Source organism: Zea mays, chromosome 7 (genome assembly GCF_902167145.1).
Source record: "Zea mays cultivar B73 chromosome 7, Zm-B73-REFERENCE-NAM-5.0, whole genome shotgun sequence".
NCBI classification, from domain to species: Eukaryota; Viridiplantae; Streptophyta; class Magnoliopsida; order Poales; family Poaceae; genus Zea; species Zea mays.
The window spans coordinates 172,079,933-172,151,355 of NC_050102.1; the positions used below are offsets into that span (position 1 = coordinate 172,079,933).

Below are 71,423 nucleotides of genomic sequence, written 5' to 3' on the forward strand. Positions count from 1 at the left end.
AAATATATAAGTGCAGAATTGAACTAATTTGCATAAGGTAAGTGCAAAGGTTGCTTGGAATTAAACCAATTTACATTTTCATAAGATATGCATGGATTGCTTTCTTTCTTTTAACATTTTGGACCACGCTTGCACCACTTGTTTTGTTTTTGCAAATTCTTTTTGAAAATCTTTTTCAAAGTCTTTTTGCAAATAGTCAAAGGTATATGAATAAGATTTTGAGAAGCATTTACAAGATTTGAAATTCCCCCCCCCCTGTTTCAAATGCTTTTTCTTTGACTAAGCAAAACTCCCCCTTAATGAAATTCTCCTCTTAGTGTTCAAGAGTATTTTACAAATTGAAAGAAGATCAAATATTTTAGATATCAATTTTTGAAAACCTCTTCTTTAAAATATACCAATTGAGATAGAATTTCTTTGAGGAATACTAATTTGAAAAATACCAATTGAAAACAACTTTCCGAATTTTTTTTGAAATTGGTGTGGTGGTGTGGTCCTTTTGCTTTGGGCTAATACTCTCTCCCCTTTGGTATTAATTGCCAAAAACGGAGTCTTTAGAGCCCTTTTTAAGTCCTCTCCCCCTTGGGTAAACAATATATGAGTGAAGGATTATACCAAAGTGAAGAGCGATGCGGAGTGACGACGAAGGGTAAATAATACGGTGGAGTGGAGTGGAAGCCTTGTCTTTGCCGAGGACTCCATTTCCCTTTCAATCTATGACTTAGCATGAAATATACTTGAAAAACACATTAGTCATAGCAAGTGAAAAAGATATGATCAAGGTACATAAATGAGCTATGTGTGCAAATATCAATCAAAATTCCTAGAATCAAGAATGTTTAGCTCATGCCTAAGTTTGGTAAAGGTTTTCTCATCTAGTGGTTTGGTAAAGATATCGGCCAATTGTTCTTTGGTGCTAACATAAGCAATCTCGATATCCCCCCTTTGTTGCTGATCCCTCAAAAAGTGATTCTGAATGGCTATGTGCTTAGTGCGACTGTGCTCAACGGGATTATCCGTCATGCGGATTGCACTCTCATTATCACATAGGAGAGGGACTTTGGTTAATTTGTAACCATAGTCCCTAATGGTCTGCCTCATCCAAAGAAATTGCGCGCAACAATGGTCTGCGGCAATATACTCAGCTTCGGCGGTAGAAAGGGCTACTGAATTTTGTTTCTTTGAAGCCCAAGACACCAGGGATCTTCCCAAGAACTGATAAGTCCCTGATGTGCTCTTTCTATCAATTTTACACCCTGCCCAATCAACATCTGAATAACCTATTAAATCAAAAGTGGATCCCTTGGGGTACCAAAGACCAAACTTAGGTGTATGAACTAAATATCTCAAGATTCGTTTTACGGCCCTAAGGTGAACTTCCTTAGGATCAGATTGGAATCTTGCATACATGCATACAGAAAGCATAATATCCGGTCGAGATGCACATAAATAGAGTAAAGATCCTATCATCGACCGGTATACCTTTTGATCTACGGATTTACCTCCCGTGTTGAGGTCGAGATGTCCATTAGTTCCCATGGGTGTCTTGATGGGCTTGGCATCATTCATCCCAAACTTGGTGAGTATGTCTTGAATGTACTTTGTTTGGCTGATGAAGGTGCCCTCTTGGAGTTGCTTGACTTGAAATCCTAGAAAATACTTCAACTCACCCATCATAGACATCTCGAATTTTTGAATCGTGATCCTACTAAACTCTTCACAAGTAGATTTGTTAGTAGACCCAAATATGATATCATCAACATAAATTTGGCATACAAACAGATCATTTGCAATAGTTTTAGTAAAGAGAGTAGGATCGGCTTTTCTGACTTTGAAGCCATTAGCGATAAGAAAATCTCTTAGGCATTCATACCATACCTCATTCCTCGTGAAGTTGTTGAGTTCCTCTTGCATTGCCAACACCCAATCTGAATCCCTTAATGCGTCTTCCACCCTGTATGGCTCAATAGAAGACACAAAAGAGTAATGCTCACAAAAATGTGCGACACGAGATCGCGTGGTTACTCCCTTATGAATATCGCCGAGGATGGAGTTCACGGGGTGATCTCGTTGTATCGCTTGGTGGACTCTTGGGTGAAGCGGTCTTGGACCTTCATCATCTTCCTTGTCTTGATCATTGACATCTCCCCCTTGATCATTGTCCTCCACTTGAGTTAGCTCTTCTTGATCTTCATTCCTATCATCTTGAGCTTGATCCTCATCTTGGGTTGGTGGAGATGCTTGCATGGAAGATGAAGGTTGATCTTGTCCTTGTGGAGGCTCTTCGGATTCCTTAGGACATACATCCCCAATGGACATGTTCCTTAGCGCGATGCACGGAGCCTCTTCATCATCTAGCTCATCAAGATCAACTTGCTCTACATGAGAGCCGTTAGTCTCATCAAAAACAATGTCACAAGAAACTTCAACTAGTCCAGTGGACTTGTTAAAGACTCTGTATGCTCTTGTGTTTGAGTCATAACCAAGTAAAAAGTCTTCTACAGCCTTAGGAGCAAATTTAGATTTTCTACCTCTTTTAACAAGAATAAAGCATTTGCTACCAAAGACTCTAAAATATGAAACATTGGGATTTTTACCAGTTAGGAGTTCATATGATGTCTTCTTGAGGATTCGGTGAAGGTAGAGTCGGTTGATGGCGTAGCAAGCGGTGTTGATTGCTTCCGCCCAAAACCGGTCCGAAGTATTGTACTCATCAAGCATGGTCCTCGCCATGTCAAGTAGAGTTCTATTCTTCCTCTCCACTACACCATTTTGTTGTGGTGTGTAGGGAGAAGAGAACTCATGCTTTATGCCCTCGTCCTCAAGAAAGCCTTCAATTTTGAGAGTTCTTGAACTCCGTCCTATTATCGCTTCTTATCTTTTTGATCCTTAAGCCGAACTCATTTTGAGTCAGTCTCAAGAATCCCTTTAAGGTCTCTTGGGTTTGAGATTTATCCTGCAAAAAGAACACCCAAGTGAAGCGAGAATAATCATCCACAATAACTAGACAGTACTTACTCCCATCGATGCTTATGTAGGCGATCGGGCCGAATAGATCCATGTGGAGTAGCTCAAGTGGCCTGTCAGTCATCATGATGTTCTTATGTGGATGATGAACACCAACTTGCTTTCCTGCTTGACATGCGCTACAAACCCTGTCTTTCTCAAAATGAACATTTGTTAGTCCTAAAATGTGTTCTCCCTTTAGAAGCTTGTGAAGATTCTTCATCCCAACATGGGCTAGTCGGCGATGCCAGAGCCAACCCATATTAGTCTTAGCAATTAAGCAAGTGTCGAGTTCAGCTCTATTGAAATCAACTAAGTATAGCCGACCCTCTAACACTCCCTTAAATGCTATTGAATCATCACTTCTTCTAGAGACAGTAACACCTACATCAGTAAATAGACAGTTGTAGCCCATATTGCATAATTGAGAAACAGAAAGCAAATTGTAATCTAAAGAATTTATAAGAAAAACATTGGAAATAGAATGGTCAGGAGATATAGCAATTTTACCAAGTCCTTTGACCAAACCTTGATTTTCATCCCCGAATGTGATAGCTCTTTGGGGATCATGGTTTTTCTCGTAGGAGGAGAACATTCTTTTCTCCCCTGTCATGTGGTTTGTGCACCCGCTATCAATGATCTAACTTGAGCCCCCGGATGCATAAACCTACAAAACAAGTTTAAGCCTTGTTCTTTGGTACCCAAACGGTGTTAGGTCCTTTGACATTAGAAACAAGCACCTTGGGTACCCAAACACAAGTCTTTGACCCCTTGTGTTTGCCCCCAACATATTTGGCAACTACTTTGCCTGATTTGTTAGTTAAAACATATGAAGCATCAAAAGTATTAAATGAAACGTTGGGTTCATTTGATGCAATAGGAGATTTATTTTTAGACAATTTAACATGAGTGGATTGCCAAGAACTAGACGTCTCACTCTTATACATAAAAGCATGATGAGAGCCACAGTGAGACTTGCTAGAATGAATTCTCCTAATTTTGTGCTCGGGATAACCAGCAGGATATAAAATGAAACCCTCGTTATCCTGAGCCATGGGAGCTTTGCCCTTAACAAAATTAGACAATCTTTTAGGGGCGTTAAGCTTGACATTGTCTCCCTTTTGGAAGTCAATGCCATCCTTATTGCCTGGGCGTCTCCCATTATAGAGCATGCTTCTAGCAAATTTAAAATTTCATTTTCTAAGTCATGCTCATTAATTTTAGCACTAAGTTGAGCTATGTGATCATTTTGTTGTTTAATTAAAGCTAGATGATCATGAAAAGCATCAACATTAATGTCTCTACATCTAGTACAAATAGTAACATGCTCAATGGTAGATGTAGAGGGTTTGCAAACATTTAATTCATCAATCTTAGCATGTAACATGACATTTCCATTTTTAAGATTGGAAACAATATCATTGCAAACATTTAAATTTTTAGCCTTAGTAATCAATTTATCGTTTTCTATCTTAAGGCTAGCAATTGATTCATTCAACTTGTCAACCTTAGCAATCAAATTAGCATTATCATTTTTAAGTTTGACAAGAGAATCATCACAAACATTTAAATTCTCAACCTTAGAATTTAATTTAGCATTTTCATTTCTAAGGTTGGAAATAGTATCATGGCAAGTGCTTAGCTCACAAGTTAATTTTTCACATTTTTCTACTTCCTGAGCATAAGCATTTTTAACCTTAACATGCTTCTTGTTTTCTTTAATAAGGAAGTCCTCTTGGCTATCCAAGAGTTCTTCCTTCTCATGAATAGCACCTATCAATTCATTTAATTTTTCTTTTTGTTGCATGTTTAGGTTGGCAAAAAGGGCAAGCAAGTTATCTTCATTATCACTAGAGTTATCATCATCACTAGATGTTGCATATTTAGTGGAGGCTCTAGATTTTACCTTCTTTTTGCTGTCCTTTGCTATGAGGCACTTGTGGCCGACGTTGGGGAAGAGGAGGCCTTTGGTGACGACGATGTTGGCGACATCCTCGTCGGAGGAGGAGTCGGTGGAGCTCTCGTCGGAGTCCCACTCCCGACAAACATGGTCTTCGCCGCCCTTCTTCTTGTAGTATCTCTTCTTTTCTGTCCTCTTTGCCTTCTTGTCATCGCCCCTGTCACTATCACTAGATAATGGACACTTAGCAATAAAGTGACCGGGCTTACCACACTTGTAGCAAACCTTTTTTGAACGGGGTTTGTAGTCTTTCCCCTTTGCTTGAGGATTTGGCGAAAGCTTTTGATGATTAGAGCCATCTCCTCATTGTCGAGCTTGGAGGCGTCGATGGGGAGCCTACTTGATGTAGACTCTTCTTTCTTCTCTTCCGTCGCTTTGAATGCGACAGGTTGCACCTCAGGTGTGGAGGTGGCGCCTCGCTCGATGATTTGTTTGGAGCCTTTGATCATCAACTCAAAGCTCACAAACTTTCCTATAACTTCCTCAGGAGACATTAGCTTATATCTAGGATCACCACGAATTAATTGTACTTGTGTAGGATTAAGAAAAACAAGTGATCTTAGAATAACCTTGACCATTTCATGGTCATCCCATTTTGTGCTCCCGAGGTTGCGCACTTGGTTCACCAAGGTCTTGAGCCGGTTGTACATTGCTTGTGGCTCCTCCCCTTGGTTGAGCATGAATCAACCGAGCTCCCCCTCGATCATCTCTCGCTTGGTGATCCTTGTCACCTCATCTCCTTCATGCGCGGTCTTGAGCACATCCCAAATATCTTTGGCAGTCTCTAACCCATGCACTTTGTTATACTCCTCTTGACTTAAAGAGGCGAGGAGTATAGTTGTTGCTTGGGAGTTTAAGTGTCGTATTTGGTCGGCCTCATCCGAGTCATAGTCCTTATCCCCACCTGTGGTACCTGCACTCCAAACTCAACAACATCCCATATGCTTTTGTGGAGTGAGGTTAGATGACCTTTCATTCTAGCACTCCACATAGAATAATCTTCACCCTCAAAAACCGGTGGTTTGCCTAATGGAATGGAAAGTAAAGGAGTGTGTTTAGAAACGCGAGGATAGCATAGGAGAATCTTACTAAACTTCTTGCGCTCATGGCGCTTAGAAGTGACGGACGACGCGTCAGAGCCAGATGTAGAAGATGATGAAGAATCGGTCTCGTAGTAGACCACATTCTTCATTTTCTTTTTCTTCTCGCCACCCCGATGCGACTTGTTGTGTGAATGGGATCCCTTCAACTTGTTGCCGGACTCCCCCGATGGAGCCTTCCCGTGGCTTGTGGCGGGCTTGTCATCGCCGGTCCCAATCTCCCTCTTGGTGGATGCTCCCGACATCACTTCGAGCGGTTAGACTCTAATGAAGTACCGGGTTCTGATACCAATTGAAAGTCGCCTAGAGGGGAGTGAATAGGCAAATCTGAAATTTATAAACTTTAAGCACAACTACAAGTCGGGGTTAGAGTTAGAAATAAATGCGAGTCCGAAAGAGAGGGCGAAAACAAATCACAAGCAAATAAGGCGGATGACGCGGTGATTTGTTTTACCGAGGTTCGGTTCTTGCAAACCTACTCCCCGTTGAGGTGGTCACAAGACCAGGTTTCTTTCAACCCTTTCCCTCTCTTAAACGGTCACTTAGACCGAGTGAGCTTTTCTTCTCAATCAATTGGGACACTTAGTCCCCACAAGGACCACCACACAATTGGTGTCTCTTGCTTTGATTACAAAGATGTTGAGAACAAGAATGGAGGAAGAAGAAAAATGATCCAAGCGCAAGAGCTCAAAGAACACGAGCAAAACTCTCTCTTCTAGTCACTAATTGCTTTGAGTGGAATTAGGACTTGGAGAGGCTTTGATTCAATCTAATTGTGTCTTGTATTGAATGCACTAGCTCTTGTATTGAATGTGTTGGCTGAAAACTTGGATGCCTTGAAGTGTGGTGGTTGGGGGATATTTATAGCCCCAACCACCAAAGTGGCCGTTGGGGAGGCTGTCTGTCGACTGGCGCACCGGACAGTCCGGTGCGCCACCGGACACTGTTCGGTGCGCCAGCCACGTCACCAACCGTTAGGGTTCGACCATTGGAGCTCTGACAAGTGGGGCCACCGGACAGTCCGGTGGTGCACCGGATAGTCACTATTCACTGTCCGGTGCGCCTTCTGGCGCTACTCTGACTTTGCGCGCTCTGTCCGCGCACTATAGCGTTGTCAACTGAAAGGGAAATAGGGTCAAACCTTTTCCTAAATGTTTTTGGTTGTTGAATTGCCCAACACAAATAATTGGACTAACTAGTTTGCTCTAGATTATACATTCTACAGGTGCCAAAAGTTCAACACGAACCAATAAAAAGAACAAGTTAGGCTTCAAAAGAAAGGAGCAAAAAGGAAACCGGAGTGTGCCCTGGTCTGGCGCACCGGACTGTCCGGTGCACCACCGGACTGTCCGGTGCACCACCGGACAGTGTCGGGTGCACCAGGGTGAATCAACTCAAACTTCTCAGCTTCGGGTTTCCCAGGCGCAGCTTCGCTATAATTCATCGGACTGTCCGGTGTGCCACCGAACTGTCCGGTGCACCAGCGGAGCAACGGCTATCTGCGCGCAACGGTCGACTCTGACGGATGAACAGTGCAGCACAGTACCGCGGCAGAAGTCAGAGCAGCAGGTCAGAGGGGCACCGGACTGTCCGGTGTGACACCGGACTGTCCGGTGGCACATGAGAACAAAGCCTCCAACGATCGACCAGCTCCAAGCCCTAACGACAGGATGACGTGGCGCACCGGACTGTCTGGTGCGCCCATCGCCAGCAGCCTTCTCCAACGGCTACAATTTGGTTGGTGGCTATAAATACCACCCCAACCGGCCACTTCAAGGTGTGGGAGCCCAAGCAACATTCCAAGTCATATAGTTGACATATTCAAACCCTCCCAACCACCTCTATTCATTGATCCATCTTATACACAAGATTTAGACCACTACAAACCACACAAGTGCCACAAAAGAGAGAGCAAGCAAAAGAGAGCCTCTTGTGAGAGTTTAGCTCTAGTGCCTTGTGAGATTGATTGAGAGAAAGTGTGTGCTACATCTTGCATTCATTTGTGCGTGGAGTTTAGACTCCCATTGAACTTCCTCCAAAGTTTTGGAGGCTTGTAAAGCTAGCAAGAGACACCTAAGTGTGTGGTGATCCTTGCGGGGTCTTAAGTGATCCTTGAGAAGAAGAAGAGCTCGCCGATCTTTGGGATCGGTGGAGAGAGGGAAATGGTTGAAAGAGACTCGTCCTTAGTGGACTCCTCAACGGGGACTAGGCCTTCGAGGGCCGAACCTCGATAAAACAAATCACCCATGTCTCTTATGTTTATTGCTTGTGATTTGTTTGTTCTCTCCCTTTCTAAGTTCTCTTGCGCTACTCTTTGCTAATATTATTTTGTGTTGCTTCAAGTTAAATTCTCTTTTAGAGAAGCAACTCCTTGCAAGAAAGAACTTGAGTTTATTCTCTTCTTATCTAAGTCCTCTTGCATTATTCTCCACTAACATTTCTAGTAGTATTGCTATTTATTAAATTCCGCACTCTTTGAAAACAATACTCGTTGCAAGCAAAGGACTTAGTTTTGTACTCCGATAATTGTGAATCTTGTTCTAACCACTAATCAAGGGATCTAGTTTGTATTTAGAATTGTAATTTTCATGTTTCGCCTATCCACCCCCCTCTAGGCGACTTTCAATTGGTATCAAAGCTAGGCACTTCATATTGAGTCTAACAACTCGAAGTGATGGCTCGTAGAAGATCCCAAAAGAACAAGAAGACACCTCCAAAGGAAAACAATGAGGTAACTCTTGAGATATTGCGTCCCGATTGTTCTAATTATGATTCATGGTCTACTAGGGTGATAAATGCTTTTAGAACCGTAGATCCACAATTAGAACAAATTTTAGACAAGAGTATCATTTCTTCTAACTATGATAGGAAAAATGTTTCGGATGAAGATCAAAGATGTATACGCTTAAACTATCTAGCTTATGACATCTTAAGTGATTCTCTTAGCAATGAAGATTATCGTGCCTTCATATCGAATTATAATGAATCTATTCATGATGCACATGATATTTGGACTAGAATTAAAATCAAATTTGATGAGTCCAAACATGATAGTTCATTTTGTGCTTCTACTTCCTTTGGTATTTGTGAAACTAACCCTTTGAAGGAAGAAGAAGAAAATGAATGATGGAGACCAAACGATGAATCCACCTCTCCAAAAGGTTTGTCTTCCCATTTCGATTCCCACATATGTTGTGTGGCTAATGAAAATGATAGCGGAAGCACAAATGAGGATGAGGAGGATAAAAGAAGCTTCATGCAACTCTACGCTCATCTAAGCCTAGAAGATAAGGCGGTCATGCTCAAACTTCTAAAAAGAGCGAGAGAGCAAAGCGAAGCTCGTCAAATGTTACAAGATGTTCTCTCCATGAAAATGCTACTCTTTGACGAGTTGACTAAAGAACATGAGGAGCTAAAGTGCTCTCATGTTGATTTGGTCCAAAGGTATGAAACTATTTCAATTGAGCAAGATAACGCTTTATATTGTATGGCTCAATTAGTAAATAGGAATGCCTTGCTTAAGGACCAAGTAGAAAAGCTAAAAGATGAAAATCTAGCTTTTCAAAAAATATGATATGCTTCTATATTATCATGAAAAGTTTATGTATGATCATATCATATTAAACATTGCTCATGAGGTTGTAATAGAAAACTTAAAATCTCAACAACCTCACTCATGCACATGTATTCAAATTGAAACTATATTACCATGTGCTAATGCTTGTCCGTCGACAAGCAAATCTTCCCTTGAGCTAGAATTTGCTGGAACAAAAGATGATACATATCAAAAGCTCAAAGAAGAAAATGAGAGGCTAAAGATAAGCTTGACACAACTTAAAGGGAAGTGCATTGCTCAACCTTCTCAAGCTAACTGTGATCACATGGCGAAGAAGCTTGAGATGGGAACAACCGTGGCATGCACTAAATCCCTTAAAGAAAATGTCAAGGACTTGAGGATTATCAAGAGGAAGGAACAAAAGAAGAAAATCAATGCCTCTGACAAAAGCCTCAACCATGCCTCCATGCAAGGTAACATCCAAGGTAATAATCAAGTCACACTTCACACTAAGAGAAGTAAGAAGTGTAGTGAATGCTTTGAAAAGGGACACTCAATTAGGTCATGTCCCTATATTAAAAATGACTTGATTAATAACAAGGATGATAAACGTTGTTTTAAATGCTCAAAGAAGGGACACTTAATAAAGTCATGTCCCTATTTGAAACAAAAAGGCATAATGTTAGAAAAGAAAATATTAACTAACCATGTAGCAAGCAAGAAACAAGGAAAGAAGAAATCTTCAAGACTTGAAGATCGCCTTTGCTACATATGACGAAAGAAGGGACATCAATGCAAGGATTGTCACATGGGTAACTATCCCACCTCTAGCTTGTCAATTATTTCTCATGTAACTAGGCAACCCAAAATTGCAACTTGTGCTAGAAAGGTAATGAGTTTACCAAATGCTAACACAAAGGACTCTTGGGTTCCTAGATCTTTGTTGACTAACCTTAATGGACCCATCAAGCGATGGGTACCAAAATATGCTTGACAAGCTTTGCAGGAAAAGGAGATGGTATGAAGCTTTGGGGTGCTTGAGAGAATCAATTCAATTAACTCAAGCTATCAATCTTCAATAATCTATATCCAAGATTGACCCAAAGTTATTTTGAACTGTTATATCTAAAACTCATATCATCTCGGGGAAGATATCAATGTTGTAGGAAATAAAGAATTAATCCTATGCCGAAAAGTCAAGGCCTACAACATGGAAGGAAGCCAAAGGATGGTAACAATTATGCTTTTAAGTGCAAGTATCTTAAATTATCATTTCTTATGTGTCTTGTGTAGTCACATAGAAAAAGAAAGCACTTCAAATGTTTTTAAATTATGTCACCATTCTTTAAAGAAATTCCTCTCATATGGTAGATTGTATATTCATCATTTCTATACAATGGCAATCTACATGCTTTAAATTGTTGTAAGTGTCTCATGGCATGCTTTACATTAATCATCCTATTACTGCCATGTTCTAGATATAGAAAGATATTCCATGTTCTTAAAAGAATAAGGTGTCACGTAAGGAATTCAATTCCTTAGGACACTGATAAAGGGAATCTCTCTTTATATCTGGAAATTGTGGGACTAATGTTTTTGTCTAAATAACCTAAGTAGTCTCACATGTAGAGAATAAGTTTCTCATTGGAGATGCGTAATCTAACATGAAAAGAAAAGTCAATCCAATGATTTATGTTGTTTTGTCTCTTGCTTAAGTTGGATATGTTTCTTCTATATTTATCGCTCTCCATGTTATGAATAAGATTTATTCCCATAATCTTAAAGAATTATCTATGCTTGTTTTGTAAGCAAAATTAAGCATACATCATGGAATAACCTAGTTCATATTATAAAGTTTCCATGCTTTAGTAATCTATTTTCCATTCCTTATCAAAATGATTACACAAAGGGAAACTAGTGCTTGTGTTACTAATGACATATCTCTTGAGCTTACTTATTAAAATCTAGAATTGAAAGCACCTAGAGGGGGGTGAATAGGTGATCCTGTAAAAATCAAATACTTATAACCACAAAGCTTGGTTAAGTGTTAGTATGGCTAAGAAGCGAGCTGTTGCTAACACAAGATATCACAGAAAAGCAATCACAAGAGACACGGTGGTTTTATCCCGTGGTTCGGCCAAGTATAACAATTGCCTACTCCATGTTATGGCGTCCCAACGGACGAGGGTTGCACTCAACCCCTTTCAAGTGATCCAATGATCAACTTGAATACCACGGGTTTTCCTTTCTTATGCTTTCTCCCATTCGTGAGGAATCTCCACAACTTGGAGCCTCTCGCCCTTACAATTGATGATCACAAAGAAGCACAGAAGTAAGGGAGGGGAGAGCAACACACACAAGACTCAAAACACGAGCACAATTACGCACACAAGCCACAACTTGAGCTCACAACACAACTCGAGGAGTTCTCTACTCAAATGGGGCTCAATTCACTATCTCAAAGAATTGAATGCGCGAGAATGGAGTCTTGGTGCTTAGGAATGATCAAGGAATGCTTGGTTTTCTCCTCCATGCGCCTAGGGGTCCCTTTTATAGCCCCAAGGCAGCTAGGAGCCATTGGAGGCATTCTTGGAAGGCCAAAGTTGCCTTCTGTCGGGTGGCGCACCGGACAGTCCGGTGTGCCACCGGACAGCCACTGTTCATGTCCGGTGCCCGATTCCCTTCCAAATTGGGCGCAGCCGACCATTGCAGATTGGTGGCAGTTGGCGCACCGAACACTGTCCGATGCACACCACACAGTCCGGTGCCCCCTGCCGACCGTTGGAGCGAGCCACGCGTCGCCCGCGGATTTGGCGGTCGACCGTTGCACTGGCGGCCGTTGGCTCACCGGACAGTCCGGTGCACCACCGGACAGTCCAGTGAATTATAGTCGTACACCGCCAAAAACTCCCGAGAGCGGCCAGTTCGCCGGAAGCCAGCCTGGCGCACCGGACACTGTCCGGTGCACCACCGGACAGTCCGGTGTGCCAGACCGAGCTGAGTCTTGGCTGCTCCGGCCAAGTTCTTTTCTTCTTCTCTTTTCTGATTCTAGCACTTCAGACAAATGTATTAGTACACACAAAAACCAATGTACTAAGTCTAGAACCATACCTTTGCCTTGATTATCACTTCTCTCTTTGTTTAGCACATGAGAGCTTATTTAAATGTGTTGGACACTTAATCACCAAAACATAATAGAAATTTCCCAACGGCACATTTCCCTTTCAATCTCCCCCTTTTTGGTGATTTATGCCAACACATCCAAAAGAAATGCAAAACATGCAACATCGATTCAAATTGAAGACCAAATTGTTTTTAACTCTAATTTGGCCTATTTGGATCATTCTTTGCCACCACTTGGTTTATTTTTGCAAATCAAAATCATTTTCCTATCTCTAAGTCAAACACACATGTTTAGGCACAGAGAGAAATAATCCGAATGAAAAATTGATTAAGTACCAAAAACTCCCCCTTTTTTCCATAATCATAAAATCTCCCCATAAGAGACCAAATTTTGACAATAAGAGTATTTTGACAAATCAAAAGTTCTAACTCTACTATTTTCAAAATTCTCAGGTGGTAGCTGATCCATTTGCTTTGGCCTTAATTTCTCCCCCTTTGGCATTAAGCACCAAAACGGGATCATTTTTGGCCCATTAACCCTATTGCCTCACCAAAATTGTCAATTAAGAGCAAAAAGGCAATAAGAGCATAGATATGAACTTGGAGTTAATTACCCTCACATCGGAGTGTAGTGAAAGTCTTGCATGGTCCAAGTTCACCTTTCCCTTTCAATTCACTCTTGAGACTAAATCAAGTAAACTCAACCACATGGTTAGTCTCAAGGGGTCAAGTTGTAGCACATCTCCCCCTAAATATGTGCATCACTCACACATGGACTTGTGAGGTCCAGGGATTTCTTGCACAACTTGAGCACCATAAATAAGCAATAAATCATATAAATGCATAAGGTAACATGATCAAAGGCATAAAACACATGTATGTTATAGATCAATCCAAGTTACGCGAATCTAAGACATTTAGCTCACTACGCAGCCTGCAAAAGGTCTTCTCATCTAAAGGCTTGGTAAATATATCGGCTAGCTGGTTCTCGGTGCTAACATAAAACACTTTGATATCTCCCTTTTGCTGGTGGTCTCCCAAAAAGTGATGCCGGATGTCTATGTGCTTAGTGTGGCTGTGTTCAACAGGATTATCCGCCATGCGGATTGCACTCTCATTGTCACATAGGAGTGGGACTTTGCTCAGATTATAGCCAAAGTCCCGGAGGGTTTGCCTCATCCAAAGTAGTTGCGTGCAACACTGTCCTGCGGCAACATACTCGGTCTCAGCGGTGGATAGGGCAACAGACGTTTGTTTCTTAGAACTCCAAGACACCAGGGACCTTCCTAGGAATTGGCACGTCCCTGATGTACTCTTCCTATCAACCTTGCATCCAGCATAATCAGAGTCTAAATATCCAATCAAGTCAAAGGTAGACCCCTTTGGATACCAGATCCTGAAGCAAGGCGTAGCAACTAAATACCTAAGAATTTGCTTAACAGCCACAAGGTGACACTCCCTTGGATCGGATTGAAATCTAGCACACATGCATACGCTTAGCATAATATCCGGTCTACTAGCACATAAATAAAGCAAGGATCCTATCATACAACGGACTTACCTCCTTTGTTGAGGTCGACATGTCCGTCGGTTCCCATTGGTGTCTTTGCGGGCTTGGAGTCCTTCATCCCGAACTGCTTGAGCAAGTCTTGCGTGTACTTCATTTGGGAGATGAAGGTGCCGTCCTTGAGTTGCTTCACTTGGAACCCAAGGAAGTAGTTCAACTCGCCCATCATCGACATCTCCAATTTCTGAGTCATCACCCTGCTAAACTCCTAACAAGACTTTTGATTAGTAGAACGAAATATTATGTCATCGACATAAATTTGGCACACAAAAAGATCACCGTTACAAGTCTTAGTGAAAAGAGTTGGATCGGCTTTCCCAACCTTGAAAGCATTAGCAATTAGAAAATCTCTAAGGCATTCATACCATGCTCTTGGGGCTTGCTTAAGTCCATAGAGCGCCTTAGAGAGCTTACACACATAGTCGGGGTACCGTTCATCCTCAAAGCCAGGGGGTTGTTCCACGTACACCTCCTCCTTGATTGGCCCATTAAGGAAAGCGCTCTTCACGTCCATTTGAAACAACCTGAAGGAGTGGTGAGCGGCATAGGCTAACAATATTCTAATGGACTCTAGCCTAGCCACATGAGCAAAAGTCTCCTCAAAATCCAAACCTGCGACTTGGGCATAACCTTTTGCCACAAGTCGAGCCTTGTTACGTGTCACCACCCCGTGCTCGTCTTGCTTGTTGCGGAACACCCACTTGGTTCCCACAACATTTTGCTTGGGACGTGGCACCAGGGTCCAAACTTCATTTTGCTTGAAGTTGTTGAGCTCTTCCTGCATGGCCAACACCCAGTCCGGATCTTGCAAGGCCTCTTCTACCCTGAAAGGCTCAATAGAAGAGACAAACGAGTATGCTCACAAAAATTAGCTAATCGTGAGCGAGTAGTTACTCCATTGCTTATGTCACCCAGAATCTGATCGATAGGGTGATTCCTTTGAATTGTTGCTCGGACTTGAGTTGGAGGGGCCAATGGTACTTCTTCCTCTATCACTTGTTCTTCTTGTGCTCCCCCTTGATCACACGCCTCTTCTTGATGAACATGTTCATCATCTTGAGTTGGGGGTTGCACCATTGTTGAGGAAGAAGGTTGATCTCGCCCTTGTTGTTCCTGTGGTCGCACATCTCAAATTGCCATGGTGCGTATTGCGGCCGTCGGAACATCGTCTTCATCTATATCATCAAGATCAACTTGCTCCCTTGGAGAGCCATTAGTTTCATCAAATACAACGTCGCTACAGACTTCAACTAAACCCGATGATTTGTTGAAGACTCTATACGCCTTTGTATTTGAGTCATAACCTAGCAAAAACCCTTCTACAGCTCTGGGAGCAAATTTAGAATTTCTACCTTTCTTCACTAGAATATAACATTTACTCCTAAATACACGAAAGTACGAAATGTTGGGTTTGTTACCAGTCAAAAGTTCATACGAAGTCTTCTTGAGGAGGCGATGAAGGTAGAGCCGGTTTATGGCATGGCAAGCTGTGTTCACAGCTTCTGACCAAAATCGCTCGGGCGTCTTGAATTCTCCAAGCATCGTCCTCGCCATGTCTATGAGCGTCCTGTTCTTCCTCTCTACCACACCGTTTTGCTGTGGTGTGTAGGGAGTGGAGAACTCATGCTTGATTCCTTCCTCCTCAAGGTACTCCTCCACTTGAAGATTCTTGAACTCGGACCCGTTGTCGCTCCTTATCTTTTTCACTTTGAGCTCAAATTCATTTTGAGCTCTCCTTAGAAAGTGCTTTAGGGTCCCTTGGGTTTCTGTTTTATCCTGCAAAAAGAATACCCAAGTGAAGCGGGAAAAATCATCAACAATAACAAGACCATACTTACTTCCCCTGATGCTAAGGTAGGCGATGGGTCCGAAGAGGTCCATATGAAGTAGCTCCAGGGGTCTTGATGTGGTCATCACATTCTTGCTGTGATGAGTACTTCCCACTTGTTTACCTGCTTGACAAGCTACACAAGGTCTATCTTTTTCGAAACATACATTTGTTAGCCCTAACACATGCTCTCCCTTTAGAAGTTTGTGGAGGTTCTTCATCCCAACATGTGCTAGACGGCGATGCCACAACCAACCCATACTAGTCTTAGCGATTAAGCATGCATCTAGATCGGCCTCCTCTTTCGAAAAATCAACTAAGTAGAGTTTGCCATCTAGTATACCCTTAAACGCTAATGAACCATCACTCCTTCTAAAGACAGATACATCAACATTTGTAAACAAACAATTGTAGCCCATGTGGCACAATTGACTAACAGACAGGAGATTATAGCCTAGCGACTCTACTAAAAATACATTAGAAATAGAGTGCTCATTTGTGATGGCAATCTTGCCCAAGCCTTTGACCTTGCCTTGGTTCCCATCTCCAAAGATAATCGTGTCTTGGGAGTCCTTGTTCTTGACGTAGGAGGTGAACATCTTCTTCTCCCCTGTCATGTGGTTTGTGCATCCGCTGTCGATAATCCAGCTTGAGCCCCCAGATGCATAAACCTGCAAGATAATTTAGGCTTGGGTTTTAGGTACCCAACTCTTGTTGGGTCCTACAAGGTTAGTCATAATAGTCTTTGGGACCCAAATGCAAGTCTTGTCTCCCTTGCACTTGGCCCCCAACTTCCTAGCAACCACTTTCTTATTTTTACATGAAAGTACAAAATCAGTGTTGCAGGCATGAAAAACAGTAGCAGATTCATTATGCATTTTCCTAGGCACATGATGAATAACATTTCCCTTCCTAGGCCTACTTCTACCATGCACAGAAGTAGAACTTGAAGCAATCATAGCATGTGAATCATAAGCATCATAACTCCTATTATAATGAGCATTCCTAGAAAATTTTATATCATAAATGAACGCATGATTCCTTTGAATGCTACTAGCCATAGGGGCCTTCCCTTTCTCCTTGTTGAGAATGGGAGCCCTTTGGCTTGTTAAGTTCTTGGCTTCCTTCCGAAAGCCGAGCCCATCCTTAATTGAGGGATGTCTACCAATGGTGTAGGCATCCCTAGCAAATTTTAACTTATCAAAGTCATTTTTGCAAATCTTAAGTTGAGCATTAAGACTTGCCACTTCACCATTTAATCTTGCAATAGAAGTAAGGTGTTCAACACATGCATCAACATTAAAATCCTTACATCTATTACACATACTAACATGTTCTACAATTGAACTAGACTTATTTGCTTCTTCTAATTTAGCATTTAAATCATCATTAATGCTCTTTAAACTAGAGATAGATTCATTGCACATAGATAACTCAGAAGACAGTAATTCATTCCTCTTAATTTCTAAGGCAAGAGACTTTTGAACACTAATAAATTTGTCATGTTCCTCATACAAAATGTCCTCTTGCCTCTCTAGTAGTCTATCCTTTCCATTTAAAGCATCAATCAACTCATTTATTTTATCTACTTTTGATCTATCTAACCCCTTAAATAATTCAGTATAGTCTACTTCACCATCACTAGATTCATCATCGCTTGAAGTAGTATACTTAGGAGTTTCACGAACGCTTACCTTTTTCTCCTTTGCCATGAGGCAGGTGTGGCATTTGTTGGGGAAGAGAGAGGACTTGTTCAAGGCTGAGGCAGCAAGTCCTTCATCGTCGGAATCGGAGGATGAGCAGTCTGAGTCCCATTCTTTTCCGATGTGTGCCTCTCCCTTTGCCTTCCTATAGCTCTTTTTCTTCTCTTTCTTCCCACCCTTTCCTTGTTCCTGGTCACTAGAGTTATCGGGACAATTTGCTATAAAATGACCAGTCTTACCGCACTTGAAGTAGGAGCGCTTTCCCTTTGCTTTGTTCTTGTTAGGGTACTCCTTGCGTCCTTTCAATGCGGTCTTGAAGCGCTTTATGATTAGGGCCATCTCGTCCTCGTTTAGCCCGGCCGCCTCAACTTGTGCCACCTTGCTAGGTAGCGCCTCCCTATTGCTTGTTGCTTTGAGAGCAACGGGTTGAGGCTCGTAGACGGGTAGGGGGCCATTGAGAGCATCATCAACGTATCGCGCTTCCTTCACCATCATCCGCCCGCTCACAAACTTCCCAAGAATCTCCTCGGGAGTCATCTTTGTGTACCTGGGATTTTCACGGATGAGGTTCACAAGATGAGGATCAATAACAGTGAAAGACCTGAGCATAAGTTGGACGATGTCGTGGTCCGTCCATCTCGTGCTTCCATAGCTCCTGATCTTGTTGACCAGGGTTTTGAGCCTGTTGTACGTTTGCGTTGGCTCCTCTCCCCTGATCATGGCAAACCTTCCTAGCTCGCCTTCCACCAACTCCATTTTGGTGATCATGGTGGCGTCGTTCCCCTCATGCGATATCTTGAGGGTGTCCCATATTTGCTTGGCGTTGTCCAAGCCGCTCACCTTGTTGTATTCATCCCTACACAATGATGCTAATAAAACAGTGGTAGCTTGTGCATTCTTATGAATTTGTTCGTTAATGAATACAGGGTTATCCGTACTATCAAATTGCATTCCATTCTCAACTATCTTCCAAATACTAGGATGGAGAGAGAAAAGGTGACTACGCATTTTGTGACTCCAAAAAGTGTAGTCCTCTCCATCAAAGTGTGGAGGTTTACCAAGTGGAATAGAAAGCAAATGGGCATTGGAATTATACAGAATACGAGAATAATCAAATGAAAAATTTGAGTTAACCGGTTTCTTTTTCTCGTCGTCGTCATCTCTTGGGGAAGAAGAAGACTAATCGTTGTTGTAGTAGACGATCTTCTTGATGCGCCTCTTCTTCTTCCTGTCCTTCTTCTTGTGACTCGAGCCAGAGTGAGTGGGCTTGTCGTCCCTTGGCTCGTTGAGGAAGGACTCCTCTTTGTCGTTGACCACCATCCTCTTTCCCTTAGGATCCATCTCTTCGGGCGGTTAGTCCATTTCGTGAAGAGAATGGCTCCGATACCAATTGAGAGCACCTAGAGGGGGGTGAATAGGTGATCCTATAAAAATCAAATACTTATAGCCACAAAGCTTGGTTAAGTGTTAGCATGGCTAAGAAGCGAGCTCTTGCTAACACAAGATATCACAGAAAAGCAATCACAAGAGACACGGTGGTTTTATCCCGTGGTTCAGCCAAGTATAACACTTGCCTACTCCACGTTGTGGCGTCCCAACGGACGAGGGTTGCACTCAACCCGTTTCAAGTGATTCAATGATCAACTTGAATACCACGAGTTTTCCTTTCTTATGCTTTCTCCCGTTCGCGAGGAATCTCCACAACTTGGAGCCTCTCGCCCTTACAATTGATGATCACAAAGAAGCACGGAAGTAAGGGAGGGGAGAGCAACACACACAAGACTCAAAACACGAGCACAATCACGCACATAAGCCACAACTTGAGCTCACAACACAACTCGAGGAGTTCTCTACTCAAATGGGGCTCAAGTCACTATCTCAAAGAATTGAATGCGCGAGAATGGAGTCTTGGTGCTTAGGAATGATCAAGGAATGCTTGGTTTTCTCCTCCATGCACCTAGGGGTCCCTTTTATAGCCCCAAGGCAGCTAGGAGCCGTTGGAGGCATTCTTGGAAGGCCAAAGTTGCCTTCTGTCGGGTGGCGCACCGGACAGTCCGGTGTGCCACCGGACAGCCACTGTTCATGTTCGGTGCCCGATTCCCTTCCATATCGGGCGCAGCCGACCGTTGCAGATTGGTGGCAGTTGGCACACTGGACACTATCCGGTGCACCACCGGACAGTCCGGTGAATCATAGTCGTACACCGCCAAAAACTCCCGAGAGCGGCCAGTTCGCCGGAAGCCTGCCGACCGTTGGAGCGAGCCACGCGTCGCCCGCGGATTTGGCGCCCGACCGTTGCGCTGGCGGCCGTTGGCTCACCGGACAGTCCGGTGCACCACCAGACAGTGTTCGGTGCACCACCGGACAGTGTCCAGTGCACCAGGGTGAATCAACTCAAACTTCTCAGCTTTGGGTTTCCCAGGCATAGCTCCGCTATAATTCACCGGACTGTCCAGTGTGCTACCGGACTGTCCGGTGCACCAGCGGAGCAACGACTATCTGCGTGCAACGGTTGACTCTGACGGATGAACAGTGCAGCATAGTACCGCGGCAGAAGTCAGAGCAGCAGGTCAGAGGGGCACCAGACTGTTCGGTGCCACATGAGGACAGAGCCTCCAACGGTCGACCAGCTCCAAGCCCTAACGACAGGATGACGTGGCGGCACACCGGACACTGTCCGGTAGCGCACCAGACTGTCCGGTGCGCCCATCGCCAGCAGCCTTCTCCAACGGCTACAATTTGGTTGGTGGCTATAAATACCACCCCAACCGGCCACTTCAAGGTGTGGGAGCCCAAACAACATTCCAAGTCATATAGTTGACATATTCAAGCCCTCCCAACCACCTCTATTCATTGATCCATCTTATACACAAGATTTAGACTACTACAAACCACACAAGTGCCACAAAAGAGAGAGCAAGCAAAAGAGAGCCTCTTGTGGGAGTTTAGCTCTAGTGCCTTGTGAGATTGATTAAGAGAAAGTGTGTGCTACATCTTGCGTTCATTTGTGCGTGGAGTTTTGACTCCCATTGAACTTCCTCCAAAGTTTTGGAGGCTTGTAAAGCTAGCAAGAGACACCTAAGTGTGTGGTGATCCTTGCGGGGTCTTAAGTGATCCTTGAGAAGAAGAAGAGCTCGCCGATCTTTGGTATCGGTGGAGAGAGGGAAAGGGTTGAAAGAGACCCATCCTTAGTGGACTCCTCAACGGGGACTAGGCATTCGAGGGCCGAACCTCGGTAAAACAAATCACCCGTGTCTCTTGTGTTTATTGCTTGTGATTTGTTTGTTCTCTCCCTTTCTAAGTTCTCTTGCGCTACTCTTTGCTAATATTATTTTGTGTTGCTTCAAGTTAAATTCTCTTTTAGAGAAGCAACTCCTTGCAAGAAAGAACTTGAGTTTATTCTCTTCTTATCTAAGTCCTCTTGCATTATTCTCCACTAACATTTCTAGTAGTATTGCTATTGATTAAATTCCGCACTCTTTGAAACAATACTCATTGCAAGCAAAGGACTTAGTTTTGTACTCCGATAATTGTGAATCTTGTTCTAACCACTAATCAAGGGATCTAGTTTGTATTTAGAATTGTAATTTTCAGGTTTCGCCTATCCACCCCCCTCTAAGCGACTTTCATCAGCCGACCGTTGAATTCGACCGTTGCGCTGGCGACCGTTGCTCCGCTTGGCCCACCGGACAGTCCGGTGCTACACCGGACAGTCCAGTGAATTATAGCGGAGCGGCTCCCCAAATTCCCGAAGCTGAGCAGTTCAGAGTGGATCTCCCTGGTGCACCGGACACTGTCTGGTGGTGCACCGGACACTGTCTGGTGGCACACCGGACAGTCCGATACGCTAGACCAGGGCAACCTTCGGTTGATTTTGCTCCTTTCTATTTGAACCCTTTCTTGGAATTTTTATTGGTTTGTGTTGAACCTTTGGCACTTGTAGAACTTATAATCTAGAGCAAACTAGTTAGTCCAATTGTTTGTGTTGGGCAATTCAACCACCAAAATCATTTAGGAAAAGGTTTGACCCTATTTCCCTTTCAACAGGTGCAAAAAGGTTCAATACAAACCAATAAATATTCAAGTTAGGGATCCAGTTTGAAGGAGCAAAAGAAACCAAGTGTGCTCTAGTTTAGCGCACCGGACAGTGTCCGGTGCACCAGGTCCGTACAGGGTTGGACCAGCCACTCTCGGGTTTCAGCAGGCGCGCGCCAGCGGAGTAACGACTATCCAGCGCAACGGTCGACTGCAAAAGCTGCTGACAAAGGAACAGTGCGCATAGAGTCAAAGCAGCAGAGTCAGAGGCGCACCAGACAGTGAACAGGACCTGTCCGGTGGCGCACCGGACTGTCCGGTGCCGCAAGGAGACAAAGCTCTAACGATCGACTTCACTCCGAACCCTAACGGTTGGGTGATGTGGCGGCACACCGGACAGTGGATAGGACCTGTCCGGTGGCGCACCGGACTGTCCGGTGCGCCCATCGCTAGCAGACTTTCCCAACGGTCACTTGGTGGTTGAGGGCTATAAATACCCCCAACCACCACAACTCCAAGCATCCAAGTCTTCTGAAGTGTTCATTCAATACAAGAGCTAGTGCATTCACTCCTAGACACAAATCAAAAGATCAAAAGCCTCTCCATGTCCCAAATTCATTCCAACCACCTAGTGACTTGAGAGAGTGTGTGTTCGTGTTCATTTGCGCTCTTGTTGCTTGGATCGCTTCCTTCCTTCCTCATTCTTGTTCCAAAGTGACTTGTAATCAAAGCAAGAGGCACCTAAGTGTGTGGTGGTCCTTGCGGGGTCTAAGTGACCCGTTTGATTAAGGAGAAAGCTCACTCGGTCTATGTGACCGTTTGAGAGAGGGAAAGGGTTGAAAGAGACCCGGTCTTTGTGACCACCTCAACGGGGACTAGGTTCTTTAGAACCGAACCTCGGTAAAACAAATCACCGTGTTCATTCGTTTGATTTCCATTTGATTTGTTTTCTCCCTCTCTCCCGGACTTGTTTTAAGTTCTAACGCTAACCCCGTCTTGTAGTGTGTGTTTAAAGTTGTAGATTTCAGATTACGCCTATTCACCCCCCTTTAGGCGACTTTCAAAACTGTCTATGTTAGCACCCACAACCAATTAGTCCATATCTTCACCAAGACCCTAGAAGAATAGACTTTTAGCAAGCTTAGGAATGAGCTAAACATGTTAGATTCTCAAAAGCTTGATTGAAATCTTGCACACATTGCTCATTTTATACCCTTGATCACGTCTCTTTCATTTAGTACAAATGCATATTTCTTATTCTTTTTGTGCCAAAGCTAAGACCAATGTGCTTCCGAGAGTATTTTTATACTTAGTCTTAGATTGAAAGGGAAATGAAGCAATAGGCAAAGGCAAGGCTTCCACTACGACTCTGTCGGTATTATATATCCTTTGTCCTACTCATGTATTCACATTCATATCTTTATTGAAAAAGGTCTCACGATTTCTCTGTTTTTGGCGCTTAATGCCAAAGGGGGAGAAATTAATAGGCCAAAGCAAAAGGACCGCATCACCACACCGTTTTCTAAAAACTTTTTCTAAATTTGAATCATGTGCAAAAACCCTCTTGATAGCTAAGGGGAAGAACCTTTTCAGGGGAGCTTTTATTTAGCCAAAGGAAAAGCATTTAAAATAGGGGGAGAATCTTTCAAAACTTAACAATGCTTTTGAAATCATATTCTTATACCATCGGCTAATTGCAAAAGAATTTAAAAGATTTTTCCAAAAAAATTGCAAAAACAGGCTAAGTGGTGCAAATGTGGTCCAAAATGTTAAATATATCAAAACAATCATGTATGCTTAGAAATGCTTTCATTTCAAAGTAACTTATGCACATCTGACAAAATGCAAACTATCTACATTTCTGTGAGAAAAAAAGTCGAAAGTCCTTTGGTTCAAACTGTTGTGAGTTGTCCACTTTAAATAAATTACAGTTTAACTATATCTCTTAATCAATATATCTAATTAAAAAATTGTTTTCACATTTGTGGCCCTAATATTTTTTACAAATAAAAATTTGTTTAATTCGATATGTAATATTTTTTTAAAAAAATATTTTTATTTCATTAATTATTTTAATCCTATTTTACTTTCACTTTCACTCTATTGTATCTATTTATCAATATAACAAACTTCAATAAACATTAAAAGCAGGGTCTAAGCTATTTTAAAATTTTACTAAAAAAAATTACCTTTTCAAAGTAGCTGCGGAAAAGATGAACTCCTTTCGTTCATCTTCTACTTTTCCAAAGGAGAAACATGTTTCAAAAGCCGAATCAAACACACCTAAACGCAAAAGAGGATATCCATCCGTGCCCTATCTTAAAATATAAAGTTTAACTAATAAAAACAACTCCAACAATACTCTATTTTACAAATATTTGTCAAAAAATATAGGGCATATCCTAAATAGATCCAAATATACTACACGTCATGCTAGTTCATTATTCTTGTTTACTGCATCATACATTTTCTTAACTGTTGGAGCGTAATTTGTTTTTAATGCTCTAAACACTTTAATATGTAGTACTTTGTTGGAGGTGTTCTAATAATGAAACTAGTCTAGGTGTATCTGCTGGAATCTGAAACTTAGTGTCGGGGACCATAATTAGGGGTGCCCCCAAGACTCCTAATCTCAGCTGGTAACCCCATCAGCACAAAGCTGCAAAGGCCTGATGGGTGCGATTAAGTCAAGGCTCGGTCCACTCAAGGGACGCGATCTCGCATCGCCCGAGCCCAGCCTCGGACAAGGGCGACCGACCCCGGAGGATTCACGTCTCGCCCGAGGGCCCCCTCAAGCAACAGACACACCTTCGGCTCGCCCGAGGCCCAGTCTTCGCCAAGAAGCAACCTTGGCCCGATCGCCGCACGGACCGACTGAATCGCAGGAGCATTTAATGCAAAGGTGGCCTGACACCTTTATCCTGACACGCGCCCTCCAGTCAACAGAGCCGAAGTGACCGCAGTCACTTCGCCGCTCCACTGACCGGCCTGACAAGAGGACAGCGCCGCCTGCGCCGCTCCAACTGCTGTGCCACTCGACAGAGTGAAGCTGACAGCAGCCAAGTCCGGCCTCAGGCGCCATAGAAAACTCCGCATCGCCCGACCCCAGGGCTCGGACTCGGGCTCATCCCCGGAAGACGACGAATTCCGCTTCGCCCGACCCCAGGGCTCGGACTCGGGCTCAGCCCCGGAAGACGACGAACTCCGCATCGCTCGACCCCAGGGCTCGGACTCGGGCTCAGCCCCGGAAGACGACGAACTCCGCTTCGCCCGACCCCAGGGCTCGGACTCGGGCTCAGCCCCGGAAGACGACGAACTCCGCTTCGCCCGACCCCAGGGCTCGGACTCGGGCTCAGCCCCGGAAGACGACGAACTCCGCATCGCCCGACACCAGGACTCAGACTCGGGCTCAGCCCCGGAAGACGACGAACTCCGCTTCGCCCGACCCCAGGGCTCGGACTCAGCCCTAGCCTCAGCCGACGGTCTCCGCCTCGCCCGACCCAGGGGCTCGGACTCGACCTCGGCCTTGGAAGACATACTCGACCTCGGAGGAGCCTCCGCCTCGCCCAACCCAGGGCTCGGACCGACCACGTCACAGGCGGGGCCATTATTACCCTACCCCTAGCTAGCTCTGTCTACGGGGAACAAGACCAGCGTCCCATCTGGCTCGCTCCGGTAAACAAGTAATGATGGCGCCTCGCATGCTCCATGACGACGACGGCTCTCAGCCCCCTTACGAAAGCAAGGAGACGTCAGCAAGGACTCGACATCCCCGACAGCTGTCCTTCCGCGGCTCCAGCACTCCTCCGACGGCCACGACACCACACGAACCGGGTGCCAAAACCTCTCCGGTTGCCACGATGGCATGTACTTAGGGCACTAGCTCTCCTCCGCTAGACACGTTAGCACACTGCTACACCCCTCATTGTGCACCTGGATCCTCTCCTTACGCCTATAAAAGGAAGGTCTAGGGCTCTCTTACAGAGGGTTGGCCGTGCGGGGAAGGACGGGACGACGCTCGCGTAAGCCGCCTGCTCCCTCCCGCGTGGACACTTGTAACCCCCTACTGCAAGCGTACCCGACCTGGGCGCGAGACAAACACGAAGGCCGCGGGTTTCCCCTTTTACGTCTGTCTCCCTCCGGCTTCTTCCCCTTCGCGCTCCGTCTCGCGCCAACCTATCTGGGTTGGGGCACGCGGTGACAATTTACTCGTGGGTCCAGGGACCCCGAGTTCGAAACGCCGACACTTAAATTCACTTCTTTTACTGAACCTTAAGGTCTAAGCGATCTTCACCATAATACAACGACAACCAGGGTGAAACAGTTTTTTTACCTCTAGCCTTGTAATGTAAACGAAGAAGAGATTTCTTTATAATCCCACATAAACAAATTGATAATTTAAATATTTAACTGATTAAAAGTGATTCTCTTTGGATAAGGGGCAGGTGGAACTCTCCGAAAACGGCCTCTCGTAAGCTCCGCCCACGGCGCTGCCCTGTCGGCCGCTGAAACCTGAAAGGCACACCGCAGACGACACGAGTCGTCGAGTCGAGTCGCACCACTTTTACGAACCACTCCGCGAGTAGCCGAGCACCCCAGCGCTCACCGACCTTTCTCCAAACCGTCGTCGCGCCCGCCCCGTGCCGCCCGCCATGGCGCCGCCGGAGCCGGAGATGTTCGACGTCGTCATATTCGGGGCCTCGGGCTTCACCGGCAAGTACGTCATCCGCGAGGCCCTCAAGTTCCTCAACGCCTCCTCATCCGCCTCCCCGCTCCGCTCCCTCGCGGTCGCCGGCCGCAGCAGGGACCGCATCGCAGCCGCGCTCCGCTGGGCCGCGGCCCCGGCCCCGCCGCCCGAGGACGTGCCCATCCTCGTCGCCGACACCTCCGACCCGGCCTCCCTCGCGGCGCTCGCCTCTCGCGCCCGCGTCGTGCTCTCCTGCGCGGGGCCCTTCCGCCTCCACGGCCACGCCGTGGCGGCGGCCTGCGCGGCCGCGGGCGCCGACTGCCTCGACATCTCCGGGGAGCCCGAGTTCATGGAGCGCGTCGAGTCCGAGCTCCACGAGCCCGCCGCCAGGAGCGGCTCCCTCATCATCTCCGCCTGCGGGTTCGACTCTGTCCCCGCCGAGCTCGGCTTCCTGTTCCACTCCAGGCAGTGGGAGCCCCCGTCCGCGCCGGCCACCGTAGAGGCGTACGTGAGCCTGCAGTCGACCAAGAGGATCGTCGGGAACATCGGCACCTACGAGTCAGCTGTGCTCGGAGTGGCCAACGCTGGCCAGCTGCAGGCGCTGCGCCGGTCCAGACCCAGGCGACCCCGGCCCAATGTGAGTTGATATCCATTTTTTTTTGCTTCTGAATGGATTCGTTTACATGTTTCTTGAGTGCTGCACAAGAACAGTATTCACATCGGCTTAGACTTAGTAGGTCTTAAAATAATCAAGGATGCATTGGAGCAACTACTTGAGTTGGAACTCAGAAGGAACATCTATATGTAGTTTGGCATGATGTGGGCACTGGCTACTTACTGCAATAGTTGCCAGAACAGATCTCAGATTCATGTCTACTATAGTAGAATTAGCTACTGCTGCTTGATTTGTGCTAAAATTGCTTCTGTTTTGCTCAAGCCATGTTGACATAGATAAATATATGCTTCCTGAGATTTAAATTAGCTTAGGGGGTGTTTGAATGCACTAGAGATAATAGTTAGTGGCTAAAATTAGCTAGAGACATCCAAACACCCTAGCTAATAGTTCAACTATTATCTATTTTTTTAGTAAATTAGCTACTAGTTAACTAACTATTTGTTAGCTAACTAATTCTACTAGTATGTTTTTAGCTAACTAACTATTAGCTCTAGTGTTTTCAAACACCCCCTTAGTTTCAATATATGTATGCCGAAAATCTCTTAGTGTGCCAAGGTGTTATGATGGAATTAATGGTGAAAGTTGTTCTGCTACTAAACTTTCAAAGCTGTAGACGAATCTGGAAATTAGCTCTCATATCCCCTGGATATAGTCATTATAAAGATTATATGTGGGTAGACTGCTGGTATATGAACTCATTACTCTAGCTCTTTTTTTTCTTTTTCTTTTCCTGTTAAACTCGTTTATGAATTTCCTTCCCATACTATCACCTTCATGCCGATATGTTAATTATTCAGTCCTGTTAGGCTGTTACTATTCAGTCAATCATTCAATTCTTGTGTGTCAACTGCTAAATAGTCCTGTGGTGCCATCAGAACAGCCTCCGTACTGTCACATGCAAATGATGATTACCATGCCTTCTGTGTCTGTGCGTGCATGGAGTGGATTGTCGACTTGTCGTGCTACTGCTACACAAGAATGGTCGTCTGATTTTGTTAAAGTTCATCTAATTCTTTTGCAACTTCTTTTAGGTAAATTAAAGGCTCGTAGTTTGCATTTTGATATCCTTAAATCGCAGCTGTTGTAAGTTTTTCATATTTAATATGCTATTGATATGCCCTTGTGGCCTGTTATATATTTTCGTAAGAGAGTTTCTTTGAATTGAGAATATAAATAGATATCCATATATGTCAGTATCTGTAATTTTGCATTTACCTATATTCATCCTTTTGTTGTCCATGACTAAGAATTTTAAGAAGCACAGAGCATAGCAGTAGGATTTTAAGATGCCACTTGATTTCAAAAGCATTCATCTGTGTTAATTTTTACTGATTATTTCAAAAGCATTCGTCTGTGTTAATTTTTACTGAGTAAATGCGAAAAGAATTTAGTTATTCCAACAAATCTGGAGACAAGTTATAGGAGCAGATGAATTGAGTTGAAGTATCATCAGCTAGTTTGTGCTGATGGAGTGATGGTTGATGCCATTGATAGCTGTCAAACGCTACCATTTTCCACTATAGGGAACCAGTTCGATTTCTTAAGCCTACAAACACTGAACTTGGCCTTGAGCCTCATGGCCATGGTTTGTTCCCAAGTGTATGAAAAATGTTCCTTGGATCAATAAACCACCATGTGCTTATAAGGTGAAGTTCATAGGAATGCAAAAGCTATTAACGACGTGTTTATTAGTAGCTCCAGACTTCATATATATAACAAAAGGAAGAGAGAAACATTGTTTTATCAAGTGAAAGCAGATTATATGAATTTAGTGATGCCACTATTTAGATTTTAATAAGAGCTTTGCTACAGTGATTGCTGTGTACCCGTGGTGCTTTTAGGTACTTTTCCCTCGGAGTTTTGCTGGCCATTGATCTGAAAAGGACATTTCCAAAATTGAATTTATGTAAATGTAATGAAAATATTTTTCGAAGGGCAGGCCTTGTGCAATGATGAGAGCTTTCTCAGTTCTCACTGAGTCATTAGGTCGCAGGTTTGAAGCGGCCTCTCCGTATTTGCGGGGAAGGCTTGCCTCTGTTTGTCCCTTCCCTAGACCCCACTCATGTGGCAGCCTCCGACACTTAACTGGCGTTTCACTGGTTGCTTGAGTATTGTAGCCTGGGTGAATCGGTGTTGACTTGCAAGTGTAATAAACCATAAGCGAGAACCAGCTAGCAGATTTTAAAAATAGTGGTAGCACAGCTAGATGGATCAAACTAATTCTTTTCCATAAAATAACCATTCAGCTCACCTCTTAAATCGATCAACGTAAACTTAAACCAAAGAACTCAAATATAACAGCTTACTATGTTAACTCAATGCTTAGGCCATTTGGCTTTCAAAATTTAGCCCCACAGCCTGGATGCAGATCTTTTATGAACTGGTGGGAATAGATCTCTGAGGGTGTGAATGGCCTTGCTTTGAAGGGCCTCAACTCTCTGAATCGCTATGTTTTTTATGGCTGGACTCCAAATTTATCACTATCTCTTAGGTTAGCAGGGGAGGAGAGAATGAGATGGGAGATGGCTGGGGCCAAGGGTATTTCCTTTTTGGCTACCCAGCACCCTGAATTCTAGTTTTCTCTCCCTGTCCTTCACTCCTTCTTGCCGTGAGATTGTTGTCTCTAGGTTCCTTTTGAGTCCCTTTATGTTTTTATGCTTTCCTCCTCTGTAAGGAGGCTCTTGTACCTGGTCTGTTTTCCAGACCCTTATCCTTCTTTCTACTTAATATAATGAGACGCAGTCCTCCCGCGTTTTCAAGAGAAAAAGGAAAAAAAACTATGTTAACTCAAATTAGCCCATACAAACTAATTTCGTCTAATCTAAATGTTAGAGTACCCGTCTAGGGTTTTGGGGTTAGCCCTTGTAATTACCGTCACACCCTTGTGTAATGGGCCAATCCCAACATCTATTGATATATATACCAGTCCCAACCATAGTTAGGGTCAGGGTTTCCATTCTTTAACTCTAAAGACTCTAAACTATAAAATGTAAATACCAACTTACCATTTATTTAAATAAAAAGGGGGGGAAATATAATATAGGTACTGTCTCGTTATTTTTTTTCCTGTCCCTTCCTGTTTTTTACTTTTCAGTATTTTTCCCTGAGTACCTCCTACTTCCCTACCACTCTGATTTCCTTGATCGAGAGGGCTTATATTTATTTGCAACCTCCATAAAACTTGTACTCCAATGAATATTTCAGTTGATACTGCAAGAAATCTGACTGATACCACAACTTAGGCACTGAAGTTTTAGGTATTCTTACTGTAGATCTGGCATGATAGCTACTAGCTTAATTTATTGATTAAAATTTTGGAGTTAAATAGATTTTGTGCTATGTGCAACCTTGAATGTTTAAGTTTAACATTATAATTCACACATCTATTTAAGACTTTAGTCCCTATATTCATTGCCTGAGATGATCTATTTTGAAATGAGGATTGACTGCTTTGCTAGACAACCATTTGTGTACAACTTGAGTACTACTGAATATCCAGTAGTTAAGATTACTCGGATGGAAATCTCATAATGGCATCACATGATTCAGATGACACTTTTCTGGATAGAATCTTGATTACCGCTAAGATTTATTCTTTTTTGCAGATTCCAGGCCCTCCACCTCCCAAAGGGTCGCTGATTGAAGGTCACAATCCTCTGGGAATGTGGGCTATGAAACTGCCTTCCGCTGACACAGTGGTCGTGAAGAGAACTCTATCAACCTTGACTGAGCATCCTGAGGGCCTTCCTGGCGCAGAAGAAACCCCAGAGTACGCTGATCATAGGAAGAAATTATGGTCTTCTGTCAAACCTGCCCATTTTGGCGTGAAGATCGCCTCCAGATCCCTGCTGATCCTTGTGCGCTTCATCTTCACCGGAATCTTCATCGGCCTGCTCGCCAACTTCTCCTTCGGCAGGTCCCTCCTGCTGAAGTACCCTGAGTTTTTCTCCGCTGGGCTGTTCAGCAGAGCCGGCCCGACCGAGGAAGAGGTGAAGAGCGCCTCGTTCAAGATGTGGTTTGTCGGTCACGGCTACAGCAACGTGGATAGCTCGTTGGAGCTCGGAAGAAGCAAGCCGGACAAGGAGGTGATCACCAAGGTTTCGGGACCCGAGGTCGGTTACGTCACAACTCCGATCGTGCTGGTGCAGTGCGCCCTCGTCCTGCTGAGCCAGCGTGCCAACCTGCCCAAGGGCGGGGTATACACGCCTGGCACCGTCTTTGGCCCTACTGATCTCCAGCAGCGCCTCCAGGATAACGGGCTGTCTTTCGAGGTTAACACCACTAGAGCCATGCATTGAAGTTCACTGGCTCCACTCAGTGCATCCTGTGGAAAAACTTGGCAGAAGGATGCAACTTGAGCAATAAGAAGCGCCAATTAGCAACTTAAAGGGCTTGTTTGGAAGTAAGGATACCGCCGGAGAGGAGCTGAAACCCCTTGCTATTCAATTTTGAATATAAGGGGATTTTAGCTCCTTAAATCCCGTCGGGTATAATTGCTTCCAAAAGCCATAACTGTGTGTGTCGTACCAACAGTCCTATGGAGTCTTACTAGTTACTACCGCTGTACCTTCTGAATTACCTAGTTCCTTATTCTTATGCTGTGTTTATATAGAGGTGACAATAGGAAAACGTTGTGATCGTGTGCTGCAGAGAGGATCATATGGGTTGCAATGCGCAATGCCAGACTCGGCGTGCTGTGGAAGGAAAGATGCTATTCGTGCCACACAAACGTAATCCTGCAGTTCAAATACCGACCAGGGCCCACGACATGGATCCGAACAAATCGCAAGAACGTCCACGACATGGATTCGAACAAGAACCAAGACCAACTATCTCCCAAGAACCAAGACCAACTATCTCCGTTCTCTCTCTCCACCAAAGCAAATGCCAAAGGAACCAATGTGTTGCTTGTGTCACATGAAATTACAACTAACAATGTGCCTTTATACTTAGAAAACAGAAAAGTATCATTAATAGAGAGCACGAGACGACAATGTCTGAAGGTCTCTACGCACTGCAAGAAACACCAGAAAGCACGAAAGAACATCTCTCTGTCATTCCTCCATTTGTTAGGTTTAGGGATGTACTCGTAATGCATGCATGAGTTTTTTGCTTTTAATGCATTGAACAATGCTGGCAACTTCTCGTAACCCTCCTCCCCGTCCCCGTAAATTATTTTCCATGCTCGTTGCTTTGCCTTCCATGCTTTCGCATACTTGATCATGTAACCAAACAACTCCCGAGTCATGGTCATAATTGACTTCACCTTTAAGTTTGTCTGACCCTTTGATGTCCCCAATAGCATTTTCACAAAGGGTAGATGTCAACTGACGATGCTTATAGCTCAGCTCTGTCTGGGCACAAGTGTGTGGACCTACAATTTTTGTGATCTTAGACTTTCCAGTTTTCTTCTGCCTGCGGGCACATACCCTTCAATTACAATCAGACACCTTGCACACAACTGTATAACGACGCTATGCATACGAGTATCTCACCTTGAACGACCTCTTGCGGTTCACGAAATATTCCTGTAGGCATCATCTCAGTGTAGACAGGTCCTTGAAAATTAAGCCTACCTTTATCTCAATGCTATCGGCGTTATCCGGAGCCTCTAGCAGTTCATCATCCCGTCCTTCTGCGTCTGATGAGTTCTATTTCTTGCTCGGTCAATTCTTGAACCGGACGGTCATCATCAGAATCTAAGCCCCGTGCAGCCTCATATGGCTCTTCCTCATCCTCAATCTGAACATCAACACTATTTGAGGCCCTACATATGTGGTCCATATTGGATGATAGGGGCACACGAAGATAATCACCATTATCTAGTTGTGGAACTCCTGCGTCGCGTCGAAGGAGCAAATACTACATTAAAGTCTAATCAAACGAATTAAAGATGCATATGAATAACATGTTAAAGACACTTACTAGGATTATCTTGGGTCAATGGGATCTCCTGGGGGTACTACCGGATTCGATGACCCACAAACGCCACGAACTGGACGAGAAATCTCAACCTCGTTCGGGCCCGATTGCGCATCTGGCACAACAACCACTTCTTCAAGAAGCTCAGGCAAAGGAGCCTCTATGAGATGCATTTGACATTTATGGAGATAACCCTACTGAAGCATCGCAATGACTAAAGAATAACCTTCGAACGACCACATCCAAACATGGAGGAACAATCGTATTCACAATTTTGACATATTTCGCTCAGTCATTTTCAGAGCCAATGGAGATCAACCGTCTGACAATTGTCCCAGATGCAACATGGGACAATAAACCCTCAATGATATGCCAGGGTCGTTTAAGTTGCAACTAATCTCCTTACAAGCCCTAGCGAAAATCTGGCCAAAAGAGGGCCTTTCATCAAACATAACTGTCACCTTCTTCATTCCATCAAAACTAACATTCCCATAAACATCTTCCTCCACGCTTCCTCCATGGTATAGTGTCACTAGGGTGTCCATCTATTGCAAATATGGATTCATAATTCAATAACCATTAAAGATGGTACATGACTAACACTATCAACTAATGCCTAACTTATTACTATACCCATCTACTAATGCCTAGAACTTATTACAATAAGTAATAGGTACTTACTAACATATAACTACTTACTACTACCTATATACTTACTAATCTAATAATGCCTAAACACTTAATACTAACTATATACTAATAAATAAGTAACCACATCAAACACTTATATAATTGATTAATATTGTGTACACAACGAGTAAACCTGAGGTCGCGATGTAGTCAAGCTACCGATGGCGGAGGATATGGAATTGGATGGCCTCCTATCTGCAAAAAATAACATAGTCGTTTCAGTAAAAAAATTCGGCAGCACCTCCCCCACATGATGAGGTTTCTAAAACCTACAGAGAAACGACCATCACGATGGCTGACATCCACACTTTCCAACACAGAAAACAGTACGATGGCTGACATCTCATGAGTTTTTCAAAATATATTCATTAACAACTAAGTAGCAATCTAAATATACTAAATATACTAAGCAAAACGAAATAAACTATGCAACTAAACTAACTAAACTAAGTAACTAAACTAGCAAGCTAAACAAAATAAACATAGATAACTTATTGTAATGAATATACTAGGCGTGTGACATTGACGGCGAACCTAGGCGTAGGGCTCGATCGCGGGGAGGAGGTCCGACTGCAAGGCTCGGCGGGGACCTCGGCAGCGGAGCTCGGCGGCGGTGCGGGGCTTGGAGGAGCGATGCGAGGCTCGGCGGCGGTGCGGGGCGGCGTTCCTACGCGGCGGGGCGGCGAGGAAGACGGCGCGACAGGGAAGAAAATGGGCAGGAGGATCCCAGCGCGTTGGTAAATCCCTAGCTTGGCGCCAAGATCTATGACGCCGAGCTACGGCTATATCAGCGTCCATACAAGCCTTGCTCGTCGCTGCCACGTCAGAGCTCGACACCATAGCATATGGCGCCGAGCTCTTTGCTACCGAGCTTCGACTCTAAATACTGAAATAAAACGACCAATAGTATAAATATAAGTTTTGGTATAAAAATGGTAAAAAACCAAAAAAAATCGGTAAAAGTTCACCGAGTATCAATTCTCCACATGACCTTGAACACCCGACCTGTCTCGTCATCATCACGAGCCAACCTGCATGAACTCACCATCACCCATATTCATCCCTGCGACATACTCGTTTACTTTATTCATCATTCCAACGAGAAGGTTAGAGGGCTAATAAATCCAGATCGATACGCGTGTTCCTTTATCCTTTGTCCCACTAACCGTAGGGTCCGGTACTATTCCGGTCCTGGTCCGGCCCAGCCATCCGCGGTTGGCGATCACAGGCGGAGGCGTGGAGCAGGAATACGGCCCGTGGTTGGATTAATTATAGGCATAGCCTGACAAAAACTAACAGAGACTAAATAACGAGTAGAATCTATTAGATTTTTTTTGAATCAGTCCATATTTAACATGTTATTTAACGATGGATTAAACTTTACCTGACACGACGTCGCGACCGTACGATCTGTGGACCGGTATCTGGTCTCGAGAATAGAAGAGAGGTGGAGACGTCAAGTGGCATGGCAAGCGCGCGTGGCGCGGCCATCGCTGTCGGTCCCGCAGGCTGGTCGGCCGGTTCTCGTCTCCAAATCAAGCCGGGAGCGTCTTTGGTTTGGTTTGGTGCCTTCCTGTCTCTTCCGGCAGCGGGGCCCGCGCGGCCGCTTTCGTGGACCGGCAAATGCGGGGGGAAAAACGACGCGCAGATTGGGTGGGCCGTGGGCGGCAGGGCGCTGCGCAGAGCAGAGCACGCTCATCCATCGGGTGGCCGACTGCCCGTGCCCGTCACTAGGAGATACTATTAGTTTGCAAGGGTATTTTGGAAGGGATTTGTTTGGAAAAAGGTCGAAGCAAAGTGCTTGCTTGGTTCGGCGTGCACGCACGCGTTTGGATCGTTGCTGCCAAGGCCCACCACTCACTCGAGGTTGCCGCGCCTGCGGCCTTGCCGGGCATTTTGTTTTTCACCCTGTTCAGCTTTGTGTTCACATCCGGCCATGGACCTATCCGACTAGTATGCATCGATGCAGTTCAACACGTGCGGCATGCTCCACTATAACGGCTTGCAAATATATGCTACAGTGCCTTGTGAAGACCAGAGACTTGGAGTACTCGCGAAAGCCGCCGCCCCCTTCACGTGCATTGACGCCTGAATCGCTTCTATTAAATGTCTAGTGGTCTTTGACCGGACGCATTAATCGCTTGTACGGCACGCCGCGACGTTCGTAGAATCGTAGGCCGGCGTGCGTGCGTGCGTGAAATGCGTGTTGAGGTTCAGGTTCAGACAATTGCAATTTCAGAACCGGAAGCGACGGCGGGCGAATGCTCCCGAGGTACGAGGAAAGGGACGCTGCCACTTTGCAACTGCACGGAAGCCGTAAAATCAACAAGTTGTGCTACGTTTGCATGATGAGAATGTACAACGAACGTGTCTTCTTTATCCTATGTACTGCTACTGCAAGATTCCATCTACCTAGGCCTCTCCTACCTCTGTTATCCACATTATGAATCAATGGCGAACTAATATACTCCAACACCTAAAAACAAACCAGATACACGTGAGCAAACAAGAGGAACGTGGAACAAAAATTGTCTGTCACGTGAATTCGAGCCGCGTGCCGCCGTGCTCGCCCACGTCCAGCAGCGCGGCGAGCACGTCCGGCATGTCGGGGCGCTCCTGCGGCGCGTCCGCCGTGCACCGCATGCCGAGCATCAGGAGCTCCCAGGACACGGTGCCGACGACGGCGCCCGCCGAACTCCACCCTTCTCTGGCCATCCGCCGGGCCCACTCCACCAGGCACTCGTCCTCGGCGCCGTCCACGGCGCGCCGGCCCGTGGCGAGCTCCATCAGCAGCACGCCGTAGCTGTACACGTCGCCCTTGGTCGTGGCGCGCCACGTCTGCCCGTACTCGGGGGCCACGTACCCGACGGTCCCGGCCACCACCGTGCTCACGTGCGTGTCGCCGGGGCGGACCACGCGGGCCAGCCCGAAGTCCGTCACCCTGGCGCGCCCGTCCCGGTCCAGCAGCACGTTGCTGGCCTTCACGTCGCGGTGCACCACCGCGGGCCGGCACTCGTGGTGCAGGAACACCAGCGCGCGCGCCACGCCGACCGCCGCCTCCAGCCGCCGCCCCCACCCGAACGCCGCCGTGTCGCCGACCAGCGACTCCAGGCTGCCGCCGTCCAGGTGCTCGTACACCAGGACCTTGCCCGACCCGGACAGGCACCACCCGTACAGCGTCACCAGGTTCGGGTGCGGCCACGACGACCCCATCCGGTCGGCGAGCACCTCCATCTCGGCGCGGAACTCGCGCTCGCAGTCGCCGTCGCCGTCGCCGTCGTCGCGCGGCCTCGCGAGCTTCTTCACCGCCACGGTGCGCCCGTCGGGGAGCACGCCGCGGTACACCACGCCGGAGCCGCCGCGCCCGATCACCAGGTGCTCCGAGAAGTTCCCCGTGGCCGCCACCACGTCGCGGTAGGTGAACGCGGTACTGCCGAGCTGGAACACCTTCACGCCCTCTGTCGAGGAGGAGGAGGAGGAGGAGCACCCGGTCGCCGACGACGATGACCCGGACGGCGTCGACATCTGCAAGGAGCACTTCCTGGAGCTGCACTTGGGGTTCTCAAACGAGAACGACTCGGGGTCCGGGTCTTGCTCCACGGGGAACCGCGCACGCAGGTTGGCCATGAAGAACACCAAGGCCCCGGTGACGAAGGCGGCGAGGAGGGAGAACAGGAACCACACCGCGATGCTTCTTGGACTCATGCCGGACCTTCGAGGTCCCGCAGCTTCCGGAGGTGGCTGCTTACCGGTGCCCGTCCCGAATGAGATGAGTGGGTCGCCGAGGAAGGATCGCTCGTCGAAGGTGCCGAATTGGGCGGTGGTGGGGACGCTGCCTGTGAGAAGTGGGTTGTACGACACGTTGAACTTGGTCAGGTCCGTGAGCTGGCTCAGAGTCCCCGGCAGCTCGCCGGAGAAGTTGTTGTAGGACAGGTCCATCATCTCGAGGCACAGGATGCGGCCGATCTCCGACGGGATCGCGCCTGAGATGTTGTTTCTCGAGACGTTCAGCACGACGAGCGGGAGCCTGCTGATCTCCGCTGGCAGCATTCCGGTGAGCCGGTTGCCGTCGAGGTGGAGCAGGCTCAGGTTCACCATCGCGCCGATCTCCGGAGGTATATCTCCTGACAGCTGGTTCCTGGACAGCTGCACGTACCCGGAGATCGTGTAGGACCTCACCGGCGACGAAGGGTTGGTGCAGACCGGAACGATGCCGTATCCCTTGAGGATTCGGTCCCATATGCTGCGGCAGTTCTCCCGAGTCATGATGGAGTACACGAAGCTGAACGGAGGGTAGCTCGCCGGGATCCACCGCCTCATGGCTTGACAGTCGCCGGAGCCGGCGAGCACGCTTGAACCATTCCGGTTCTTGGCGAACGTCGGGCCGGGGTTCCTCCCTATGTTTGCCATCTCCGGTGGGATGTTCCCGGTCAGGTTGTTGTCGGCCAGGTTCAACCAGAGCAAGCTGGCGCATTTGCCGATTTCCGACGGAATCTCTCCGGATAGCTGATTCCCAGCGAGCATCAGCCACAAAAGCGACGTGAGGTTCCCTATGGTCGCCGGTATCCGGCCGGAGAGCTCGTTATACGACAAGTCCAGCGCTTGGAGCTCGGTGAGACGGCCGTACGCCGGCGGTATCCCGCTGGAGAATTGGTTGTAGGCAAGCATCAGGTACTTGAGGCTCTTCATGTCAGCCACCTCGGGAGGGAGCTCGCCGGAGAACTCGTTGAAGCTGAGGTCCAGCCTCGCGAGCAGCGGTAGCTGGAGCACGCCGGAGGTGACGATGCCGCCAGTGTAGTTGTTGTGGTGCAGCACAAGGTACCTCAGACTCGCAAGCCTGCCAAAGGTGTCTTGTACGTCCCCTCCAAACATGTTGCTGCTGATGTCCAAGAACTGAAGCTTCGTACAGTTCGTCAGCGCCGACGGTATCCGGCGATCGAAGCTGTTCTTGCCTAGAACCAGCGTCTCGAGCACGGGAAGCTTCCCAATTCCGGCCGGTATGAAGCCGTTGAAGACATTCCCCCAGAGTGATAGGTACGTCAGGTTCGCGCACTTGGCGATGGAGTCCGGGAAGCTTCCAGTGAGGTAATTTGCTGACAGGTCCAATGACTCGAGCTTGCAGCCGTCGGGGAACGTGGTCGGCGGTACGCTCCCGGTGAGATTGTTCTCGGCTGCGCTGAACTGCGTGAACCTCGTAACGCCGGGCCACAGCTCGCCGGTGAAGTTGTTCGAGCTGAGGTCGACGTACTGGAGCCTGGCGCAGCCGTCGAACATGCCGGTGATATTGCCCGTGAGCCCGTTGGTGGAGGCGTTGAAGACGGCCAGGTCGGCGCACATCGCCGTGAAGTTGGCCGCGACGCCGCCCGACAGCCGGTTCCCCGACACGTCGAGTGTCTGCAGCCTGGTGAGGCCGGACAGGTCCAGCGAGCCGTTGATGAGGTTGTGGGAGAGGTTGAGGTGCACGAGGCCGAGGCATTGGCCGATGTCGCCCGCGGCGCAGATGGTGTTGTCAGAGAGGTCGAGCCTGGCGAGCGCGGGCAGCCGCGAGAAGTTGCCGAACGCCGGGCCGGAGATGCTCGAGCCGGACAGGTCCAGCGCCGTGACGCGGTCGGCCGTGTCGCACTGCACCCCGTGCCATTCGCACGGCGACGCGTCGGACTCCTGCCACGCGTCGTAGGCGCCGCGGTTCACCTTGTTGTTGTCCTGCAGGAAGTGCTTGAGCTCCACCAGCACCTCCTTGTCGTCGTCGCCACCGTCGCTGTTCTGCGCACCGGTGGGCACAACCACCAACTCACCTTCAGGAGGGAGAGGACACGCGATCGCCACAGTTAGACGCGCAATTCGAGTCCCACGCGAGGAACACGGCGGCAGAAGAGAGAAAAGAACTTGGGGCGAGTGCCGAGTGGTGGCATGGGAGCGCCGAATCCTAACCTGCGACGAGGAGTAAGCCGAGGAACCCGAGGAGCAGGGGAGACATGGCTTTGCTTCTCGAATCATGGAAGACACAGAGGCGAAGCGGAAGCACTGGCGACGGGGACGACGGGCCGAGCGGCGAGCAGCCTCCACATCCACACGCGGGTGCGCTCTCTCTTCCTCTGGTTCTTGCCCGCTTCCCTTATTACCCAACGTTTTCTTCACGGGGAGAGATGAAGTAATCAGAGAAAAATCTTTGACACTTATCGCAAGTTATCTAGTAGTGGCTGGAGGCCCGCATGTGGGCGACGACGAGCACGCCAACCGCTGCTACCGGCTGTCATTGTTGCTCCCGGTCCCGGGCCTGGCATTTGAATGAATTGAATTCCAGCGTTTACTGGAAACCGCACTACGGCTCAATTCGTCATACACGGAGCTATGGCCTATGGCTTGGGTTCAAACCTTTGTACTAATTGCTAAGTATAATGCTGAATTGCTGACTGCACAGGGGGCAGACGAGAAAGAGAAACGGGCTACTGGCTTGCTTGGGCAGTGGTCTTTGAATTTGTCTCCTTGCTTCCATGGACTTGTCACGGTCTATCTACCTATTGTATTAATAGAATAAAATCAAAATAATCTTTCGTATTTACGAAGATAGCGTAAAAATTACGAGATTAATTAAGAGATAGAAAAATATCCACGTTGAATTTTATAAAGATTCAACAGTTTAAATTTGACCGAAAGAAAAGAATATTCACCATTGGATATATGTTGTGCTCGTGGACGATCAGCCATGTGTGCGACAAATGATCCATGACTGCAAGGTTACTCTTGGGTTGGGAAGGTGTTGATACAAATATCTATTCGGATGGTCCGTGGTAATGGTGGATGCATCGTAAACCTAGTCCATGACTCATGATCTTTCTAAGGGGGTGTTTGAATGCACTAGAACTTATAGTTAGTTAGCTAAAAATTGTTAGTTAAATTAGCTAGCTAACAAATAACTATCTAACTATTAACTAATTTTCCAAAAATAGCTAATAGCTGAACTATTAGATAGAGTGTTTGGATGTTTCAACTAATTTTAGCCACTAATTATTAGTTTTATTGCATTCAAACACCCTCTAAGTTTGTAGATGATTTCACAGAACATTCTGCAGTGGTGACGGATGAAAGGACATAGATGGCTAGAGGTGGAGTGAATATCCTACAAAAAGTTCTTACACGACTAACAAAACAGGTAGAGTCAATATAATTGATATACAAAAGCGATCACTTTGCTCTAGTTTTACTTAAGACAATTTCTCTAGATAAACTAAAAGCTTGCAAAGGATATGAATGAATACGACAAGCTATGAGTTGGACAAGAGAAACATAATAAACTATTAACAAGTATATGTAATAGCAAGGATAGTTAGGACTGCAAACTAAACGGGGCAAGAGATGACAAGCTATTTATCCTTGACGTTTGTCTGCGACAGCATACATTCTCGCCACGACGAGTCCAAGCTAAATGATTCATGCACTAATTGGGGGTAGGAAGCCAAGCCTAGAAAGGGCGTCATACGAATCACTATAATGAGGCACTCTAACAAGCGATGATATCACTAGAGTTGGTCCAACAACATTCACCAAAGCCACTCAACGATCCTTCATTGCCTCCAAACCATCTAGGTGGTTACAACCACCAAGAGTAACAAGAAACCCATGGCTCAATATGATAACTAGTGCCACTAAGTACAACAACATGATGCACTATCTCTAGATGTGAGTGGAAGATGTTTTCTTTGGCTTACTAGGATATATATATCAAGTTGAAAAGCTAGGATACTCACCGTAAATCCGCACAAGCTCTATTTATATGGTTACAATGGGAAACTAACCCTTAGAATTGTTATTGTGCATTCTGCGAGGTCGTCAGACTATCCGACGACCACTGTCGGACTGTCCGACGAACATTGTTGGACTATCACCTTGGGTCTGACAACTCCAAATCATACCACATGTACTAGACGTTTGAATGTTATCGTAGTCACCCCAATGTCTATATTTGTGTAAAGTTCGATGTTCTTAGTCAGTCAACCGTTAGACCATAGAACATAGGGTCCAACACCCTTCGTAAAGTAACTAGAGGGCAACAAGTGGCATCGAACTGGTCTCACTCCCATCGTCGTGCATCGTCTCCTATCCACGTGTCCAGCGAGCGTCGCCCGCATCCCCACACGCGCCCAACGAATATAAAAAATGGAGCACACCCGCTGGGATTTAAACCATAGCCTTTAGGAATAGAGTGCTCGTCTCTAACCTGAAAGTCGCCTAGAGGGGGTAAATAGGCGAAACCTAAAAATTATAAACTTTGAACACGAACTTTAACCGAGGTTAACGTTATAATGAATAATAATTAAATCGGAGTGCGGAAGATAATTTCTCTTGCCACGAATTGCTTAACCAACGTAGATAACTTTAGGAGCTAACTCAAAATGATTGAGCAAGAAAACTTTTGAGAGGGGAGAGGAAGAAAAAACCGAGAAGAGTAAACAACACAAAGACACGATGATTTGTTTTCCAAGGTTCATTCGATTCGTTTTCGTTAGTCACCCACCTTAGGAAGGAGTATTGTGTTTGTACGACTAGCGAAGCCTAATGGGAAACTACACACCAGGAGAATCTTTGTAAAGGCTACGTAGTGAAACCTTGTCGACTCACCTTGGAGTGTTTGAGGGTTTGATCGACCTGAGGCAAAAAGAGAATCACGGCTCATGGGTAAAGTGTGCGACCTATGCAGAGAAATGAAATTGATATTGCTTTAAGGTGTGGATATATAACACATACGAACGAGAGTTGTACTGGTTAGACGTGAGCTCCCTTCGATTCTTCAAACAAATGGGGTTTGAACCCCGGCGCCCCACCTACATCCCTTTTTTGGACTGGATGGAGAGGGTGACAGAGGAGACGTGTTGGAGGGTGAATGCACGAAAAAAGTCCCACTTCAAGGTAGTAGTAGTTTGTGGCATCAATATATGCTAGTGCAATAGATTATCTAAACATTGTAAAGAATAACAATGATTTGGTGTTTTTGTGTGTTTATTGTTGGGGACCTACCTTTGCCGAAGGTCCTCAAATTGCCTTTACTTCGACATGGGAAAGGCAGACGAAGTTGGCTTTCAGTCGAAGTAGTACAAAACAAAGGACATGCGAAGCTAGCCTTCGGGTACAAAAGTTTCATCTATAAAAGTGTGTAGCAAAAGTGCAAACCAAAGATCACCAACCTCGGCGTGAGGAAAGTTTCGAGTATGAAGTGTCGAAAGCAAATAAGATGAAGTCTTGAGCAACAAGAAAGAAAGAGAAAAGACAACGATTGTCGGCGTTTCGAGACAGGGGGGTCCCTAAGCCGACGAGTGAGTGTGCTGCGTGCCCCAGCCCAGATGGGTCGAGCGCGTGGGCGAGCGCGAAGGGGGGAGAGGCGAGGTGGCCGGAGTCGAGCGTGAGGGAGGTGGAAGTCCCACGGCCTTCGTGTTCGTCCCGCGCCCAGGTCGGGTGTGCTTGCAGTAGGGGGGTTACAAGCGTCCACGCGGGTGAGGGAAGCGAGCGGCCCCAAGAGAGCGCCTGTCCCGTCCTCGGTCCCGCGCGGCCAACCTTCTCTGAGAAGGCCCTGGTCCTTCCTTTTATAGTCGTAAGGAGAGGATCCAGGTGTACAATGGGGGGTGTAGCAGAGTGCTACGTGTCTAGCGGAGGGAGAGCTAGCGCCCTAGGTACATGCCAATGTGGCAGCCGGAGAGATCTGGGCACCCTGCTGGCGTGATGTCGTGGCTGTCGGAGGTGCGGCGGAGCCTGGCGGAGGGACAACTGTTGGAGCGGTCGAGTCCCTGCTGACGTCGTTCTGCTTCCGTAAGAGAGCTGGGGGCCGCCGTCGTCATAGGGCTTGTGGAGCGCCATCATTGCCCCTCCGGTGGAGCTGGCCGGATGGGACGCCGGTCTTGTTCTCCGTGACCCGAGTCGATTCGGGGTAGGATGATGATGGCGCTTCCTGCTGACGTGGCGGTCTGTGCCCTAGGCAGGGCGACGTGGGGGTTCCTCCGAAGCCGAGGTTGAGTCTGCCTTCCGTTGCCGTGGCCGAGCCCGAGTCAGGGGGTCGGGCGAGGCGGAAGTCGTTCGGCCGAGGCCATGGCGGAGTCCGAGCCCTGGGGTCGGGCGAAGCGGAGTTTCGTCGTCTTCCGGGTCTTAGCCCGAGTCCGAGCCCTGGGGTCGGGCGGAGCGGAGTTCGCCGTCTTCCGGGTCTTAGCCCGAGTCCGAGCCCTGGGGTCGGGCGGAGTGGAGTTCGCCGTCTTCCGGGTCTTAGCCCGAGTCCGAGCCCTGGGGTCGGGCGGAGCGGAGTTCGTCGTCTTCCGGGTCTTAGCCCGAGTCCGAGCCCTGGGGTCGGGCGGAGCGGAGTTCGCCGTCTTCCGGGTCTTAGCCCGAGTCCGAGCCCTGGGGTCGGGCGGAGCGGAGTTCGCCGTCTTCCGGGTCTTAGCCCGAGTCCGAGCCCTGGGGTCGGGCGGAGCGGAGTTCGCCGTCTTCCGGGTCTTAGCCCAAGTCCGAGCCCTGGGGTCGGGCGGAGCGGAGTTCGCCGTCTTCCGGGTCTTAGCCCGAGTCCGAGCCCTGGGGTCGGGCGGAGCGGAGTTCGCCGTGGCGCCTTTGTCAAGACCTGACTGCCGGTCAGGCTCACTCTGTCGAGTGGCGCTGCAGTCGGAGTGGCGCAGGCGGCGCTGTCCCTCTGTCAGACTGGTTAGTGGAGCGGTGGAGTGACGACGGTCACTTCGGCTCTGCCGGGGGCGCGTGTCAGGATAAAGGTGTCAGGCCACCTTTGCGTTAAATGCCCCTGCAATTTGGTCAGTCGGTGTGGTGATTTAGTCAAGGTTGCTTCTGAGCGAAGCCAAGGCCTCGGGCGAGCCGGTGATGTGTCCGCCATAAAAAGGGGGCCTCGGGCGAGACGGAAGTCTCTCGAGGTCGGCTGCCCTTGGCCGAGGCTAGGCTCGGGTGAAGCGTGATCGGGTCACTCGTGTGGACTGATCCCTGACTTAATCGTACCCATCAGGCCTTTGCAGCTTTATGCTGATGGGGGTTACCAGCTGAGAATTAGGCGTCTTGAGGGTACCCCTAATTATGGTCCCCGACAGTAGCCCCCGAGCCTCGAAGGGAGTGTTAGCACTCGCTTGGAGGCTTTTGTCGCACTTTTTTGCAAGGGGACCAGCCTTTCTCGGTTGTCTTTCGTTCCGGCGGGTGCGCGCGAGCGCACCCGCCGGGTGTAGCCCCCGAGGCCTCGGAGGAGTGGTTTCACTCCTTCGAGGTCTTAATATCTCGCGTAACGCTTTGGCTGGCCTGGTCGTTCCCTCATGCGAACTGGCCGTAGCCCGGGTGCACGGTCGGGGCCCAAGCTCTCGGGCTGGTATGTTGACGCTGTCAACGATTTGGCCGGAGCCGGTTTTTGCGAGAGCAGCCCCCGAGCCTCCGCACAGGGCGAGAGGACGATCAGGGACAGACTCGACTTTTTACATACGCCCCTACGTCGCCTTTCCGCAAGGAGGTGGGGGGAGTGCGCCATGTTACCCTCGATGGGCACCGAACATGGTGTCTCCGGTGAGCTGCAAGCGGGTAATCCGAGTGGACGTCCGTGCCCCGTTCGTTGGGGGTCGGCTAGGGGCCCAGAGGCACGCCCAAAAGTACCTGCGGGTGATTTGCCGGACCCGGTCCCCTGGCGACGGGGTCCGAGGGCTCGATGCCTCCCTCCGATGGGATTCCGTTACAAGATCGTTCCCGCTGGTCTCGGAAATGTCCTAGGGTACCTCGGGAGCGCAGCCCGAGCCTCGGTTATGTATCGAACGTACCCCTGGTCATCCCTCGCTCGGTGTCTGAGGCGACTGTGAACCCTTCGGGGGCCAGCCTTCGAACCCCTGATCAGTAATGGGCGCGGAGCCCGAGTAGCCTGAGGCGGCCATGGAACCCTTCGGGGGGCTGGCCTTCGAACCCCTGACCAGTAGTGGGTGTCGGGCCCACGCGATCTGAGGCGGCTGTTGAACCCTTCGGAGGGCCAGCCTTCGAACCCCTGATCAGTAGTGGGGGGCTCGGAGCCCGGTTCCTTCGCGGAGAAGGATCCCTTTCGGGGTATCCCCCTTTCCCGGTCCCTGTTGCAAGAGATAGAGAAAGAGGAAAACGGAAAAGGATACGAAATCGAACGACGTGGCGTACCTTTTCTGACGCGGTTATTATGGCGAAGGTGAAGCGTCGCGCGCTCCTCCCGTCAGAGACGCCGCCTGTCCCGCCGCGGAGCAAATGCGATGGGGCGAGTGGCTGGCGGGGCGGCCGTTGCGCGCGTGCGATCCGTTCGAGGAACGGGTCATGGGTGCACCGTTTCCACGCCGTGAGAGGAGGCTCTCTTGCCGTCCCGGGATGGGACGTGAGCCTGGCTGACGACGTGACCGCTGCGCCCGCCCGCCTGCCACCGCTATTACTGCCGGCCCACTTTCGGTTGCTTTAACCGACGCGCCAGGCTGGCGCAGTTGGGTCGCCTCGAGTCACGGCATTGGCTCCGCAACCGAAGAGGCGCGATGGTGGCACAAGTGGCGGTGCGGTTGTTTGCATGCAGCAACTGGCGCGCCGGTTGCTCGACGCGTGGGCCTGGGTTCCCAAGCTGACGCGTCAGAAGTTGGAGAAGCGCGTCCACCTGGCGCGGTTGCATGCCGCCTGCATGGCTGTCCGCCCCTTCTACCCGTTGGTCTGGGCGAAAATGGGGGGTCGCTTGTAACCGCTGGACAGTCGTGCGCACCACGCACGGCGGTTTGGCTTCTTCTGCCCTGAGCCGGCTTGCATGACATGTGGGACCCAGCCCCCGAGTCGCAGGGGAGGGCCTTGGAGCGTGTTGGAGAAGACTCAGCCTGTGGCGCCTGGGGGCGCACGTAGGGAGGGTTGCCTTTAAAAGGAGGGAGGCTCCTTTCGGAAGGCAACCATGTCTTCTTCCTCCCTTAAGCGTCGTGTCTTCCCATCTTCCAAGCCCCCGGATGGGGGGTATCCGCCGCCTTTCTGCCTCCTCGTTGGAGGAATGCAACTCCATGGGAGTTGGTACCTCTCAGCCATCGTTCGGCTTCAAGGATTTTCATCAGCCGGCCCGGCCGTACCCCCATGCCGTCGATCATCCAGGACGGTGACCGCCGGTTTCTGGGTGGGGAAGAGCAAGTCGGGCTGCGATCTTGGTCCCACCCTCAGCTTCAAGGATGTTCATCATCCCCGCTGGGGCGAGAACCATGCTGAGCCGGCGCTCTACCTTCCGCGAGGGTCCGCGGGTCGCCCCTTCCCACGGCGTTTGGGGGTGGAGGCGCTCGCTGGCCCTGCGGACGGCGCGGACTTAGACAACGTGGGGCTGATCGACGGCGGGCGTCGTCACCTCCAGCGTGTCGGAGTCGTCGGCCGGGCTTCCGGCGGCCCCTCCTGCCGGAGGGTGACCGCCGCATCGTGTGCACGGGAGGACCACCCACGATTCCGCGCGCCGTTAAGGCGGCGTTCGTGTTCTGGGGTGGTCCTGCTTTTGCACTGGGACGACGCCCTTGCGCGGAGGCCGGCGCCCCACTCGTTTGGGAGGATTTGAGTGGGGATCTGCCGGGGGGCTGGTGTCCCCGCCATCGGCGCCGAGGCGGAGGCGGCTCGAGAAGTCCCCGTCACCGACGGGATCACTGCCACCACCCGCGCCCCGGGCCACCGCGCCGGCGTGCTTGTCCTCGCCCCTCGAGCGTCGGCGGGGGCGAGGGCAAGATCGCAACAGCGCCGACCCACTGTCGCCGTAGTCAGGATGGGCGGCGGCGGGCCGGCCGTCGGTCTTCTGTTGCTCCGCAGGCCTTTCCCATGGAGTGGGGTCGTTCGTACCTGCGGAGAGGGGAACCGGAGTTCCGTTCGCAATGGCACTTTGAATGCCAGCGTTTTTTTGTTCATTGTGGTTGTCGGGGCCTGAACATGTATGTAATTTCGGCACGGAGCCGTGTCTTTTCCTCATTTTCGAGCACTAAGTCTCGCCTGTTGATTATCTGAACCGCTTTACCAAGCATGAGTCGCCCCGTGTTAAGGTGACGGGTGAGGTATCCGTATCCCGGAGGCGTAGGAATCCCTCAGCCCGTTCGGCCTTTGTTGTCTGGGGCTCCTCTAGCTTAGTTAAAGAGACCCCTCGGCCGCCCTTCGGTGGACCGAGGCCAGGGGTAGCGATATCAGTATGAACAGAGGCGGAGTTGGCTCGAGAATGGGAACCTGGTTGGCCGGAGCCTAGCCGTGTTGTCCGTCAGCGGAGCCGACGCCAAAGTCGATCAGTCGAGGCCTCGGGCCGGGCTGGCGCCCTTGGAAGCCGCCTGCTCGGGCCGGATTCCCGGAGGAGTCCCTGGGCCGCGTCGCCGCCCGAGGCTGGGTCGGGCTTTGCTGAAGACGTCGTCGATGCCGAGGGTGCTACGGCTCCCTTCAGCGTGAAGACCCGAGCCTGCAGGATCAGATCATCTTGTAGCGTGTGCTTTCTGCGGCCGCCGAGGCCAGAAAAAACACACCCTCGCCACGCTTGCGAAGCTGCGCCTTTTTTCCTCTTGTTTCGAGCATCTGGACTCTGTCGGTAACAGGGATGTTTGTGTGAGCGAGAGTTGCTTTTCGCGGAAGGGACGAGTGAGGTATCCGTATCCCAGAGGCGTGGGAATCCCTCGGCTCGGTCAGCCTTGCCGCTTACGCGTACTTTCACCCGTCCATGAGGCCCTGTCCCCGACTTAGCCGAGAAAGCTTGAAGGACTGCTTCGGCAGGAGAGCTTCCGAACGTGAAGACTTGTTCGGTCCACGGAGTCGCTTTATCCGAGCGCAAGTTACTTATCGCAGAAGGTGATGAGTGAGGTATCCGTATCCCGGAGGCGTAGGAGTCCCTCGGCTCGGTCAGCCTTGGCTGCTTACGTGTACTCCGTCGTTTCCAGGATCCGCTTTTCGAAGTAGTCAAGAAGCACGAAAGAAATCCTGCTAAAAAGAGATCCTTTTTCGAGGAAAAATTCGACGCAGAGGGGGTCTCCCCCCTTTTAGCCCCCGAGGGAGGGTCGGGCTTTGCCGAGGCTAGGCCGACCCTTCCTTGACGACTAAACTTTGCGTAGGTGCGAGGTATATGAACAACTTGAAAACATCTTAAGGGTAGAAGCGACGTAGCTGTTTGATGTTCCAAGCGTTGCCGTAGATTTCGCCTTGATTGTTGGCCAGCTTGTATGTTCCGGGCTTCAGAACTTTGGCGATGACGAATGGCCCTTCCCAGGGGGCGTGAGCTTGTGCCTCCCTCGGGCGTCTTGCCGCAGCCGGGGCACCAGATCGCCCACCTGGAGTTCTCGGGACCGGACCCCTCGGGCGTGGTAGCGTCGCAGGGACTGTTGGTACCGCGCCGAGTGTAGTAAGGCCTTGTCCCGAGCTTCCTCCAGCTGGTCCAGCGATTCCTCTCGGCTAGCTTGGTTGCTTTGTTCGGTGTAGGCCCTCGCCCTCGGGGAGCCGTATTCCAGGTCAGTGGGCAAGATAGCTTCAGCCCCGTAGACCAGGAAAAAACGGCGTGAAGCCCGTGGCACGACTCGGCGTCGTCCTTAGGCTCCAGACCACCGAGGGGAGCTCCTTCATCCATCGCTTGCCGAATTTGTTGAGGTCGTTGTAGATCCGAGGCCTGAGCCCTTGTAGAATCATGCCGTTGGCACGCTCTACTTGCCCATTCGTCATGGGATGAGCCACGGCGGCCCAGTCCACCCGGATATGGTGATCCTCGCAAAAATCCAAGAATTTTTTGCCGGTGAACTGGGTGCCGTTGTCGGTGATGATGGAGTTCGGGACCCCGAAGCGATAGACGATGTTGGTGAAGAACGCCACCGCCTGCTCGGACCTGATGCTGTTCAGAGGTCGGACCTCGATCCACTTGGAGAATTTGTCGATGGCAACCAGCAGGTGCGTGTAGCCCCCGGGCGCCTTCTGCAAGGGGCCGACGAGGTCCAGACCCCATACAGCGAAGGGCCAGGTGATGGGTATTGTCTGCAGAGCCTGAGCGGGCAGGTGCGTCTGCTTCGCGTAGAATTGGCACCCTTCGCAGGTGCGGACAATTCTAGTGGCGTCAGCCACCGCCGTTGGCCAGTAGAAGCCTTGCCGGAAAGCATTTCCGACAAGGGCTCGGGGCGCTGCGTGGTGGCCGCAAGCCCCCGAGTGTATTTCTCGCAGCAGTTCCCGACCTTCGGCGATGGAGATGCATCGCTGGAGGATGCCCGAGGGGCTGCGATGGTAGAGCTCCTCTTCGTCGCCCAGCAAGACGAATGACTTGGCGCGTCGCGCTACCCGCCGAGCCTCGGCTTGGTCGAGGGGTAGCTCTCCTCGGCGGAGATATTGCAGGTACGGGGCCTGCCAATCTTGATCTGGCGTGGCCCCGCTCTGCCCTTCCTCGATGTTCAGTGCCCCGCCCTCGGGGGCCGAGGGTACCTCGGGCTGTGCCGAGGGTACCTCGGGCTGAGCCGAGGGTACCTCGGGCTCGGGCGCGTCGTCGAGCTTGACGGAGGGTCGATGCAGATCCCGGGAGAAGACGTCCGGGGGGACTGTCGTTCGTCCCGAGGCTATCTTAGCCAGCTCGTCTGCGGTTTCGTTGTAGCACCGAGCGATGTGGTTGAGCTCGAGCCCGAAGAACTTGTCTTCCAGGCGCCGAACCTCGTCGCAGTAGGCCTCCATCTTCGGGTCGCGGCAGTGGGAGTTCTTCATGACTTGGTCGATGACGAGCTGCGAATCGCCGCGGGCGTCGAGGCGTCTGACCCCTAGCTCGATGGCGATCCGCAATCCGTTGACCAGAGCTTCATACTCGGCCACATTGTTGGACGCCGGGAAATGGAGGCGCAGCACGTAGCGTAAGTGCTTTCCGAGGGGCGAGATGAAGAGCAGGCCTGCGCCAGCCCCCGTCTTCATCAGCGACCCGTCGAAAAACATGGTCCAGAGCTCCGGTTGGATCGGAGTCGTTGGCAGCTGGGTGTCGACCCATTCGGCCACGAAATCTGCCAACACCTGGGACTTGATGGCCTTCCGAGGGGCGAACGAGATCGTTTCGCCCATGATTTCCACCGCCCACTTTGCGATCCTGCCCGAGGCCTCTCGGCACTGGATGATCTCCCCCAGGGGGAAGGATGACACCACAGTTACCGGATGAGACTCGAAGTAGTGTCGCAGCTTCCGCCTCGTCAGGATCACAGCATACAGCAGCTTTTGAACTTGTGGGTAGCGGATCTTAGTCTCGGACAGCACTTCGCTGATGAAGTAGACCGGCCTCTGAACGGGCAATGCATGCCCTTCCTCTTGCCTTTCGACCACAATCGCGGCGCTAACCACCTGAGTGGTCGCGGCGACGTAGACCAAGAGGGCTTCTCCGTCCGCCGGGGGCACCAAGACAGGCGCCTTTGTAAGGAGCGCCTTCAGGTTGCCGAGGGCTTCCTCGGCCTCAGGGGTCCAAGCGAAACACTCGGCCTTCCTTAAGAGGCGGTACAGAGGCAGACCTCTTTCGCCGAGGCGTGAGATGAAGCGGCTCAGGGCCGCGAGGCATCCCATGACCCTCTGTACCCCTTTTAAGTCCTTGATGGGTCCTATGCTGGTGATGGCCGCGATCTTCTCCGGGTTGGCTTCAATGCCTCGCTCGGAGACGATGAACCCTAGGAGCATGCCTCGGGGCACCCCGAAGACACACTTCTCAGGATTAAGCTTGACTCCTTTCGCCTTGAGACACCGGAATGTTACTTCAAGGTCGGAGAGGAGGTCGGAAGCCTTCCTTGTCTTGACTACGATGTCATCGACGTAGGCCTCGACTGTGCGACCGATGTGTTCGCCGAACACATGGTTCATGCACCGCTGGTACGTCGCGCCCGCATTCCTCAATCCGAACGGCATGGTGACATAGCAGTACATGCCGAACGGCGTGATGAAAGAAGTCGCGAGCTGGTCGGACTCTTTCATCCGGATCTGGTGATACCCTGAGTAGGCATCGAGGAAAGACAGGGTTTCGCACCCAGCGGTGGAATCCACGATTTGGTCGATGCGAGGCAGAGGGTAGGGAACCTTCGGACATGCTTTGTTGAGACCAGTGTAGTCTACACACATCCGCCATTTCCCCCCTTTCTTCCTCACAAGCACAGGGTTGGCAAGCCATTCGGGATGGAATACCTCTTTGATGAACCCTGCTGCCATTAGCTTGTGGATCTCTTCGCCAATCGCTCTGCGCTTCTCCTCGTCGAATCGGCGCAGAGGCTGCCTGACGGGTCGGGCTCCGGCCCGAATATCCAGCGAGTGCTCGGCGACATCCCTCGGTATGCCGGGCATGTCCGAGGGACTCCACGCAAAGACGTCGGCGTTTGCGCGGAGGAAGTCGACGAGCACTGCTTCCTATTTGGGGTCGAGCCCGGAACCAATCCGGACCTGCTTGGTGGTGTCGCCGCTGGGGTCGAGAGGGACGGCCTTGACCGTCTCCGCTGGCTCGAAGTTGCCGGCGTGGCGCTTCACGTCTGGCACCTCCTTGGAGAGGTTCTCCAGGTCGGCGATGAGGGCCTCGGACTCGGCGAGGGCCTCGGCGTACTCCACGCACTCCACGTCGCATTCGAACGCGTGTTTGTACGTGGGGCCGACGGTGATGACCCCGTTGGGGCCCGGCATCTTGAGCTTCAGGTAGGTGTAGTTGGGGACGTCCATGAACTTCGCGTAGCATGGCCTCCCTAGCACGGCGTGGTAGGTTCCTCGGAACCCGACCACCTCGAACGTCAGGGTCTCCCTTCGGAAGTTGGAGGGTGTCCCGAAGCAGACGGGGAGGTCGAGTCACCCGAGGGGCTGGACGCGCTTCCCAGGGATGATCCCGTGGAAGGGCGCAGCACCTACTCGGACGGAGGACAGATCGACGCGCAGGAGCCTGAGGGTCTCGGCGTAGATGATGTTGAGGCAGCTGCCCCCATCCATCAGGACCTTGGTGAGCCTGACATCGCCGACAACGGGGTCAACGACGAGCGGGTATTTCCCCGGGCTCGGCACATGATCGGGGTGGTCGGCCTGGTCGAAAGTGATGGGCTTGTCGGACCAGTCTAGGTAGACTGGCGTCGCCACCTTCACCGAGCAGACCTCCCGGCGCTCTTGCTTGCGGTGCCGAGCCGAGGTATTCGCCACATGCCCTCCATAGATCATGAAGCAGTCGCGGACCTCGGGGAATTCTCCTGCGAGGTGATCTTCGTTCTTGTCGTCGTCGCGGGCCCTGCCACCCTCGGCGGGTGGCCCGGCCCTGTGGAAGTGACGCCGAAGCATAACGCACTCCTCGAGGGTGTGCTTGACGGGCCCCTGATGGTAGGGGCACGGCTCCTTAAGCATCTTGTCGAAGAGGTTCGCACCTCCGGGGGGCTTCCGAGGGTTCTTATACTCGGCGGCGGCGACAAGGTCCGCGTCAGCGGCGTCGCGTTTCGATTGCGACTTCTTCTTGCCTTTCTTCTTGGCGCCGCGCGGAGCAGACGCCTCGGAAACCTCTTCCGATGGGCGGCCCTGGGGCTGCTTGTCCTTTCGGAAGATAGCCTCGACCGCCTCCTGGCCAGAGGCGAACTTGGTGGCGATGTCCATCAGCTCGCTCGCCCTGGTGGGGGTTTTGCGACCCAGCTTGCTCACCAGGTCGCGGCAAGTGGTGCCGGCGAGGAACGCGCCGATGACATCCGAGTCGGTGATGTTGGGCAGCTCGGTGCGCTGCTTCGAGAATCGCCGGATATAGTCCCGGAGCGACTCCCCCGGCTGTTGCCGGCAGCTTCGAAGGTCCCAGGAATTCCTGGGGCGCACGTATGTGCCCTGGAAATTGCCAGCGAAGGCTTGGACCAAGTCGTCCCAGTTGGAGATCTGCCCCGGAGGCAGGCGCTCCAACCAGGCGCGAGCAGTGTCGGAGAGGAACAGGGGGAGGTTACGGATGATGAGGTTGTCGTCGTCCGTTCCACCCAGTTGGCAGGCAAGGCGGTAGTCCGCGAGCCACAGTTCCGGTCTCGTTTCCCCCGAGTACTTTGTGATAGTAGTCGGGGGTCGGAACCGGGTCGGGAATGGCGCCCGTCGGATGGCCCGACTGAAGGCCTGCGGACCGGGTGGTTCGGGCGAGGGACTCCGATCCTCCCCGCTGTCGTAGCGCCCCCCACGCCTGGGGTGGTAGCCTCGGCGCACCCTTTCGTCGAGGTGAGCCCGACGGTCGCGTCGATGGTGCTCGTTGCCGAGGTGGCCCGGGGCCGCAGGCGCGGTGTTGCGCGTGCGCCCGGTGTAGACCGAGGCTTCCCGCATGAATCGGGAAGTCGCGGCATGAGGTTCCGAGGGATAACCTTGCCTTCGGGAGGCAGTGCTCTCGGCCCGCCGGACCGCAGCGCCTTCCAGGAGATTCTTGAGTTCTCCCTGGATTCGCCGACCCTCGGTGGTTGACGGCTCCGGCATCGCGCGGATGAGCATTGCTGCGGTTGCCAGGTTCTGACCAACCCCGCTGGATGCGGGCGGCGGCCTGGTCCTGACATCGTTGGCGACGCGGTGCTGGAGACCTTGGGGCAGGTGACGTATTTCTCCGGCCAGGGGTTGGCCCACCCACGCCTGTCCGACGTCCCGACGGATTGGCTCAAGCGCTCCTGTTCCCTCGTTGAGCCTGGCCTGCGCCTCGCGGACTTGCTCGAGTTGTGGGTCGTAACCCCCCGCCGGAGCGGGGACCACAGCTAGCTCCCGTGGGATGTCGGCGCGAGGCACCGGCCTAGGGAGATCACCGTCCTCCGGCATGCCAAGATGGTTGCCTTCGGAGGGACCCCCTAGCTCGATGTGGAAACATTCGCGGCTTGGGCCGCAGCTCTCGTTGCCAAGGCTGCGGCTTCCATCGGAACAGTCGGATAGGCAGTAGTCGCATGCGGTCACGAAGTCCCGCACGGCACTGGGGTTGCCAAGTCCGGAGAAATCCCAACCGATGCTGGGATCGTCATCTTCCTCGGACCCAGAGGGCCCGTAGGTCGAGACGTCCGCCAGTCGGTCCCAAGGCGACCGCATACGGAACCGCAGTGGGGTTGCACTCGCCTCAATGAGAGCGCCCGCCAAAACGAGGTCGTTTGGCGGGTTGAGGCCGAGTCGAAATGACGCAAGATGAGAGTTAGTCGTTACCTTTTTGTCGACGAGGAGCGACGTAGTCACATCGGGGACTGGTTGCACCATCATCTCTGGTCCGAGGGCGACGTCCTGCAGGCTTTCCGCGAGCGCGCCGGCGTCGTCTTCTTGCTCGGGGTCAGCGTGCCGCGGGGGGACGGCGCTTGCCTCCGTCTTGAACGCGAGGTCGACGTCCGGCGTGCCTTCCGTCGGGGTGTCGGGGGCGTCGATTCGCTCGACGGCCGACGAAGCGCGGCCTCCCACCTGGCCTTGACGGCCCCGTCTCCTCCTCCGTTGGCGGGGGAGAGAACGGAGCGAGCCCGAATGTTGCCCTTCCACCACGCGGGGAAGACGTCGTCGATTCCGCCGCCGGCGGGCGGGTTGTCGGCCGCCATTGTCGTAGTCGCGCGGCGGTGGAAGAAGTATCATGTCGTAGCTGTCGTCGAAGGACATGAACTCAAGAGTCCCGAAACGAAGCACCGTCCCGGGGCGGAGAGGTTGCTGGAGACTGCCCATCTGGAGCTTGACGGGGAGCTGTTCGTCAGCACGCAGCAGGCCCCTACCTGGCGCGCCAACTGTCGGCGTTTCGAGACAGGGGGGTCCCTAAGCCGATGAGTGAGTGTGCTGCGTGCCCCAGCCCAGATGGGTCGAGCGCGTGGGCGAGCGCGAAGGGGGGAGAGGCGAGGTGGCCGGAGTCGAGCGTGAGGGAGGTGGAAGTCCCGCGGCCTTCGTGTTCGTCCCGCGCCCAGGTCGGGTGCGCTTGCAGTAGGGGGGTTACAAGCGTCCACGCGGGTGAGGGAAGCGAGCGGCCCCAAGAGAGCGCCTGTCCCGTCCTCGGTCCCGCGCGGCCAACCTTCTCTGAGAAGGCCCTGGTCCTTCCTTTTATAGTCGTAAGGAGAGGATCCAGGTGTACAATGGGGGGTGTAGCAGAGTGCTACGTGTCTAGCGGAGGGAGAGCTAGCGCCCTAGGTACATGCCAATGTGGCAGCCGGATAGATCTGGGCACCCTGCTGGCGTGATGTCGTGGCTGTCGGAGGTGCGGCGGAGCCTGGCGGAGGGACAGCTGTTGGAGCGGTCGAGTCCCTGCTGACGTCGTTCTGCTTCCGTAAGAGAGCTGGGGGCCGCCGTCGTCATAGGGCTTGTGGAGCGCCATCATTGCCCCTCCGGCGGAGCTGGCCGGATGGGACGCCGGTCTTGTTCTCCGTGACCCGAGTCGATTCGGGGTAGGATGATGATGGTGCTTCCTGCTGACGTGGCGGTCTGTGCCCTAGGCAGGGCGACGTGGGGGTTCCTCCGAAGCCGAGGTTGAGTCTGCCTTCCGTTGCCGTGGCCGAGCCCGAGTCAGGGGGTCGGGCGAGGCGGAAGTCGTTCGGCCGAGGCCAGGGCGGAGTCCGAGCCCTGGGGTCGGGCGAAGCGGAGTTTCGTCGTCTTCCGGGTCTTAGCCCGAGTCCGAGCCCTGGGGTCGGGCGGAGCGGAGTTCGCCGTCTTCCGGGTCTTAGCCCGAGTCCGAGCCCTGGGGTCGGGCGGAGCGGAGTTCGCCGTCTTCCGGGTCTTAGCCCGAGTCCGAGCCCTGGGGTCGGGCGGAGCGGAGTTCGCCGTCTTCCGGGTCTTAGCCCGAGTCCGAGCCCTGGGGTCGGGCGGAGCGGAGTTCGCCGTCTTCCGGGTCTTAGCCCGAGTCCGAGCCCTGGGGTCGGGCGGAGCGGAGTTCGCCGTGGTGCCTTTGTCAAGACCTGACTGCCGGTCAGGCTCACTCTGTCGAGTGGCGCTGCAGTCGGAGTGGCGCAGGCGGCGCTGTCCCTCTGTCAGACTGGTTAGTGGAGCGGTGGAGTGACGACGGTCACTTCGGCTCTGCCGGGGGCGCGTGTCAGGATAAAGGTGTCAGGCCACCTTTGCGTTAAATGCCCCTGCAATTTGGTCAGTCGGTGTGGTGATTTAGTCAAGGTTGCTTCTGAGCGAAGCCAAGGCCTCGGGCGAGCCGGTGATGTGTCCGCCATAAAAAGGGGGCCTCGGGCGAGACGGAAGTCTCTCGAGGTCGGCTGCCCTTGGCCGAGGCTAGGCTCGGGTGAAGCGTGATCGGGTCACTCGTGTGGACTGATCCCTGACTTAATCGTACCCATCAGGCCTTTGCAGCTTTATGCTGATGGGGGTTACCAGCTGAGAATTAGGCGTCTTGAGGGTACCCCTAATTATGGTCCCCGACAACGATGATCTTGTTTCATCTGTAAATCATGTATGTAAAACCTTGAGGGCATGAATGTAATTCTGTATGAGATTGTTCATCTTCCCTATAAATAGATGAACAGTGCCATATATAAAGCCACCCTTTTGAAGGCCTTAGCTTCATCTCGCTTAGCCTTCGAAGAACCTTCGACCTACCTTACGTAGAGAAGTCGAAGGTATGTTTGTAACCTTGTTTAACATGAGGGGAAAATGGAATAAATATGCTAAGGCATAAGGGATGAGTATTGTACTTTGTTTCCTATTTCCATGTCATTTGATATTCCTTTGTTTATATTTCCTCTCAAGAACCTTCGTCCTCGATTTATTACTTCGAATAAGTAACAATATGAGGACGAAGGTTCAAATTCTTAACTTGCATTGCCTTATTTTTGATGCCATGTAGCAATCGAAAATAAGTAATCAACGTTGGCGCCCACCTCCGGTGATTCCACGACCACAACAAGCTACATCATGCCGCCGAAGAAGGCAACGACAACCAGCTCCGTCCTCAGGACCTTGGACACCAACCAAGGGGACGAAGCTCTCCTCAGGGAAGCAAGGAACCAAAAGAGGAAGACCATCAACCTAGAAATACAAGATGAGGAGCTTGATCTAGAGAACAATAACCTCGAAGCAATCCAACAGCAGATGGAGAAGCGCAGGGAGAAGGTGCTTCGTCTTTCTAAGCTTCAGAAAAGATTGACGAAGCAGCTGAAGAGATGCGCAACATTGAAGTGCAAGATCAGTACAACTACAAGGACTAGAACTATGAGGGTCGTAATCATGACAATCTTCGTCGTGAGGCATTCAATTTCCAAGATTTTCTCTATGACGAAGCCTCCCCACTGACACTAGAGCTGCAGGCGACGCCTTGGCCACCATTGTACAAGCCTTCTGTACTACCAATGTATGATGGTCTAACCGGTCTGAAGCAATTCCTCATGAGTTACGAAGCTATCATATCTTCATATGGCGGTAACTCAGAAGGCATGGCAAAATCATTCATCATGGTGGTTAGGAATGTAGCCCGGACTTGGTATCCATCGCTTCGGCCAAGGACTGTCACTTTGTCTGCATATTTTTTATGTTTTTTCTTTTCCTTTACAAAATAGACATTGTTAGAAAGACTAAAAAACGATGTATTTCTAAGATTAAATAGATGTTCTAACATAAATACATGTACGTTGTTGGAGTATTGTATAGTGCTTCACTGATTGCATTATTAATATTTTTCACCATAAAGTAACATCAGTACCAATGTCATCCAAGTTTGTTAGCCTAGGGTAACTCAGGTTGCAACTTTGCCACCAGTGAGAAAATCTGACCACGAACAACCATCGAGGTGAACTGCAGCCAAATCGCCCATTAAACAACCAGAAAGCTAATAGCCAAGCGACAAGAGGTGAGATTTTGAAATGAAGGAGCGATCAACCACACTGAGCTCCAACATATGATTAGGGTTTTTACAGTTCGACCTATCGGAAGGTTGTGATGTGTGTATTGTCCACTTCTGCTTTTCCACATCGTACGAGTGCACGGAGTTCGTCACCCCCGCAAGCCCTCCAGTCAGACCCAAACCATGTGGCCATCAGATCGCACAACGAGCAATCTCGAGAGTCGAGGATGAAAGCTTAGCTGATGCGAAGGAGGGAGCATCGAACTGATGCTAGGGAGCCACGACGAAGCGCCAGCCTTGATGGTGGTGGCACCGCCGGAAAGGATGAGCCGCGGGCCATGGCCCTTGATGGGCGTGACGATAGTGAGCGAGTGGCCGCACCTGAACCCTCATGTGTCCTCCCTCGTGCGGCGCCGACACCACCCACTCGCCCTTCCCCGCCATCCCCATCCGCTCACCTTGGTCTCATGTCTGTTGAAGATTATAAAATTGGCACATGTGCCCTCCTCTCGGCGAGACGACGCTTGTACCCCGCAAAGTCCCACTCAAGCTCGACCGCCTCCTCCGCGTGCCACTGTCGGAGCACGGGGTCGACCTTCCGCTCTACCGCATCTTCCTCACACTTCGCCGCGATGGAGCTCACCCCACTACAGGAATTCACTTAATTCCCGTCGGCCAGAAACCGACGGGAATAAGCATATACCGACGGGAATTACTTAATTCCCGTCGGTTTAGGGCTTATTCCCGTCGGTTTTCAGCCGCCAGGCGTCCCTTGTCGGGGATACGTTTATCCCCGTCGGCGGCCGACGGGAATTATTAATTCCTGTCGGCCACTAACTAGCCGACGGCAATTAATGCTAACTCCCGTTGGTTCACCAGGCCGACGGGAGATATCAATTAATTCCCGTCGGTTCCCCAGGCCGACGGGAGTTATTAGTTAATTCCCGTCGGTTCCCCAGGCCGACGGGAATTAACTGGGCCGACGAGAGTTATTAGTTAATTCCCGTCGGTTCGACCATAGCCGACGGGAATTAACTGGACCGACGAGAATTACCCTATACTGCTACAAAAACAGCACTAAATTAGGACACTATTTCTGCACACATAACATATATCACACATAACATAAATAACAGATAACAGCCACATTACAAACACATGCATTCATAATAAAATCACGCATTACAAACATAACATCCACCAACATTTCAAATATAAGTTCAACCACCACATCGAGTCAACGAGTACGACATAGTATTGAAATATAAGTACGACATATGTTTAAGTACGACCAAGAGTCCACGAGTTAAGAAACATGTTCATGTGTTTAGAGATAACCACCACTTGGGTGGTTAGAGCTTTGACCGCTGCCGCCACCACCACCAGGAGGAGGGAACGCGAAGAGCGAGTCAACAAATCCAGTCCCTGCTGCGGGATCAGACCCACTACCACCCGCTTCGGGCGTAACCTATGCAAGTTAGCAAATATCATCACGTTAAATGCAAATATGAAAAAAGTATACAAGTATATAAATTAATGGAGAGTTATCAAACGTACCCTATCTCCAGGTGCAGGTATATGTGTCGGAGGGGTGGTGAACTGTGGTGGTGGAACTGGTGTGTTTGCAAATTGGCTCCATTGTGGTGGCGGTGGAAAATTTGATGTCATGCCCTGTTGCTGCATTAACTGTTAAACATATATGTGTTACTACCGAAGATGTTGTATTGAAATATAATAATTTAGAGTTCGGATTATGTGTACTCACTTGATACATCGCTTGGTTATGTGCATTGCAAGCCTCCATAAATTCGCGTTGTTGTCTCATCTCTTCGCGCATCCTCATAATCTCCAACTCCTGCTCGTTCGGTCGACGAGAGCATGAGCTACGGGAAGATGAACCCGTCCTCTGAGATCTCACCGACGACGAGACAATGAATCCGTCGAAGAGTGCGTATCTATAAGTTATTCAAAAAATGTGATTATTGTATAATCAATTTAGTGTCAACCATATAATTTCATAAGTTAGAGCTTACCGTCCATGCGCTTTGCCACCACCACTTGCGTACACCACCGAGGGATCCACCGGTTCATGGCGCCAGTCGAAGTCAGGGCCATGGTGACGAACCATCTCCTCCCCATATGCCGCCTATACATCATTGACAACCTTACAAATGCAGGAATTTATATACTTTGAACGTTTGAACTTTTGAGCCAAAACTCACCAAGCGATCCGTGGCTGTCTGGCTGCAGAGCTGGTCAGGGTTGTTCAGGTCTGGTCCTTTGTGGCCCTCCTGATAGACCTCAATGTCACTAGGCTTTTGGCCACTCGTAGCTTCCTGTATAAACAAAAAACATTCATAAGCAATCGTATTATTTGTTGATCGACATAGATAGATCAAACTTACCATTCTTTTAGCTTTTCATATCATGTCGTCACCGCCAAACTTGTGGTTAGGATTGGTTCCTCGACATTGTCTGTGATGCGCTGACGCTTTCTGGAAGCCTTCGGAAGCCCAATATCGACACCAAGCATAGTACGCATCAGGCACGGGCGCCATCCATGGAACCATCACCTGCACACACACAATGTTACATATTATCAATCACAACAATAAATATAAAGGGTAAAACAAATTGAATACTAACCTCACGATATTGATCCTCAGTCAAATATATCTTTGAGGACCCTTCCTTTTTATTCAAGGGGCCTGCTTCTTCTGGATGCTTTTGAAAATACAGGTTTGTAGCCTGAATTCTCGCATAGTATATGGCATCCTTCACCAGCTTCTTTGCATTGTTTTGGAAGACACGTTCAGCGTGCCCCATGTAATCCTCTCCGTCAGGCAACCGATATCGAAGCTACAACATAAAGAATACAAATACAATGGTATAAGTCATAGATTTACAATATTAAGAAACATAACAAAAATAATAAAGAATTCATACCCAAAAGTCATTACGCACAAGTCCCTGTCTGTCGGTGTGGTTTCGTTCCTTTTTAAACTTGTACTCGTCCCAGGTACTGACGAGCACCTCATCCTCGGTATCACCGTTTGACACCTTCACTATACCAGGGTAGTGAAGGCGACAAAGAGAACCCAACGTAAGGTTAACCTGAGTGTGGTGTCCCTTGCCGTCAAAGGACAGGTCCTCCCAATTCCTGCATTACACAAAAACATTAACAATACACATAATAGTTATATGAGATAAGTTAATATATTACACTCACCGATCTCCATGTGGCATGATTAAAGTCCTATCAGCCTCTCGCTCTATCGCGTGACGAGGCTTTACTGAGTGGCTTTTTCTTGAGCGACGTGTGCGTGTCGCTGAAGAGCCTCCCGAGCCATCATCCATCGGGTTGTCAGCCGGTTCACCCTGTTGGCCCCACTGGTCCCACGCCTGTTGCTGCTCTCTCTGGTGGTCCCACTGGTCCCATGGCTGGTGATGCTGTGCGGCCTGGTCCCATGTCACGTGCTCCACCTCCTCATTGTGCTCCACCTCCTCATTGTGCTGCTCAGCCTCATTGTGCTGCTCCTCCTCAATGTGCTGCTCCTCAGTGTGCTGCTCATCCTGGTACATACAACTCAAGATTTATTTGTAAATATGTAAACAAATTTATTTGTACAAGATATGTTACCTCATCTCCATGTACCGCGCTCAACAGCTCTCGACGTTTGCTGCTGCTCGAAGAACTGCCCTGAAAAAGGCCCAGGCCCTTGAACAGCCCCTTCACTGACTTCTTTGATTTTGGCGGCATCCTGCATAAAAAATAAGAAATTATTCATTAGTGCATCAAAAATGACATAATACTTAAAATATAAACAAATTAAATAACAAAACAACTTTACTTGTTAAATATCATCAAAATCAGGATCTATTTGTTCTCTTCTATGCAGAGGTCGCCATGTTACTTTTCTCCTAACAGGTTGTCTTCTCCTTTTCTCGGGAAAAGTTAAGTCGTTAACGTCTGCAACTAGTGAATCTAATGCCGGTGCAGGATCAATATGAAAACTAGTTGGCAACTCTTCTTCTTGAAACACCTCATCAACCTGCTCAAGGTGACCAATTTGATATTCGTCCTCACTGTCGGTGTTTTGGGTCCGACCGCACACCCGGGGTTGCCCCTCAAGATGCTTTTAGGAGTAGGACGGTGTCGACGACTGTAGCAAAATGGTTCGTGCCGGTCGCACGAGGGACAATGGACAAGGTTTGCAGGTTCGGGCCGCTTAGAAGTGTGTAACACCCTACGTCCTGGTGAGTATATGAGTGTGGTTACAAGAGGATTCTCTGGATAGAGGGCGCAGAGAGTTTTTGTGGGTGGCTAAGTAGAGTCCGATCGATTCGAAGGGGTGCCCCCTAGGCCTTATATATTCGACCGTGGGGCAGTACATATGATATGATGGCAACGAGTAGCTAAAAGATAGTGAACCTCTTGGGTTTATCCCTACGTAATCTTCGCCGACTTATCCTCGCATGGCTCTGCTGCATGAGGGCTTCAGCGCGGGAAAGTCGGGTCTCTGTTGTAATCCATTCGTTCGACGTTGCGGGCCGCCCGTGTTTGCACCAATCAGTCCCACGTCTTCTTTATTGGTTGTCTTCCCCTAGGCCCACGAAAGAATGACCTTACGAATTATTGGGCCCTTGGGCTTTTCGTGAGGCCTTTTACTTCTTTAGTGGACCCAGGGGATATCTATCCCCCACAAGCCCCCGATCTTTGAGTTAATTTGGAGGTAATCAACTCGAAGATCCGAGGTCCAGAAAATGACTTCCTGCCGCCTCCTCTGGCTCTGATCACTCGTTCGACCAAAGTTTAGTTTTGTGCTTGTGCCTTAGAGGTCGGCATTTTGGATTATAAGATTCTGGACTTTCTTGGGTGCACCGAAGGTGCACCCAATGGGTGTAGCCCCCGACCTTTGAGTAGATTTTAGAAGATAATCTGCTCGAAGGTCTTCTCCGAAGATTTTCTCCGTTCGCGCTCTTGCATCTCAGTTGAGGATTGATCTTTCCAATCTTGTTCTATGCCTTAGAGGTCGGCACTCTATAGATTTAGAATGATAGTCCATGGGGTGCACCGAAGGTGCACCCAATGGGTGCAGCCCCCGACCTTCAAGTGGATTTTTGAGGATAATCCACTCGAAGGTCTTCCTTCTGTGTCCATTTGCTGAAAATTATCCTTTCTGCTTGTAAAAAATTGTCATGATGTCATCCGCGCTAGGTCATCAGTTTTATGCTTCAGAGGTCAGCATGTATTTTGTCTTTTGCAGCCAGGTTCACAATCCATCCATATCTCGCTAGGTAGTGTAATTTATTTGCTCTGTGACTGATTGGACATTTGATGGACGTTCTCTGTCTAGTCTTCACGTCGCTTCTTTCGGCCATATCTTGTACTTTGCTGGTTATATTTGGCTTTCCTTTCATCCTTACTGATATCTCATTTTTGTCTTGAGGTATTCACTGCATGCTCTGCACAGACGTGACCGTTTGAAAAATGTACCGAAAATTCCTGGGCGTCCCCCCCCCCAATGGGTGTGGGCAAGGGACGACTTGGTACGCTGAGTGTTTTAGCCGGTTGCCTCTGAGTAGTAATGCGATGGGACGGCTAGTGTAATCATATCCTTCGCGCTGGTGACTGGAGTCCCAATGGGTGCAGTGTTGCATGAAACGGCGTCCGCCGCCTGACGTGTCTTCGGGTGGGTGGAAGTGCTTATTGAATGCCTTGCGACTGTTCAGTGACCGCGGTTAGAAGTGAGCGGTTGCCTTTCCCTTCTATAAATAACCCCTTTGCTTCTCTTGTTTCTTCACATCTCTTCGTTGCTCCTTACTGCCTCTTCCCTTTCTTCTCTCCCAAAGCTCTCAACCATGGGCAAGAACAACAAGCGTAAGCGTGAGCCGACTCCTCCATCAGAGGAGTTTGGTGACTCGGAGTACTCGGAGGAGGAGTTCTCCTCCGAGCCCGAGGGGTCTCCGGCTCCCGTCTCTCCCCCGGCGTCGTCCGATGACTCGGACGACTCCCAGGGGATAGCCGCGGAGGTCTGGACATACATCCGGGCCGTCGAGCGCGCCGGGCTCGAAGGCTCGGATGAGTCGGAGTACTCCTCGGATGAGGAGGACTCGGACGGCGGCGAGGAGGGTGAAGACGACGACGACGACGATGACGACGATGACGGCGATGACGGCGACGGCGGCAGCAGTGGCAGGGGCGGCGGCGACGGCAGGGGCAGCACCAAGGGCGGCAGCGGCGGCAGTGGGGACAGCACCAGGGGCAGCAGCAGGGGCAGCACCAAGGGCGGCGGCGGCGGCAGGGGCAGGGCCAGTGGCTAGGTGCCACTGGTCTTCTTAGATTTTAGTATAGTTTAGTATATAATGTAGTAGTAGTTAGTGTAATTTAGTAGTAGTAGTAGTATAATGTAGTTTAGTAGTAGTAGTAATGTAGAGTAGAATTAGGGAAGTATCAACTCATAAAGAGTTGGTTTGTAACTTGTTAACTTCCCTTCAATGAAAGTTATCATTTATCTCCTCTTTTTGATGACTCGTCACTGGTTTTGCTAAATGTTGAATCGATTCTTTTGATATAGTAGAAACAGCGCCGAGCGGTTGTGAAGATTGACATCAGCGTTTTAGAAGTAACACTGAGCAATAGAACACAAGACCGTCGTCTCAGAGGCGATGCCGAATAATAGAAGGTCGGCATCGGTATTTTAGAAGTAATGCCGAGCGATTGAACACGTGGTCGGCGCTTTAGAGGCAGCGCCGAGTGATTGAAGGTCGGCGTCGGCATTTTAGAAGTAATGCCGAGCGATCGAACCCGTAGTCGGCGCTTTAGAGGCAGCGCCGAGTGATTGAAAGTCGGCGTCGGCATTTTAGAAGTAATGCCGAGCGATCGAACACGTGGTCGGCGCTTTAGAGGCAGCGCCGAGTGATTGACGGTTGGCGTCGGCATTTTAGAAGTAATGCCGAGCAATCGAACACGTGGTCGGCGCTTTAGAGGCAGCGCCGAGTGATAGAAAGTCGGCGTCGGCATTTTAGAAGTAATGCCGGGCGATTGAACTCGTGATCGGCGTTTTAGAGGCAGCGCCGAGTGATTGAGGGTCGGCGTCGGCATTTTAGAAGTAATGCCGAGCAATCGAACACGTGGTCGGCGCTTTAGAGGCAGCGCCGAGTGATAGCCAGCTTCTCAAGTTAATTTGAGGAAAACGGCCAAGTGATGAGGTGGCACGTCGGCTTTCTTGGAAATATCTGTTAGATATCCATGTGGCATGCTGGGATTTCGGAGATGACCGCCGGGTGATGACTGGGCACTTTTTGAAAAGGTATCTGGCTCAAGAATATCCCTTAAGAGTCGCGCTTTTGGCCGTCTTTGCTTTCCGTGCCCTAGTTCTTGCATTTCCGCATCTGAGTCTTCTCTGCCGCTCGCCTCCTGCTCTGTTTCGCCAGCGAGAAGCAAAAATGGCGCCCAAGAGGAAAACCGCGAACTCGTCTGCTGCAGTGATCCCCGCCATTGATCCCAACAGTCAGTTACCCTTCGCAGGTAACCATATGTCTGTGATTTCTGAAGTTGAGCTTCTCCGCCTTGTTTCCGTCGGGGTTCTCCCTCCACGGGAACTCTGTTCTTGGCGTTCTTGCCATGGGACTACTGTCCCAACCGAAGATACCCACGAATCAGTGGTCTATACTCCTTTTCTTCTTCGCGGCCTCGGCCTTCCCATATCTCCTTTTTTCCGTGGCATCCTTGATTTTTATCATATCAACTTGACTCACCTGAACCCTAACTCCATTCTCCAAATCTCTATTTTCGTTCACCTTTGCGAAGCTTATCTTGGCGTTCTGCCGCATTTTGGCTTATGGAAGTATCTGTATCACTGCCGTCCTGGGATGGCCGGGGGGCAACATCAATTGGTCAGAGGTGCCAGTTTAGAGATGCGCCGGGGACGGAAGGCCGAGTATCTTGAGATACCTCTCAAGGACAGCATTAAAGGTTGGCGTCTGGAGTGGTTTATAGTGGATAATTATGGAAACTCTCTTCCTCCTCGCTCAGGGAGACAGGCAGACGTTCGCACCCCGAGTTGGACTGAATCTCCCACGGACCAAGAAGTAGCCGAGGCGGGCGTGTTGCTTACTGAGGTTGGATTACTGAAAGAGAGAGGTCTGACTGCCGAAGCCGTGGTCACAGATTTTGTTTTCAAAAACATTCAGCCGCTGAAGGACAGGGCCTATCCGGCATATCTTTACCGAGGGCTGGCCGACCCAACTCGAGTTACTAATAGGAGGATTCCTTCTGTTGATTTGGTGAGCCGACTCGAGATGATCCTCAGGGGTAAGGTTTCAAACGTTGGAGCTCCAGTGGCATACTCGGCTTGGAACCTGCCTTCTCCCAAAGATTTCACTCTTTTTGTGTCCAATCCGCCCGTGACAGATAGCAATTTGGGTCTTAGAGTTCGACCTTCTGCTGAAGATGTCCGTTCCTTAGTTGCTTCGCTCGGGGAGATACCTGATGATGAACGACAGATTTATTTTGAAGTGCCCCTGAACCCTAGTGACGCAGACATAAACGACATGCTCGATCTGCTAGCTGAGGATTCATCTGATACTGTTCCTGATGGTACACTGGCAGTGGTGCCGCTTCCAGAGGTTGATGCGACCTTGGATGTCTCGAAACCTGCCAATACTCGCCCGAGGCGTCCTAGCCGAACCAGTCAGCCCGAGCCTTCTGCTGATGAGCAGAAAAGGAAAAGAAGACGCCTCCGGCGAGTGTCTAGCTTTGATGAGGATGCCAGCACCTTAGCTCCTACTGCTGAAGAAATGGCTGCAACTGGTCTAGCTGACGTTGATCCCAATGGGTGTACTCTGCCTGCTGCTGACCCCAATGAGGATGCTGTTTGCGCTACTGCTGTGGAAGATGAGGAGGAAGAGAATGAAACTCCATTAACTCGGAAGAACAGTCGGCAGCTCGTCGCTAGCGGTGGTAGTAGTGGGGTTCCTTCTCCTGCCTTGTCTGCTCTTATTGGTCTGCAAGAACTGTCCATGACCAATTTTGATCAAGCTCTAGAGGATATGGTCCCTGAAAACTTGCTGTTGGAACCTGCAGACATTGATGCAACAGAAATTTGCGCAGCCGTGCCAGATGCTGGGTTAAGGTCGTCCCGTGCCTCGTCGACCTTAGAGCACGATCTTGAGGGCCGGGATAATGACTTGGACCGTCCTGATCCTGTGGAAACAGCTGAAGGCCCGTCGACCTTAGAGGTGGTCACGGCAAAGAGCTTGGATCCTTTAAATAGTGCTGACATGTGCCCAGCCCCCGAGGGTGTCGCCGGGGAGGACTCAACTCAGGCGAGGAGTGTAGGCCACTACCCAGCCCCCGAGGGTGTTGCCGGGGGTGACCCGGCTCAAGTGGGCAGTGCCAACCTTGACCCAGCCCCCGAGGGTGTCCGAGCGGGGTCTCCCTCCTGCACTTCTATGGATGTTCATGTGGATTCACCTCCACATTCTGGCGGCATGATGGTGGCTCGGACTCCGGATCAGGGGGTCGCTTTGGAGGGCAGCATCCCCACTGATCTGGAGTTGAACTCTGCTGAATGTACTGAGCTTGTTCCTGCTGGTCTACTGCAAGCTGCTTCGGGTTGTGGTCTGATACCTGATTATCAGCTGATTTCTCCTGACCTGGGGATCCCTTCGTTCTTTTCCAACCTCCAGGTGCTGTGTCGTGCTTTAATTTGATCTCTATGTTGCATGAATTGCTGTCATTATGCTCATCTGTTCTTCTCGTCAGGCTTTGGTGAATGGATTGACCAGTCAACTGAAGTCACAGGGTGCTTCTACCCCAGAAGTGGTGTCATCTCTCGAGCGTTGGAATCCAGTGTTGCTTCGTCGTCGTGTATCTGAGTTGGAGGCCACCAATGCTGGTCAGTGTCCTTTCTTCTTCTTCTTTATTCTTGTCCGTAGGTTGTTTTACCTTCTGACCTCGTTTTGTTTGAATGCTTCTTGATAGGGATGACTCGGCAGATCATAGTTCTTGAAGAAAAACATTCTCAAGATCAAGCTGAAATGACTCGACGATGCGCTGACTTCGAGGAGAAGTATTCTCAAAGTCAGATCGAGTTGAGTCAGGTCTCTGCGGCTTTGGATGATGCTAACGCTCTGAGTTCTTCTCTTCATGTCCAGCTTAACTCTGAGAAGGTAGCTTACGAACCTGTGCTTCGCCTTATCACGCTCTTGGATTCTGAATGAGCTTGATTTTCGCTCGTAGGAAGAAAAACGTATCCTTGCTGCTTCTCGCGACAACTTGGACAGACTGTACCGGGATTCCAGTAACTCGCTGACCATCTTGGAGAGGAGCCACCGCTTTACGATGGAGGAGCTTGACAGTCAGCGCCGTCAACTGCAAGAATCTTCGGATGAAGTGGCCCGCCTTACACAGTTGCTATCAGCAAAGGATGCCACCATCAAGGAACTCCGAGCTTCCAAGAAAACCATTGCTCGGGAGTTAGAAGCTGCTCAGCAGGCTGTTAAAGTTGCTGAAGAAACTGCTGTCACTTTCAAAGCTCAGCGCGATAAGGCCCTGGACAAGGCCATTCGGGCGGGACGAATCTTGATGAGAAGACCTGGCGTGGTTGTCCCCGAGGATATAAGAGCCGATGTGGTTGCTGCCCCTGATTCCTCGAATCGCCCTTCTTCGTCAGTCGTTCCTGAGAGAGACATTGGAAAATAAAGAAACAGTTCGCGTGCTCTGAGCGCGCAGTTAGCATGAGCAAATATTTATTTAGAGGACATCAGCTTATCATTCGAATGTTATGATTTCTTTCTTATCGTATCAGAATTTATTAGTTTGTAAATTTGTGGTATGCTACATGATAATTATGAAGTTTGTTTGTGGGATATGGAGATCATCCCTTGAATTGCATAAGCGCGAGTATGCTATACTGGTTCAAACCATCAATTACTTTTAGCCGGTAACTTCCGTTAGTAGGGCATAGTGGTCACCCCCGAGTTAAGTAAGCGTGAGCATGTTGCACCGCCTTAAGTCGTTGCCGACTTAAGCCGATTGCTCCGTTTGTAGGGCATAGTGGTCACCCCGAGTTAAGTAAGCGTGAGCATGTTGCACCGCCTTAAGTCGTTGCCGACTTAAGCCGATTGCTCCGTTTGTAGGGCATAGTGGTCACCCCGAGTTAAGTAAGCGTGAGCATGTTGCACCGCCTTAAGTCGTTGCCGACTTAAGCCGATTGCTCCGTTTGTAAGGCATAGTGGTCACCCTGAGTTAAGTAAGAATGCAAGTCAATCATAAATGAATCAAGTATCTTTGAAATCTCTCTTTATTGATGACATATTTCCACTTTACAGAGTACGTGGCCGCCCCGACTGTTTTGAAGTACAGCTAGGGGTAAAACTTTCTGAGGTGCTCTATGTTCCAAGAGTTCCCGACTTCTGTACCATCCGTCTGGGTGAGGCGATACGATCCGGGCCGAGTGACCTCTGCTACTATGAAGGGTCCTTCCCATAAGGGTGATAGCTTGTGTCGTCCCTCCCCCGTTAGAATTCGGCGGAGGACGAGGTCCCCTACTGAAAAGAACCTTTGCCGCACAGCCTTATCGTGATAGCGCCTTAGAGTCTGCTGGTATCGCGCTGATTGTATTACTGCATTCAGTCGTTCTTCCTCAAGTATATCAATATCCTCCAGCCTGGTGGCCTCAGCTTCCGCTATGCTTTCGAAAATCAATCTCGGCGCCCCAAACTTGAGATCAGCGGGTAGCACTGCTTCCGACCCATAGACCATGAAAAAAGGAGTGTTTCCATGTAGGGCCCGGCTAGGTTGAGTTCTCAAGCTCCAAACAACATAAGGCAATTCTCTTATCCATTTTCCTGCGAATTTTTCATTTTTATCAAAGACCCTTTTTCTGAGTGCTTCCAATATCATTCCGTTGGCTCGCTCAACCTGCCCGTTGGCTCTCGGATGGGCTACAGATGCATACTTGATCTGAATGCTTTTTTGCTCGCAGAAGTCAAAGAATTCTGAACTGGTAAAGTTGGATCCCAAGTCCGTGATGATACTGTTTGGTATCCCAAATCTGAATATTATGCTTTGTATGAATTCCACGGCTTTAGCAGAGGTTAAAGAGGCAATGGGCTGGAACTCTATCCATTTAGTGAACTTGTCAATTGCCACCAATACATGGGTGTATCCTCCTTGAGCTTTCTTGAAAGGTCCAATCATATCTAATCCCCAGCATGCAAAAGGCCAAGTTACTGGTATGGTTTGTAGCTGCTGTGCTGGCAGGTGTTGTTGTTTTGACAGGTACTGGCAAGCTTCGCATCTCTGAACTAGCTCGGCTGCATCATTCTTTGCTGTCGGCCAATAGAATCCTGACCTGAAAACCTTCCCGACTAATGTTCTGGATGCTGCATGTATTCCGCACTGCCCTGCATGGACTTCCTCCAGGAGTTGCTTCCCGGTGGACGGGAGAACGCACTTCATGAGGACGCCTGACGCGCCCCTCCGATATAATACCTCCCCAATGAGTGTGTAGTGAGCTGATTGTCTGGCAATGCGCTCTGCTGAGTTCTTGTCATCTGGCTCTTCTTCATTCTTTATATACTTAATAATTGGTTGCCTCCAGTCATCAGAGTCTGACTCGGGTTGGTCTATGATGTTGCACTCTTCTATTTGATCCATCGAGATGCTCGGCTGAAGGATTTCTTGCACGAAGATCCCGGGCGGGACTTGAGTTCGACCGGATCCGAGCTTGGACAGTATATCAGCCGCCGTGTTCCGATCTCTTTCTATATGATGATACTCCAGACCTTCGAATTTATCTTCTAGCTTTCGGACGGCGGCGCAGTATCTCCCCATTGAATCACTTGAACAATCCCATTCTTTGTTTATCTGACTGATGACTACCA

The 71,423-nt window shown here is 49.8% G+C and overlaps 2 protein-coding genes across 2 annotated transcripts; one reads left to right on the forward strand and one right to left on the reverse strand.

Moving 5' to 3' along the window:
- Positions 1-26,439: 26,439 nt before the first annotated feature.
- LOC100282082 (uncharacterized) lies at positions 26,440-31,962 on the forward strand. The gene is made up of 2 exons (NM_001154995.2): positions 26,440-27,202; positions 30,847-31,962. Exons 1-2 carry the CDS (start codon positions 26,531-26,533, stop codon positions 31,537-31,539), a joined length of 1,365 nt encoding a protein of 454 aa, NP_001148467.2. The 5' UTR covers positions 26,440-26,530; the 3' UTR covers positions 31,540-31,962.
- A 4,208-nt stretch (positions 31,963-36,170) lies between these two features.
- On the reverse strand, positions 36,171-40,323 carry LOC103633392 (probable LRR receptor-like serine/threonine-protein kinase At1g74360). Its single transcript, XM_008655099.3, has 2 exons — positions 39,785-40,323; positions 36,171-39,648 (listed from the first exon to the last, which is right to left on the reverse strand). Exons 1-2 carry the CDS (start codon positions 39,828-39,830, stop codon positions 36,389-36,391), a joined length of 3,306 nt encoding a protein of 1,101 aa, XP_008653321.1. The 5' UTR covers positions 39,831-40,323; the 3' UTR covers positions 36,171-36,388.
- Between the last annotated feature and the right edge of the window lie 31,100 nt (positions 40,324-71,423).

Coding starts and splice junctions, on each gene's coding strand:
- LOC100282082 (NM_001154995.2), top strand. CDS start 26,531: ATGGCGCCGCCGGAGCCGGAGATGTTCGACGTCGTCATATTCGGGGCC. Junction 27,203..30,846: donor CCAGGCGACCCCGGCCCAAT/GTGAGTTGATAT, acceptor TCTTTTTTGCAG/ATTCCAGGCCCTCCACCTCC.
- LOC103633392 (XM_008655099.3), bottom strand. CDS start 39,830: ATGTCTCCCCTGCTCCTCGGGTTCCTCGGCTTACTCCTCGTCGCAG. Junction 39,649..39,784: donor CGGCTTACTCCTCGTCGCAG/GTTAGGATTCGG, acceptor TCCCTCCTGAAG/GTGAGTTGGTGGTTGTGCCC.